This window comes from Micropterus salmoides, unplaced genomic scaffold, assembly GCF_014851395.1.
Source record: "Micropterus salmoides isolate LMB-PRFRI ecotype aquatic unplaced genomic scaffold, ASM1485139v1 Ms_hic_scaffold_18, whole genome shotgun sequence".
Lineage (NCBI taxonomy): Eukaryota > Metazoa > Chordata > Actinopteri > Centrarchiformes > Centrarchidae > Micropterus > Micropterus salmoides.
The window spans coordinates 127,455-199,543 of record NW_024040928.1 but is presented as its reverse complement, the minus strand read 5'-3'; the positions used below and the strand labels follow the sequence as shown (position 1 = coordinate 199,543).

Genomic DNA, 72,089 nt, shown 5'->3' with positions numbered 1-72,089 from the left:
CAATACAGACATGTTGACAAATAGTGCAGTGGGCAGAGTGCAAAGAATGCAGGAGTATACATGTTGGAGGTGGATGTGATATACAGGTACATATACATGCATACATGTACACAGTGCAATGAAGCATAGTGCAAAGGATGCTGGAATAAATAGTAAATAGTAAAAAGTATTTTGTGCAGGAGTAATGACTTGAGGTAGGTGGATTTGGTATACAGTATCTACAATATAACAATGTGAACAGCACTGAATTAGAGAATGGTGAATAAATAAGTGTTAGCCGGTAAACAGGTGGCTGATTAGAGGCAGAGTTACTGCGTCATTGCACAAGACTTGTTCCTCACACTGTGAGTCAGAAATCAGCTGTTCATCTGAGTGATGGCTTGTGGGAAGAAACTGTTCCTAAGTCTGTTGGTGCTCTGTAGCGCCTACCAGAGGGGAGAAGCTGGAACAGATTGGTCCAGGGTGAGATGGATCTGCAGTGATGTTTCCTGCCTGTTTCCTTAAAAATATAAGTCCTGAATGGAGGGCTCGCAGTTCTGACTGTCCGTTGTATTCTGTCCCTGTCCTTTTTGGTGGCAGATCCAAACCAGACAGTGATGGACGTGCAGAGGACAGACTGGATGATGGCTGTGTAGAAGTGGATCAGCAGGTCCTTAGGCAGGTTGAGCTTCCTGAGCTAGCGGTTTATGGTTGTGAGGGACCAGGCAGTTAGACATGAGGAGTCAAGAGGGAAATTTAAAGCAAAAGGGTTTTATTTACCAAAAAAATCATTACAACAAAAGATAAAGTTTTGGGCCCATAAAAGAGGTCAAATAAACAAACTAAAGCTCTGAACATAAGAGACTCAAAAAATACAACTGACCTACTATACAACAAACAAAGGGGACTTATATATTGGCTGATCAGACCAGTTTTGACACACAGGGGAAGACTAACAACAACAACAACACTACATCATAACTGCAAACACAACAAAACTTATTCCAAAAGAAATGTACATTTACTTAACCTTAACTCAAAAATACTCAAATATAATATAAATCTAAACCCCAAAATATTTAAGGAGAGAATAAAGCCACCCCCCAGACATAGCAAGCAGTGGTAGTGTCCAATCAGGCCACCTCTCCTATAAAGCTGCTCCTGCTCCGAGCACCAACCCTTTAAGCCAGCAGACTTCCTGGATCTCTCCTGGGTGTGGCATCCAACACTGGTAAGCTCAGAAACAAGAATTATAACAAAATGAAAATCCAAAAGTAACTAATGGTGTGTGTTCCAAAAGTATGTGAAATAAACTAAGTGTCCTGTAAGTTTATTTGTAACCAAATAAATATTTACAACAAAATGTCTAATGTGTTTGAATGTATATAAACTAATCTTAAAGAACACAACAAACTCAGTGCATGAGGTTACCGCTCTTCATCTGGTTGTGAGGCCACGGCTGTGGCCATCACAATGGTAAAGATAGGTGGTTTCGGGGGGCTATCAACACCTTTAACGCAAACGTAGCTAGCTGGCTAGCTAGCACTTACGGTCTGTACCAGATGCCCCTGAGCTTCTCATAGCGTCAAAACTATGCTTTGTCATTTTTTCTGAGAGCATCGGTATTGGACACATTAAGATGAGAACAGGTTTGACATTATATGGCTCGTACGCATGCTCGTTTGAACTCAAGTGCAAGCATAATTGAAACACACCTGCTTTCATAGACACATCCCACAATCAGCTCTGTTACTTCAATGTTCCCAGATCATACAGCGCAGTGATATTGGCACAAAGATACTGAAAAATCAGGTAAACTCCCACTGTAAAGTTACAGTAATATTTTAATCAGCTTGACGTTGAACTAATTTATGCTTGTTACATGATAACATTACATTTACTGCATTTATCCAACATGAGTGTTAGCTTGCCTGCCACTTCTCAGTAACTAACATTAGTATTTGTGTCTTTCACCGGAGGCTCAGCAATGTGAGCACAGCTAGATGTATTGGATTGGATGGAACGAAATGGTTAGTGAGCTAGACTGATACAATGAGATTGTTGCCACACTTTATAACAGTTAATCCATAACGTACGTAGGCTATAACGTTACATATTATAAATTGCTCCAGATAATGTTAGCAACTGCTCGGTGTTAGGGGGCAAGCTAGCTAACGTGACTCTCTCCGTGACTTCACTCTTTCTGATGTTGACATCTTCTGAACCTCGTTTGGCCTGACAGGCTTCATCATATAAACCTTTATTATTCTTTTGTATCCTTACTTGGAGTCTGCTTTGGAGTCGTGCCAGGAGCTGGTCGTTTTGTGGTGTTAGTGGATCGCATGTAATTAGCTGCGGTGTTTTTGCTGTAGTCAGGAGCGCACATGTACTTACATGTCTATAATCTGTATTGACTTTGACTGTGTGGTTATTGTTGGTGATTTTAACATCCATGTTGACCACCCCCAGGACAGAGGGACTAAAGAACTGTGTTGTGTTCTTGATAATTATATACTTACCCAACATGTGACAGAGCCCACACACAATAAGGGGCACACTTTGGACTTAGTCATCTCCAACATTTCCAAGGTTGTGGTGACCGATGTTGCTCTTTCTGATCATTCCTGTGTTTTCTTTGAGAGTGTTATCACACATTTGTACAAATGTACAAACAGAGGTAATCACAAAACGGTATATCACTGAAAAAACTAATGAAAAATTTATTGTGGCTTTCTCCTCGACACCCGCCCTCTCACGGGTGTCAGTCAATGAGCTTGTAGATAATTTCAGTTCTAAAATTACAAATGTTATTGATGCCACTGCACCAGCTAAGGTGAAGGTGGGCTCTGGCAAGAGAAGATCTCCATGGAGAAATGCCACGCTGGTTAGAACTCAAAAAAAAAGAGTGTCGAAAGGCTGAACACAGGTGGCGGAAAACAAATCTCCAGGTTCATTATGACATCTATAAAGAGAGACTTCATTTATAATTTAGAACTGAGAAATCCAAGCGGTCCTTCTTCTCTGACAAAATTCAAACAATTAGACAAGCAATCAGTGCCTCCATGTCAGTAACAGGATGTCTTGTCCCTGTGTCCACTTAAAAACAATTCATATAGCATGAGACAATTTGATTCTATTAACCATAAAAACCTGGAGGACATAATACAACATCTGAAATCCTCTTCATATTGCCTTGATATTCTGCCAACAGGTTTTTTTCAAAAATGTTTCTAAATGCATGGCCTCAGATCTACTACAAATTGTCAACATGTCTCTCCTCTCAGGTTTTTTCCCACAGGCCCTGAAAACTGCAGTCATTAAGCCACTCTTAAAAAAGAGCAATCTAGACAGTTCACTAATGAGCAATTATAGGCCATATCAAATCTCCCATTTTTAAGTAAAATCATTGAAAAGGCTGTTTTTCAACAGCTTAGTGCTTTCTTGGCACTAAATAACTGTTTTGATGTCTTCCAGTCAGGTTTTCGACTACACCACAGGACTGAGACGGCTCTTGTTAAGGTCTTCAGTGACATCCATTTAAACACTGACAGTGGCAGAATTTCAGTCATAGTATTATTGGATCTCGGTGCTGCATTCTAGTGTTGTCGTTCAACACTTATGAACGTTTCGTTCATAAGACCTAATCGTGTGTATGACTCAGGAGGAACGAGTAGTCTCAGTGAGTAATTGGTTCATTTTCACGCATGTGTGAAGGATCTTGGACTCTTACGTTCACTCGTCACACGGCAGCTGCATGGGCTCCGTCAGCACAGCAAACAGAATTGATTAGTTCACGACTCTCAACTGTGGGTCTGGTTTGAGTCTGTCATTTGTCACATGACAGCTCCTACTGTGGAGCAGGAATGAATGACTCATTCACCGCTCACATGGGTCCTCCTCAGTCTTTCATTCACTCAGCAGGCTGAGTGACTGCCAGCGCTGGAGAAGGAGAGGCAGGTCGGCTGTCAGGTAACAGTCACTGGACTGACATTATATAGCTATTTTGTTACTGACATGACATTTACTAAAGCATAACATTATTACAGTGCAGTTGTGCTATGTTATAGTTTTAGCACATCCGTACCATAACTTTAGTCCTGCTAGTGTTTAACATTACAGCTAACAGCTGATGAGAGTTGTTCTGGGTCCGCTCCACTTCAGAGCCCTGACAGGATTCTACCTGGAGCCGAATTACTTCAGAGGTCGTCTCCTCTCCAAAACAAACAGACCCGGACATTAAAACACAGCCACGTAGCAATGTTAGCGTTAGACCTGTAAACAGCTAACAGCTGATCCAGGTCCGCCAGAGCATGCAACGTAACTTTTACTTTTTATTTACCAACAGAGCCGTGCTGTTGTTTCACAGCTCGTGACTGGTGAACAACCTGGCAGTGTTTGAGAGCGATGTGCTCATGTGTGTTTCTCTGTCTGCAGAATCCGGACCTGATGTGGCCCATTCTGCGTCCAGAACTGCTGCATTTATATGTGTTTATTTCTTTGTTCCTCTCTCTGTGCTGGAGTTCTTTAAGAACTTTGTGGCTTGATCCAGATTATTATTAAATTGGTTGAATTTTAATAAGATTGTGTTTATTCATATCAAGCTTATTACTTCAATATATTTACTGCAAATCTGATATTAATATTTTACTGATGGATAGGGACGTTAGGCTGCTGTATGAATGAGCACTTCAGAGATAATGATAGTAATTATATACATAAGCCTTTTGTATGGCTGGTCTGGTTGTATATAAAGATTTTGAAAATGGAAGGATTTAGCTGGAGTAGTGGTGATTACATATTGACAACATATTTCTGTGGTTTTTAAATGGTTTGAATTTGGTTGTTGGCCCGGGGGGGTTTATATAATGATGATATACAATAATCAAGAGGTGAATTTGTGCCAGCAACCAGCCTAGTTCAAATGAACAAAATGACTCAAAAAAAGATTACTTAATTTTAATGAACGAGATTTGAATGAAAGTGTTAGATAGTGATGACTTGCCATCACTACGGCATTCGACATGGTCGACCACAACGTATTACTAGACAGACTTGAAAACTGGGTTGGACTTTCTGGCACAGTACTAAAATGGTTTGAATCCTACTTAAAGGACAGGGACTACTTTATGTAATCACACATCTGAGATGACAAAAATGACCTGTGGAGTTCCCCAAGGCCCCATTCTGGGGTCTCTTTTGTTTAACATTTACATGCTTCCATTGGCTGCTCTGTAACTTTTACTGTCCTGTTTTCTTTTTCTTTGTTTTTAGCTTTTTACCATTGCTTTTAGTTAAATATTTACACTTGAGAAAAAAGATAATGAGAGTGAGATTGAACAGAGTGAAGGAAGTGGTCTTAAATCTTGTACCTGAGTGATTTGCAGGAACCTCTGTCCACCTGTAAACGCACAGGTGGGTCCAGAGTATAACTCAGCTTCATTATGTAGACAGGAATGTTTGTCTTTCACTTATTTTTTAACATTTAATATTTTTTCAACATTCAGCTCTATCATTTTGCTGACGTTAAGCAGTAGGCTGTTCTCTGTGGAACACTCTGTCTCTGAAGTCTCATAATTGGTTACGTCTGGCAGATGATGGTGGTGTTGTCCGCAAACATCACAACAGAGAGGCACAATAAAGGCGCTCTATGTAGTTTTATAATGAAATTAATCACTTTTTTATTGCCTGATTGTGAATGGGTTGTGACCTCACATAAAAATGAACCATTCATCTGCTACCTTGGTTACCTCTGACAGACTGTATCCTGCTTCCTATGTGAAGAAATCTGGTCAGATTGTCCATAAAATCCATTGGCTTACGTAGGCTGTTACGGTCATGCAAGCCTCTTGCCTATTGATTCTGAACTGTACACACAGCGACAAAACTGGGGCCCTGGTAATCCCAATAAGAGCCCGAGGAGAAGGGGCTGCAGAGCTGGTGCCCAGGTCAAGATGATGCGACCTTCCTGGATGGTGGTACTCTGGCCTCATTGAAGAGAACAAATCTGGTAGTTGCGGCATGTTTCCCTCCAGGATGCAGGTGGAAATGCTCCGCAGCTGCAGCACCCCTGGATGTCTCTACCCTTCGAACGAGAACCTCTTCTGTCCCAGCGACGTGCTGATGGGAACACGGACCTACCACTACCACTAGCTCTGTCCTGTTGGCTACTCTGTTACTGGGACGACCCGCAAGGCACGCTCTCTTTTTCAATTATTGGGGACTTTAACCTGCATATTGATGATATCACATGTGCTGATCTCCTATCTCTCACAGACTCTTATAATTTTACTCAACATGTTACTGGACCCACACACATTAAGGGTCACACCTGGACTCTGTTTTCTCACTTGGTCTTGATATAGTAAATGCCCGTGTAGAAGATGTTATCATAGGTCATAGCTGTGTGTTCTTTGACATGAACTTTCCTCTGGATCCTCCATCCCTGAGAAAGGCAGATTATTAATCATGATGCTGCTGAGAGGTTCTTGGCTTTGTTTGATCCATGTTCACTGATGGGATGCAGTGATGCAGATGTCTTTTAATAATCGTTGTTTAAAGATGGCGCCGCAGACAGCAGCCTCTGGATTATGCTTTTTGTGTTTTTGTTTATTAACGCTGTTTTCTGCTGTCCCTCTCCGGTAACATTTACCAGAGAAGAGCTCTTAAATATTGGACTTTCAAATGCTCATACTATTCCACAGCTCCTTAACAAGCCCGGAACTTTCCCATTGTTATTAGTTGGAGGAGCAGCAGCTATGTTTGGGATCCTTCAGAAACGGCGCAGGGGAAAACAAGCACTCACGCTGGTTGAACTTTGACAGCGGGGTTTTCACACTGCGCTCCCTTCAATTCACCTAACTCGGACTTCTGTAGACCCTTCTGCCACCCTGTTTCACCGAATCCTGGCTCACCGAGCACATCCCGGACAGCGCACTTCAGCACTTACCGGATTTAATCTCATCCGCGTGGATTGTGAAAGGCAGTTCACGGGAAAAACAAGGGGAGGCGGACTCTATTTCTACATAAATGAAGGTTGGTGCACAGATGTCACAGTGTTGGAAAAATCATGCAGCCCTCACTTAGAGACATTATTTATAAACTGTAAATATTTTTATTCACCGTGGGAGTTTTCCGTGTGTGTTCTGGTCGCTGTTTACATTCCACCTCAGGCCTCTGTTAGTGAGGCATTACATCATGACTCCCTGTGCATTGTTCTTGGTGACTTCAACAGAGAAAACTTCAGCCACGAACTTCCAGAGTACAGACAGCATATTATGTGTGCCACTGTCTCTCTGTTCCTCTCCTGCCCTCTCTCTCTCTCTCTCTCGCTCTCTCCCTCCCTCCCTCTCTCTGTCCCTCTCTCTCCCTCTCTCTCCTTCACCCCAACCGGTCGAGGCAGATGACCCGCAGCCACAGATCCAGACTCCACAGCTCCAGAGCCAGAAACACCTGCAAGAAGTGATAGGAGGAAAGAGGAGAGGGACGAGAAAGCACAAGACTACCGGAAAGGGGAGAAGTTTTGTTAGTAACATGCAATATTGGGATGAGGTTGCATACAGAGGGAGAGAAAGTAGAGGAGAGAGGAGCTCAGTGCATCATAGGAAATCCCCCGGCAGTCTAGGCCTATAGCAGCATAACTAAGGGATGGTTCAGGACTCACCTGAGCCAGCCCTAACTATAAGCTTTATGAAAGAGGAAAGTCTTAAGCCTACTCTTAAATGTGGAGATGGTGTCTGCCTCCTGAACCCAAACTGGAACCTGGTTCCACAGGAGAGGAGCTTGATAGCTGAACGCTCTGGCTCCTAGTCTACTTTTGGAGACTCTAGGAACCACAAGTAACCCTGCATTCTGAGAGCGCAGTGCTCTGGTGGGGTAGTAAGGTACTATGAGCTCTTTAAGATAAGATGGTGCCTGACCATTAAGAGCTTTGTAGGTAAGAAGAATGATTTTAAATTCTATTCTGGATTTTACTGGAAGCCAATGCAAAGAAGCTAAAACAGGAGAAATGTGATCTCTTTTCCTGGTTCCTGTCAGAACACGAGCTGCAGCATTCTGAATCAGCTGAAGAGTCCCTGAAGCTGAGTCAGCTGAAGAAAGCCTTGTTCTTAGTCTTTCACACCCTAGAGTTTTTGTCAACTTTAGTCCTTAAAACGGACAAAGTTATTATTGTAGGGGATTTTAATATTCATGTGGACGTTGAGAATGACAGCTTCAGTACTGCGTTTATCTCTCTCTTAGATTCCATTGGCTTCTCTCAGAGTGTTCATGAACCGACTCACTGTTTTAACCACACCCTCGACCTTGTTTTGGTGTATGGTATTGAAATTGAACATTTAATAGTGTTCCCACAGAATCCCTCTTTGTCCGACCACTGTTTGATAACTTTTGAGTTTGTATTGCTGAACTACACGCCATTGGGCAAAAATTTCTATACAAGATGTCTGTCTGATAGTGCTGTAGCTAAATTTAAGGATGCGATTCCATGAGCTCTAAATTCATTATCAAGTCACAAAGTAACGGAGGACTCCTATGCTAGTTTCAGTCCCTCCCAAATCGATCATCTTGTTGATAGTGCTGCAGGCTCGCTGCGAATGACACTCGACTCTGTAGCCCCTCTAAAAAAGAAAATACTAAAACAAAGACGGTCCATGGTATAATACTGAAACTCGCAAATTAAAGCAAATATCGCGGAAACTTGAGAGGAATTGGCGTTCCACCAAACTGGAAAATTCTCGTTTAATTTGGCAAGATAGTCTTAAAACTTATAGGAAGGCCCTCCGTAATGCCAGAGCAGCGTACTACTCGTCATAAATAGAGGAAAATAGGAACAACCCCAGGTTTCTTTTCAGCACTGTAGCCAGGCTGACAGAGAGTCACAGCTCTATTGAGCCAAGTATTCCCATAGCTCTCAGTAGTTACGACTTCATGAGCTTCTTTAATGATAAAATTCTAGCTATTAGAGACGAAATTCACCAAGACCTGCCCTCAACTGGCACCAACTTATCTCTTAACTCAGGAACCTTAGAAACAGCTGTAGAACCAGATATATGTTTAGACTGTTTTGCTTCCCTCAATCTTTACCAACTAACTTCAATAATTTCTTCATCTAAACCATCAACCTGCCTCTTAGACCCCATCCCGACTAGGTTGCTTAAAGATGTTTTACCCTTAGTCAGCACTTCTATGCTAGATATGATCAATCTATCTCTATCAACAGGCTATGTACCACAGTACTTTAAAGTAGCTGTAATTAAACCTCTTCTGAAAAAGCCCAAAATTGATCCGGATGTTTTAGCCAACTATAGACCTGGAGCTTAACACACTCAAAACTGTGGAGATGACCGTGCCCCCCATCACCATACTCAACAGCCCTGTGTCTGCTGTGGAATCCTTCAGGTTTCTGGGGTCCACTATTTTCAGGTCCATCACTGTCTGGCTTGGATCTGCCACCAAAAAGGACAGGGACAGACTACAACGGACAGTCAGAACTGCCAGCCCTCCATTCAGGACTTATATTTTTAAGGAAACAGGCAGGAAACATCACTGCAGATCCATCTCACCCCGGACACAATCTGTTCCAGCTTCTCCCCTCTGGTAGGCGCTACAGAGCACCAACAGACTTAGGAACAGTTTCTTCCCACAAGCCATCACTCAGATGAACAGCTGATTTCTGACTCACAGTGTGAGGAACAAGTCTTGTGCAATAACGCAGTAACTCTGCCTCTAATCAGCCACCTGTTTACTGGCTAACACTTATTTATTCACCATTCTTTAATTCAATGCTGTTCACATTGTTATATTGTCATATTGTAGATACTGTATACCAAATCCACCTACCTCAAGTCATTACTCCTGCACAAAATACTTATACTATGCATGTATATGTACCTGTATATCACATCCACCTCCAACATGTATACTCCTGCATTCTTCGCACTCTGCCCACTGTACTATTTGTCAACATGTCTGTATTGCTTTTGTTCATAGTGTGTATATTTGTGTTGTCTACACTGAAGTCTGTTTCTGATTTTATTTTATTATTGTGATTTTGTATTTTTGTATAAGTAAGCACATCGTGAGCAATGTACAATCCAGAGTCAAATTCCTCGTATGTGTACACATACCTGGCAATAAAAGATGATTCTGATTCTGATAATCGGTGTTTAGCAATTTTTAGTAAAGTGGCACCAGTGAAACCAAGCATTGTCTCCTATAAAAAACCTTGTCCTTGGATGGATGAAACAATCCAGAGTTTTAGGAGAAACGTCTAAATGACTGGAAAATGTCTATGGAAATGTTCTAGAACTAAAGGTTACCTCAAACGAGATGCTTCTCATGATCGGTTAGGTAAGATTCTCATCCTACCTAACTGGGAGAACTGAGCATGTCACCTTGGGAGAGGCTAAATCCCTGACACACAACTCCACCTGTGGTGTCCCTCAAGGCTCAGTACTCGGCCCCACCCTGTTTATCATCTACATGCTCCCCCTTGGCCACGTCATTAGCTGGCATTGAATTTCATTCCACTGCTATGCTGATGACACTCAACTCTACCTCAGGAAAAACCCAACCCCCTCTGCTGCCCTGCCATCATCCACTCTGACCACCTGCCTGGAGGAGATAAAGGCGTGGATGAAGCAAAACTTTCTGCAGCTAAACAGCTCCAAGACTGAAGCCATTTTAGTCTGCACTCCACACCAGGTACGGTCATCTGACATTACCAGCATCACCTTCTCTGGCCAAAACATTCCACTTTCAACATCAGCCACCAACCTGGGTGTTAAAATGGACTCTTATCTGACCTTTGAGGCTCACATTAAACATCTCTGCAAGACCTTCTTCTTCCACCTCAGGAACACCGCCTCCTCCAGGCTGGACTACTGCAATGCGCTCCTCACCGGGATCCCTGAGAAAAGCATTCAGAAGCTGCAGTACATCCAGAACAGCGCTGCTAGTATCCTGCTGAAGGTGCGCAATCACGACCACATCACCCCCATCCTGAAATCACTCCACTGGCTTCCTGTCTCACTCAGGATTGAGTACAAGGTCTCCCTCCTTACCCATCAGTGCATCCATGGTGAAGCCCCCTCCTACCTCAAGGAACTCTTCACCCCACAGACCTTCACACATTGCCCTCTGATCTGCCTCAGCATATCTCCTGAAACCTCCCAGAACCAAGCTCCGTACAATGGGAGATCGGGCTTTCAGCTGCTCCCAGTCTGTGGAATGCTCTCCCTGACTACCTGAGGACACCACAGACTGTGGATGCTTTTAAACTCTGTGTCCTGCGTTTATGTCCTAAAACTCGTTCCTGCCTGCATACGAGACAAACTCTGACTATAATATTGTTTATAATTCATGTTAGATTGAGAATATGCTGTCTCAACACATTCAGTACAGTAATGTCATTATCATCCAATACAGCTGACATTGCTGAGCCTCTCTGGTGAAAGATAACAACGCCAGCATATCATGTTGGCTAAATGCAGTCAGTGTAACATTTTCATGTAACAAGCATGGATTAGTTAAACGTCAAGCTGATTAAAATAGTTCTGTAACATTGCAGTGGGAGTTTACGTGAGTTTCCAGAATGTTGTGTGTCGTCTCCGTTTTGGTTGCGGCATGAGTTGGAGCACACGCACACGGACATGCAGATGCTTGCAACAGCAGTGTTTGCAATCTGAAACCACACCACTAGAGACCACTGAAAACTACACATGGCCCCTTTAACCAGTAACTCAAGCTGCCAATATATAGGTATAAAGAATACCTCAACATTATTATTATTAATATTAAATGATTACAGTACATGTTATTATAAAGCATCTGGGTTAATGTTAGGAAATTAACATGCAGTGTTCGTATAGTGAGCTTAGACTTTTCTCTGTCTTAGTGTTTTAACACAACAGTCATAAGTTTCCAACAAAACCAGTTGTACACCCTTACTTCCATGCCGCCTCTGACTGCTCTTGAAGCATAGTGGACAGGCCGGCCAAGTGCAGACTGGCCAAGAGCAGGTAATACGTACAGTTTGTAGTGTGCCTTTGCTGTACAACAAGAAAGCATTCTCATTTTATACGTGTAGTTTCATTATAAAATGTGTGGATATCAGACTTTTGAAGTTGTGCTACAATTTGAAGAGTGCTGAATGGACTCTGTTTTATAAAAAAGCAGCACTTGCCCCTCCCTCATTATAATAGCTGAGGTGCCCTTGAGCAACTGCTCCATTGGCGCTGCTCAGTGGCCACAGACATTTCATAGTTTTACTCATTTAGGGGAGACCTACTGGCAATGAGTAATAGCAGCTCCAGCATGTATAAATATTTTGGCTAATATTGTTGTTGCATAGATAAAGTTAACATTATGTTTCAAATGTTAATCAAAACTAGCTATTATCTTAGCTTTTATTTTCTTTAACTCATGCGTGCACATAGAGAAAACAGAAAGATGCAGAGACGGACCAGGCAAGAACGTGTGTTGGAAAGGAATTGCCAGATTTCTGATCAAACAGGATTACATCTGTATGTATGTGTGGTGCGGATATAAGTGGATGTGTCAGCAAATGATGGATGACCAGGGGAATGTGCTGCATCCCTGAAGTCTTATACAACTGGCCCAATCCCCCATCCATCTGAGTCTGCCCCAGCTACCTCATCTGTCAGGGAAAAGCCATTTTCTGTGCAGTGGTGCATGGTGCTTAAGGTTATCCCATTTCTATATTAGAAACCAGGATGTGGTCCTCCCAGTATACTGTATTGTGGATGCTGCATAAAACACCTTTAATCAAGCTGTAAGTTTTTATGTTATTGATTTTTTTGCAGCTTTTTGGCTTTCTGTGTGTTTTTATTTTAAGAATATCATTCAGCCGTAATTGCCAGACTGAAATCTAATATTTATTTATGGATTCAAACAACATCTCTGCTTCACCATTCACCCACAATTAATGAAAGAAAGCAATGCAATAGGAGAGAATATTTACATGTCATGGTCATGTTGTGTCTCTGATCTGTGTGGGGTTACTATAAGACGGGTCATGTTTGGAGACTGTGCTGTGCTTGGGGAAGCCACACATGGAGACAAAGACAGGGCCACCGTCATCATTAATCTTAGTCAGTGGGCAAGGCTGGCCCAATCTGCATGACCAGGGCAGTGACAAATGCCACTATTGGACTGGGGCGTTGCATCTCCCAGCTTCATTTCCCGTTAATGTCACATCCATCACGGCCAGCCCTGTCCTGCCATGTCTGAGGAGATAAGACTGGCCATGGGTAAGAATTAATTGGAAGGACAAGAATGAGTTTATAGGATGGAGCCAGAATCTAGGCACACGAAGAGTATCCAACTTGCAGAGAAATGAAGTTGTTATGGTGTTTGCCGGTAGAAATCCACAAAAAAATTACTTTAAAAGTTGAGCCTTTTTATTGTCATGGTTAATGGCAGAAATCTCTCTTTAATAGTGCGATCATGTCTTTTGATTTAAGAGGTTGTAAAGTAAAGTAAGACTATTGCTTTTCTTCTCCACCTCTCCAAATGATGACACATCTTTGCATTTGATTTTTTCTGGATAGATTCAGTTCAGGCAGTGTTCAGTGATGTTCTACTGCCCTCTGGTGATAAATCCTGCCCTGCTAAATATGCATAACCCAACATAGCTTCATCACTGCACTGAAAGCAAAAGGATTGTTTAAGTAAATGGATGATGACTCCAATGGAAAGACAAAGCCCATTATTCATTTCATCTATATCCAGAGTATCATGAGAATATTATAAGAATTATCATATGATGTATCACTGATACGTCAAAATAGTGCTAGTAGATAAACCCTCTGGGATGAGGAACAGCTGCGCTGCTTCCAACACACCCAACCACCTCCTAGCCTGGGAAATGCCCACTCATTCATACAAACAGGAAGAGAAAACAACACAAAACAAAGTCACATCTTGGTAAAACAAACAAACCTGCAAAACTTTCTGACTCGCAAGGAAAACCTTTTGACTTGAAATCAAAGAGGACATATTAGCAATTAAAACTTTTTGTGACACAAAAAAGGCCTGTTTATTTTTAATTACAAAGTTGATTTTTGATTGCAGTGCAATAAATATGCTGTCAAAACATTTTTTTTGCTTGCATTAAAAAGACACAAAAAATACTGCTGCCTCGCAATACTTTTCTTCCATTACTTCTGAGCCATAGCTGTGTTTATTTCTATTCAGCTGCTCCCAGCACAATGCCCTAGTATGGCTCATTGAATTTGACTTTGAACTGGGCATAACCTATGCTGATATAGTACTACTGCTCAATAGGCATGACTTTGCAACTAGTGAAAGTAAACTTAAAAGCATAAAAAGTGCTTGGATATTTTACTCTTTGGACTCCCCCCCGACATTTTCTTGCGTACCAGCACTTCTCATAAGACCCATCTCTCTCTAGTCTGTCTTGCTAACCTCGCTGGGCTCTGTTTGTGTCCACTCCAAGTGGCGCTCTGAGAGTGGTCGGATTGCTGATGAGGTGCCCTGGTGGCCATGAAGTATTGCCACTCTGCTGCCCCTACTGCCGTTGCAGGTGGAGAAAAACCACCTGCAACCCATAGGGGCCGGCCCCAAAAGGGCCGGGGCATCGGCCACGGGGGAGGTTGGGCACCTACATGCTCCATCAGGCAGGGGGAAGCACTGGCGAGTATGTGTGAGTCAGCCTGACAGCTAGTCGGGTTGCTCTCCCTTGGTGCCGAGAGGAGCAAGCCAACGCTAGCCAAAACGGGGACGGCTGGACGCCGCCGCTTACATACAGACGGGGGGGTGGCTGGAGCGGCCTCCTGTGTGTGGTAGAGAGGGCCGTGCGAGGCAACGTGGCGCTCGTGGGTCTACCGCTGTGCCGCTCCCCCACAGAGGGGAGGGGAATGGGGAGGACCGCCCGATGAGGGGAGGACCGCCCGATGAGGGGAGGGAGGCGGGGACAGGTGGACTGATGGATCAAGGTCTGCTGCTCTTTAATCCAAAAGACCCTGTCTTCATCTTCCACTGACTGGTTTTATGTCAGAGGTAATGCATAATTTGGCAATATAGCCGGAAATAACGGATAAAAAGCAAAAGTGTAGAAAAGTTTGAAGGTGCTACTGGCTGCTGCTTCTACAAGCGCTGCCAGTTGCCATATTAACAACATGTAGTAATGACAGGGGAAAATGACAAACAATTTGAGGACCACCAGGTGTACCAGGACCACATTTTAGGCAGAGGAGATGGTTTGAAAGAGGTGTCAGGAAGTCATCTACACCCAGGTTGAGAAGCCCTCGCTTAACAGGGGAGGGGGCCTGCTCCACCGCTTATTCCCACTTACAATGCTGTCCTTTCATCACTTCCCAGGAAACTTAAAGAGGTGGTATTATGGTTTTTGGCTTTTTCCCTCTCCTTTATTGAGTTATATATCTTTTTTGTGCATGTAATAGGTTTGCAAAGTGAAAAAGCCCCAAGTCCAGCCCAAAGGGAGTTCCCATCTCCCACAGAAAACACTGCTCTGAACTGACGTCACAATGAAAATACGTGTCATAATGCTCGCTGAGCGACTACTCTGACACGCCCTCAAAAACACCAGTGGAAAAACACTGAGCTGCAGCACGCCTCTCCTCTCCCTTCCAAACACTAGCTACCCTCTAAGCAGTCAGTGAACATAAAGTTGTTACTGTGATGTAGAGACAGAGCTCAGTTAAAACTTCACTTTGTTACAGATTAATAACTCACCACTCTGAAATTCTTGCACCAGTCCATGTTGCCAACCTGGTCGGCAAAATGTAGCCTACAGCTGAATCGATGCTGTTTACTGTTTTTTCGCTGACCTGCCCTTCTCTACTTCTGATTGGCTAGTAGTCCTTAACTAGGAACTGCGCATGTGCAAATCCCAACAAAGATCATTTAGAGACAAGGGCCCAATCCCAATGTCCCCCCTAAACCCTAAGCCCTGAACCCTCATAGGCTTTACTGATGTCTCTTGGAAAGTGCAAGAGGCTGCGAGGGCTCAAAATGCTTTAAACAGGAACGGGACAGCACTTAATCACGTTACCTTGATGACGCTGAAACACATTGCACACTTTTTATTTTATGTTTTTGCCTTATTTTTAAGTCCTGCAGGCTCTTGTCCTACAGAGTGGAGGAGAGGTAGCCTAAATGTCAATATGTATTTGTAAATAATCAATACGCTATTGTTGGTCAAATAGCATCATCAAGCAAAAACTAAAATAAATAGTTGAATAAACTAAGTATGTCATAAGGTAATTGCATTCCCCTGACTTAATGTGTTCTATGCAGCATCTTAAGTTAAGAAAACTTTAAACCATTTTGACATCAGCGTTGGTGTCGATGCTTGTTTGTTTACTGTTTTCTTCTTCTCTTAATAGGCGGATTTGCTGTGATATTTCTCTCGCTTCCAGGCTTCCCCTGGTAGTACAGTCTATGTACATACAGTAGTACATACAGTCTATGGGTAACCCCTGTGTTTTACGTCATACCGCTATGAATTGTGGGCAATTCCCTCAGCCAAAGTCTACAGAAATGCGGACTTACAAAAAGGGTAATAATAATAATAATAATAATAATAATAATAATAATAATAAATTTATTTATAATGCACTTTACATTTCAGGGAAATCTCAAAGTGCTACAACAACAAAAAAAAAAAAACAGTTCCAGAAAATAACAATCGCAATAAAAAAAAAGGGTCTATAAAGGGCCACGAGAGAGCCCTCACGCACTTGACGATTTGACAGTGGGACAGCCCTAAGCCCTTACGGACTTCCCGGGAACGCGCCTCAAAGTCTGTGAGTCTGTGAGGGGGGACATTGGGATTGGGCCAAGATGTATCACTCCATAGCTAAAATGAAACCTTCAACACACAGGGTGAAAAGAGAAGCTGCGGCAATGTGCAGTATGAGAAAAATATGATGTTTTTTGAAAATTAAATCATGTAAACCTGTTCTGGTACAACCCCTAATTAAGATTTTGAACCTGAAAATGAGCATAATACCACCTCTTTAACAAACGTTCACTTTTTATCTCAGGTGAAGATGCCAATATTGGTCATAACAGAGGTAAGTTGAATTGACGCAGAGAAACGTTTTGTCATGTGAGCAATCGACACAGACAGTAACTAGTCAACTTATTTTTGGCACAAATGGAACCTTATAGAGATGGCGCCGCAGACGCCAGCCTCTGGATTTCGCTCCATAGTGCTTTTTGTGTTTTTGTTTATTAATGCTGTTTTCTGCATAACATTTACCAGAGAAGAGCTCTTAAACATTGGACGTTCAACTGCTCACACTATTCCACAGCTCCTTAAAGAACCTGGAAATTTCCCAGAGTTATTAGTTGGAGAAGTGAATGAATGAAATGAATGAAAACTGTTGTTTGATAGCTTTAGCTAGCCATAATCACGAGAGACTTGACATGTTTCCCCTGTCATTGGTGTGAAATATGGATAAATTTCATGTCGCCTACTTATTCTCCAGCCTGTGGTTTGGCTTTGCTGCTTATGGTTACGTTAGTGAGACAGCTGATCAGTAACGTTAATTGGCAATAAAACTGTAATGTTAGCTTAGAGCATGGAAGCATCAGCCAGCAAAACTTTTTCTGACTGGTAGAAAAATATGTAATGTTAGTTGGATTGGTTTGTTCTCCAGCGCTGGCTTTTGCTTGTGATATAAACTTCATGTAGTTACTCTCTCTCTCTCTCTCCAGCACTCTGTTTTGGCTTTGTCTGTTACATTTGTGAGAATCAGCTGATCACTAATTGGCAATAAAACTGCAGCTTCCAGCATTGAAGCTCAGATCAGCCAGCTTTAGATAAAATATGTAGTTCGATTGTAATTTTATGTAGTTCTTCTCAGCACTCTTTTTTGCCTTTGTTATGTGGACAGAAATGCGCCATTACCTTCCTGAGACAAACAGCTGCTGAATATTATTGGCAATAAAACGGTAACAGCAGGGAAGCTCAGATCAGCAGCTAAACTTCACATTTTACTGCCCTGGTGGAAAACATGTATTTCTTTTTACTGCTAATGGTGATATATAACAAGACCGTGTGCCTATCAAGTGACCAACAATGAATACTGCATAATAATGCATTAAAAATAAAAAAAAATTAAAAATACATGTTTTTTTGGATATTGCTTCCCCACTGTGCACACAAATGTGTAATTTGTACTTTCACATGCTAAATGCCCATTAAAAACGTTGCACCGTTTTAAAACAAGCTGAAATTCTGTTGTATTTCAAAAGAATTCAAGAAAACATTTTGGTTATATTTGCATGCTTATCCTATTAAGCAAAGTGAGAGGAGCCTTGATCCTCAACTGACTATGCATTTGTAAACTTCATGTATTATGTGGTTTATAATGGACTGTGGTGCAGAAACAGTGAGGCTTACATTGTCCTGGTATCTGTCAGTGGTCATATTTGATGCACTAGATGTGAGTTTTATTTGGTATGTTAGTCCAGATGAGCCAACACTCCCAATATGTAAAATAATGTATTACAGGAGTATGAGACATCATTTAGCTCATTTCTACATGTGGCTGTTGTTTATTAATGAACAAGTAACAATAATATTCAGAAAAACATATGGTTTTACATAATTTCTTAACATATCAATCTAAAGAAACCTCATTTTTTGACTGGAAATCTCTTTTATCTCATAGATGACATCTTTGTCCTGCCTCAGGCACCGTAGCTATACTGCTAGCTTGGATAGGGGAGGGGGGTGCAATTCGCAACCCTCACTACTAGATGTCACTAAAACTTACACACTGAACCTTTAAAGGACGCCTATCGCTCTGTTCCCCGTGCAGCCTTGGGACTCTCTGATCACTGTCTGGTTCATCTTATATCGGCGTACAGGCACAGACTGAAATGTGCTAAATCTGTTGTAAAGAGTGTGAAAAGATGGACCAACGAGTCAAAGCTGGAGTTACAGGCCTGTCTGACTGTACTCGCTGCAGTGTTTTTGAGGCTGCAGCCACTGACCTAGACGAACTGACACAGTGACATCTTACATCAGTTTTTTTTGAGGACATGTGTGTGCCGACTAAAACATTCCAATACATACAACAAGCAAAATCCCTGGTTCACAGCGAAACTCAGGCAGCTTCGTCAGACCAAGGAGGAGGCCTTCAGAAGTGGGGAAAGAGTTCTGTATTCTATTCTGTTACTAGGCCAAGAACACACTCACTAGAGAGGTCAAAGCAGCAAAGAGGAGCAATGCTGAAAAGCTAGGAAACAGCACAGCCAGCGACCCTGCGTCAGTGTGGAGGCCTGCAGACACTCACTAACTACAGGAGACCGTCCATCAACTCTGCTGGTACTCAACAACTGGCAGATGGATTTAATTGTAGGTTTGAAAAGCCCACAGTCACACCTCTCCCCACCTCCAACACCATCTTCGAACAGTCACCTTCCCCCACTGCCAGGCTCTCACCCCCCCTCTCTGACCCCTCACCTGCACTCACGATCTGTGAAGAGGATGTGAGTCAGGTCTTCCAGAGGCAGAAGATCAGGAAGGCTCCTGGCCCAGACGGTGTGTCGCCATCCTGCCTGAAAATCTGCACAGACCAGCTGTCAAAGGTTACAGATGACCCCGGCCCAAGAGCCATGGGGAGCCCATGCAAAGGTCTATGGTTGACCCTTAAATGGGATAAAGTACACTTTACTTACTGTTACTTTTATGAATAACAAAACTTTTTAGATGTATTTAGGCTTACATGATAAATAAATGTATTATTATCATTAAAACATATTTCAAACTTGTCATCTGATAACCCACCCCCTGCTGTTATTGTGAAAATGGTATGGTCGAAACATCTGATCATTCAGATGTGCAGGACCACAAAAAAACAGTGGCTTTAAGCCAACTCTGCAGCCAGGCCCAGAAAAGAGGAGCCAAAACAAACAGAGAAAAATAAAATGATAGGGAGGCACTGGCCAAATTTATGACCAGAAAAAGTGTTAAGAGGCACCACATAGCCAATGAATGACAGGCGAAGGTGAGGAGCTAACAGTTAGGCATAGTGTGCAAACTATAGCTTTCGGGGGAGCAACAACGCAGGCTTATGCACAGCAGAGTATAGGACAGGTAGACTGTTTAAAAACGTTATGAATTCTCATTAAATGATGAAGTTATTTTTGTTTTAATTTCTCTCTTATGTCAGCTTATTGCTGCTGTTTGTCTTTTTTTTCCTTTTCTTTTTGTGTTTGTTTGTTGTTGTTTTTTCCCCAAGCCCCCTTCCCATTCTCTTGCAGGTTTTCTTGCTTTCTGCAATTGGTGTTTCCCTCTGCTATTTCCTGTTGTCCCCACCTCCCAACCCCATTCTCTTGCAGGTGTTGTCTGTGCTGTCTGTTTGTGAGATGTTTGTGCCCCCCCATCCCCATATCTGCCCCTCTGTCTGGCCCTGTGACAAATCAATGCAAATTTAAATAAATAATAAAACAGACAAAATAGTATATTAATGTTCTCTTGTTAAAGTAAAATCTGTCTGGCACAATATGGTATCCAGCTCATCATACTCTATATCAGGCTGCTGGGCAGGACAGGTTTAAAAAAATTAATTAATTAAAAAAGTTAGTATATTAGAGACCCCCACGAAGCTCAGATTATAACTCGAACTCTGGTCGTAGGTATGCTGAAGTGGGTGTTGATGAGGGGCAGTTGTTGTACCCCTGTCCATAATTCCTAATGTGTTAGGTGCTCTCCCCACTGCTCTTCTCCCTCTACACCAACGACTGCACCTCACGAGACCCATCTGTCAAACTCCTGAAGTCCACCAAAAAGGACAGGAACAGACTACAACGGACAGTCAGGACTGCAGAAAAGATCCTTGGTGCCAACCTGCCCTCCATTCAGGACAGACAGGAAAAGGGAAACATCACTGCAGATCCATCTCACCCCGGACACAACCTGTTCCAGCTTCTCCCCTCTGGTAGGCGCTACAGAGCACTGTACGCCAAAACCAACAGACTCAAGAACAGTTTCTTCCCACAAGCCATTATCACAGCTGACTCTGACTCACAGTGTCAGGAACAATTCCTGTGCAATAGCCCAGTAACTCTGCCTCTAATCAGCCACCTGTTTACGGGTTACCACTTAGTACCATTTTCTATTTCAGAGCTGTTCATACTGTTCATTTTGTATATTGTATATACTGTATACCAAATCCACCTACGTCAAGTAAATAACACCTGCACATAATACTTTTATTTTAAAACTTATTTATTCCAGCATCCTTTGCACTGTGCTCCATCACACTGTGTAATTGTGTACATGTATGCTTGTATGTGTTTGTGCACCTGTATATCACATCCACGTCCGAAATATACAGGTGCTGGTCATATAATTAGAATATCATCAAAAAGTTTATTTATTTCAGTAATTCCATTCAAAAAGTGAAACTTGGATATTATATTCATTCATTACACACAGACTGATATATTTCAAGTGTTTATTTAATTTAATTGTGATGATCAATTGTAATGAAAATCCCAAATTCTGTACCTCTGAAAATTTGAATATTACTTAAGACCAATACAAAAAAAGGATTTTTAGAAATGTTGGCCAACTGAAAAGTATGAACATGAAAAGTATGAGCATGTACAGCACTCAATACTTAGTTGGGGCTCCTTTTGCTTATTACTGCAGCAATGCGGCATGGCATGGAGTCGATCAGTCTGTGGCACTGCCCAGGTTTTATGAGAGCCCAGGTTGCTCTGATAGTGGCCTTCAGCTCTTCTGCATTTTTGGGTCTGCCGTATCGCATCTTCCTCTTCACAATACCCCATAGATTTTCTATAGGGTTAAGGTCAGGCCAGTTTGCTAGCCAATTAAGAACAGGGATACCATGGTCCTTAAACCAGGTACTGGTAGCTTTGGCACTGTGTGCAGGTGCCAAGTCCTTTTGGAAAATGAAATCTGCATCTCCATAAAGTTGGTCAGCAGCAGGACGCATGAAGTGTTCTAAAACTTCCTGGTAGACCTCAGAAAACACAGTGGACCAACACCAGCTGATGACATGGCACCCCAAACCATCGCGGCATCGTGGAAACTTTACACTGGACTTCAAGCAACGTGGATTCTGTGCCTCTCCTCTCTTCCTCCAGACTCTGGGACCTTGATTTCCAAAGGAAATGCAAAATTTACTTTCATCAGAGAACATAACTTTGGACCACTCAGCAGCAGTCCAGTCCTTTTTGTCTTTAGCCCAGGCGAGACGCTTCTGACGCTGTGTCTTGTTCAAGAGTGGCTTGACACAAGGAATGCGACAGCTGAAACCCATGTCTTGCATACATCTGTGCGTGGTGGTTCTTGAAGCAGTGACTCCAGCTGCAGTCCACTCTTTGTGAATTTCCCACACATTTTTGAATGGGTTTTGTTTCACAATCCTCTCCTCTCTAGGGTATCCTTATTGCTTGTACACTTTTTTTCTACCACATCTTTTCCTTCCCTTCGCCTCTCTATTAATGTGCTTGGACACAGAGCTCTGTGAACAGCCAGCCTCTTTAGCAATGACCTTTTGTGCCTTGCCCTCCTTGTGCAAGGTGTCAATGGTCGTCTTTTGGGCAGCTGTCAAGTCAGCAGTCTTCCCCATGATTGTGTAGCCTACAGAACTAGACTGAGAGACCATTTAAAGGCCTTTGAAGGTGTTTTGAGTTGATTAGCTGATTAGAGTGTGGCACCAGGTGTCTTCAATATTGAACCTTTTCACAATATTCTAATTTTCTGAGATACTGATTTTGGGGTTTTCATTAGTTGTCAGTTATAATCATCAAAATTAAAAGGAATGAACACTTGAAATATATCAGTCTGTGTGGAATGAATGTATACATTATACAAGTTCCACTTTTTGAATGGAATTACTGAAATAAATCAACTTTTTGATGATATTCTAATTATATGACCAGCACCTGTACATAATAATAATAATAATGGTAATAGTAATTTACTCCTGCATCCTTTGCACTCTACTCATTGCACTATTGTCTCAATCTATTTTGTTTTTGTTTATAGTGTGTATATATGTGTGTTCTCTATACTGTAGCCTGTGTTTGATGTTATCACTGTATTATTGTGTTATTGTATTATTGTATAAGTAAGCACATCGTGAGCATTGTACAATCCAGAGTCAAATTCCTCATATGTGTACACATACCTGGCAATAAAGCTGATTCTGATTCTGATGTGTGTTACTGAAAAGATCAGAACTACTATGGCTTTGGTCAACTTGCTTAGTGTTGTCATCATTATCAAGAATCTCCACCGTCATCAGAAACTTGTAGGAGAAAACACAAGTAACCCAAGCTGACCAATCATAATTCTTGTATTCTCCATGTGGGATCTACATAGAAAAATAGGCGCAGTGTGTAGCCAATGGCAGCAACCCATTATTATAGGTTAGGACACATTTCAATTTACTAATTCTGCTTAATGTTAAGAGGCAGGGGTCAGTGCAAAATAACAGGATATTTTGAAAAGATAATCATCAATACTTAAGAAATATAAATATCCATGTGTATTCTGTGTTACTAGTTCGTGAAGCTGGGGAGAAAGTCCTAATGCAGAGAGAGACATGTCAGAGCACCATCACACCACCACACAAAAGCCAATTTTTTATGTAACTGTATGTAACTGCTCTCCCAAAAAGGTCAGACTTCTCTTCTTTCAGCAATAAGAAAATACTCCTTTCTAAAATGTTCATGCAGTCACTCTTTATTCATGTTAGTTTTTGATTTATGATAAATGTAATGAGATAGCATTTTCCAGTACCACATCAAAGGTATTTGACATTGCATCACTACAGTGTGCAATTCCCTTTCATAAACAAAATAATATATTTAAAGTGTAGGTGTATTTAAATATATAAATATTCTACAGCAAGCACCCAAAATATTATGTGGTGCCACAAATGTTTGAGATCATTGTGGTCAAGCAGCAATAGTGTCCTTTCTTATGTTTCTTTTCAAACAAATTGAAAGTGAGATTTTTGTTTACAATGGAGTAAAAAGATTCTTCCACTCTCCCTCTGCAAACTGCCCGTGGGACATGACAAGTGCTGGATCCATCACTGGCTCAGGCTCCATCTCTGTTGAATGATGCAAATGATGACAAATTCCTTCATCTCTCATCATGCATGTGCAGCTAATCGGTGTAACACACAGGGATGGGCACGTCTTGGCACTTGGCTGAGGGGCTGAGCTGCCTGATTGCATCATTCAGAAGTGGCCTGTTATTAGACTGCTGTCAGGCCACTCATTGCTCTCCTCTGGCTGGGCCTTTCGTTCACTTGCATTCTCTTCTGCGGTGTGTGTGATGATGGAAGCACATTATTCCCATTTGTCACAGGATGAGTGTGTCAATTCCATTCTTCTCATACATGTGTCAGTGTCTGACAGAGGACTGTGCATTTGATATTTCTGTGACTAGAAGACTAGAAGCCTGATGGAAGATGTCACTTTTGTGTCCCCAAGCCCAAAATATCTCTTTAATAATGCCATAATATCTGTAATTGAAGTGTCTGTATTTCTGACTTGTATGTAATCACAATCATATTCCATCTGTGTATCTGTGGAAGTCAATGCTTTAAATAGCATCATTATATCATTATCATTATATCAAAACCCTAGAGTCGCAGTCTAACACACTTCTCCATTTCAGGAGTTACTTAGTGAAAATCCTATAGTGACAGTGTCTGCCCCCCGACCATCGAAATTATTTAAATCAAAGGTAAACAGAAGAGGAGCTGTGCATAAAAACCTCATAAAAATTAAAACCACAAGAGCAATAGTGCAAACTAATAGGAGAGTTGTGGACTCTTAGACATCAGATCTCTCTCTTCTAAAGCTGTACTAGTAAATGAACTAATATCAGATTATGATTATTATTATTGATTTATTTTGTCTTAGTGAAACCTGGCTTGGTGATGGAGAATATGTTAGCCTAAATTAATCCACCCCTCCCAGTCATATTAATACTCACATTCCTCGAGGCACAGGCCGAGGAGGTGGAGTTGCAGCTATCTTCGACTCTAGCCTACTAATCAGCTCTAAACCTAAACTAAACTATAACTCATTTGAAAGCCTTGTTCTTGGTCTTTCGCACCCAAGTTGGAAATCACTGCAACCAATTCTCTTCGTTATAGTGTACCGAGCACCTGGTCCGTACTCTGAATTCTTATCTGAATTTGCAGAGTTTTTGTCAACTTTAGTCCTTAAAACGGACAAAGTTATTATTGTAGGGGATTTTAATATTCATGTGGACGTTGAGAATGACAGCTTTAGTACTGCGTTTATCTCTCTGTTAGATTCCATTGGCTTCTCTCAGAGTGTTCATGAACCGACTCACTGTTTTAACCACACCCTCGACCATGTTTTGGTATATGGTATTGAAATTGAACATTTAGTGGTTGTAGCGGCCCCTTGGATTTATTGATCAAGACGCAGAGAGTTTCAAACAGGTGTCGATTTATTATTCCTCTCAACGTGCACCATGCACCATGAACACCGTGAAAACTACAGAATAAAACAGAAGAAACACAAAAGGCTTCTATGTAGCTTCACAAATAATTTGCACATAAATTGTGTTCACATATTAATCATGTTTACACACAATACAAATCATTTAACTAACAACCAATATGAAATGAAATATTTTTAAGCCTTTATGACAAATAAATATCACATACCTTTAAATGAAATACAATATATTATAATTGTTCACAGAAATAATATTGCTTTTATATTGATAACATGTGCAATTAACCCATAAACAAATGAAGTAATGCCATTCTCCTTTCCTTAAACAAAATCCCTTCTGATAATAATACACTAGACACATTTTCTTTCATACCTCATTCCGCTCTCCAAGGACGCTAATCAAATGGTTTCGCCATCAGCTATCACGCTCTCTAGCTCGACACACGCTCACAGTTCGTAGGTCTTAGAAATAACATGTACAAACAATACGAAAATAATAAAATCACAATGTAAACTCCTTCTTTACAAGATTCAAATGGATGAACATGATAAATAACTAACGTGTTTACCAGTTTTTTACCGTTCTTCTGATGATGCGTGAGCACCACATTGTGAAGAGAAAAGTAGCAGGAAGTTTAGCGTCACAAAAACATAAGAAGAAAAAACGGCACCTTTCAAAATAAAAGCAGAACAGGCAAGGTGACACTGTAGAACTACAATGTCTTATTAAATATATAAATATAATACTATGTAGGAGAATATTAATGCGATTTATCAGACATTTACACTCCCACCAAATCCTAGTACAATGAATGAACAAATACACAAATGTAAATGAATTGTACAGGATTTCTTGAAATGAATAGCCTTAACTTAAGCTATCAGAGGTGTAACTATATAGCCTCACGCATAATAAAGTGGTGTGCAGTGTTGTCAATTGTTTTCTTCTAATCAGTTCTCAAGGAGGAGCACCAATTTTTTGATTGGTCTCTCAATTACTGAGGGCTTGGTTGGAAAATCTTGTTTTTTATGAGGTTTCCTCTCCCCAACTTGCACTTTAACTCGACGAACTAAGCCATCACTACTTTGAACAGTCTCAATCACTCGTCCAAGTTGCCACTGATTTCTTGGGAGATTGTCATCTTTAATAATGACAATATCATTCACTTTGAGGTTGCGCTGAGGTGAGTGCCATTTCTGTCTTATGGACAAGTTCAACAGATACTCCTTTTTCCAGCGGCTCCAAAACTGTTCGATAAGATATTGAACTCTTCTCCACCTCTTTGTTGCATACAGGTCCTCCTTGACAAATACTCCAGGAGGAGGAAGAGCAACTTTAGATTTCATCAGTATGAGGTGATTCGGTGTTATAGGCTCCAGTGCCTGAGGATCATTGATTCCATCCACTGTTAATGGACGGCTGTTAACAATAGCCATGGCCTCATATAGCAGTGTTCTGAGGGAGGCGTCATCAAGTCGACCTGGGCACTGTGCAAAGGTGGCATTCAGCACGTTTCTAACAGTTCTGATCTGGCGTTCCCAGACACCGCCTGCGTGACTGTCAGAGGGAGCATTGAAGACAAATTCACACTGCTTCTCAGTCAGGAAGATTTCCAGTAGCTTAGTGTCACATTGTTTAAGTGCTTCCTTGAGCTCATTCTTGGCGCCAACAAAATTAGAGCCTTGGTCACAGCGTAGTTGTTGAACAGCTCCTCTCAGGCTGATGAAGCATCTCAATGAGTTGATGAATGAGTCTGTTGACAAATCTTCAAGCATTTCAATATGAACAGCTCTAGAGTACAGACATGTGAAAATCAAGCCGTATCTTTTGTATTCTTTGCGGGCTTTCTTTACAATGAACGGGCCGAAACAGTCCATACCGCTGTATGTGAAAGGTGCTGAGGCTTCGACGTGTTCTTTGGGAAGTTCGGCCATTTGCTGTGTCTCTGTCGGCCGTCGCAGTTTCCTGCAAAACACACAAGCGTGTATCAGCTTAGCAACCAACTTGCTCCCACCAATTACCCAGAATCCGTTGGCCCGAAGTTCCATTAAAGTCTGGCTTCGCCCCTGATGACATGTCTTAGCGTGGAAATGGGACACAATCAGCTTGGTGATGTGGCTGTTACTTGATAAGATGACTGAGTGCTTGACTTTGTGACAGAGCAATGACTGGTTCAATCTCCCACCAACACGGAGGAGTCCTTCAGACCAGATAGGGTCGAGACGGAAAAGACAGTTTGATTTTGGAAGGTCTCTTTTGCCCTGAAGCATCTTTATCTCCTGGGGGAAGGCTTGCTGCTGTAAGATCTTAATCACTTCGTCTGCAGCCTTCTCACGGTCCTTAACAGTCACATACTCACTGTGTTGTTTCTGTTTAGACCCCAGCCTCTTGATTCTTGCCACAACCTTAAGAATTGTTGTCCAGGAGGAAAACTGACTCAAACGCCTGAGGATGTCATTGTAGTTTTTGACTTCTGTTGCAAGCACCTGAATTGTCTTGACTTCTGGGTCACCCACAAGTAATTCTGATGGAGCGCTGGGTGTTAGAAGTAATTCACGCTCCCAGAGAAACTTCGGTCCTCGCAGCCAGTTTGTTGAATGAATGTCTGAAGCACGAAGACCTCGGGAAGCATGATCTGCCGGGTTTTCTGCGGTGTCTACATAGTGCCACTGACTGGGATCCCTTATCAGCTGAACACGGTTCGCAACATATATGTGGAACCTACGGGCATCATTGTTAATGTACCCAAGCACAACTTGTGAATCTGTCCAGAAAACCTCTTCATCAATCTTTATGTCAAGTTCACCTTTTAACATGACACTGACATTTGTAGAAACCACAGCTGCCGCGAGTTCTAGCCTCGGGATACTTGTGACCTTTGAGGGTGCAACTCTTGCTTTCGCCAACACGAGACTGCAATGGACTTCATCCTTGTCATTTTTATACCTGTGGTAAGAACATGCACCATATCCCACGCAGCTGGCATCCGAAAAATGGTGCAGCTCTACTCTGACAATGTTGTGGAAGTCATATGGGTGGTAACATCTCGGAATTGAAACCTCTTTCAACCTGTGGAGCCCATTTATCCACTCCTCCCACCGTGGCCTCATATCTTCTGGGAGTGGATCATCCCATCCGATGCCTCTGTGACACAGCTCTTGAAGTATACGCCTTCCAGTTAGACTGAATGGAGCGATGAATCCAAGTGGGTCATAAAGAGAAGCAATGACAGAAAGGCAACCACGCCGGGTTGAAGGCTGATCTTTTAAGCTGCTGCTAAAGCTGAAAGTGTCCGTTTTAATCGACCATTGAATGCCGAGTGCACGCTCTGATAGGGTTGGATCGAGTCCCAGAGGTTCAATGGTTGCTGCTCTTTCTGAGGGATCTAAGGAGGCGAGGGCTGCTTCCTCATTTGAGCTGAATTTATGGAGGCGTAGGCCTCCTCTTTTGCACAACTCCTGTGACTCAGTGATCAGTTTCTTGGCTTCCTCGACCGATGGGACGCTGACTAACCCGTCATCAACATAAAAGTTCTTCTCTACAAATGTTGATGCCAATGGATAGGTAGCTTTGTGTTGTCGTGCCAGATGTTTCAAGCCAAAATTGGCGCATCCTGGGGATGAGGCAGCTCCGAAGAGATGAACTGCCATCCTGAATTCCTGTGGTTCCTTCTCCAAATCTCCACCTTTCCACCAGAGGAATTTCAGATAATTCCGGGATTCAGGAGTAACCGAGAACTGATAAAACATTCTTTCGATATCACAGATAATCGCTACGGCCTCCTTCCTGAAGGGGCAAAGAACTCCTACCAGAGGATTGATAAGATCAGGTCCAGTTAAAAGAGTGTCATTTAGAGAAACCCCATGGAGTTTGGCTGAACAGTCAAATACAACCCTCAGCTTGTCTGGTTTTCTGGGGTGATAGATGCCGTGATGCAGAAGGTACCACTCAGTCTCTCCAGCAGATGTTGTAGAGGCAGGCTCTGCATCACCCTTGTTAATTGTTTCTTCCATGAATGTTTTGTATTGATTATAATATTGTTTGTTGGTCTTTAATTTCTTCTTAAGGCACTGCAGGCGAACAGTGGCTAGTCTCTTGTTGTTTGGTAGGTTGGGTGGACTGTTTCCCTTGAAAGGGAGGGGCATCTCATAATGCCCATCTTTCTTCTGTGTGATGTTGTCACTGAGGAACTGTATGAAATGAACATTGTTCTGGGACACATATTTATCTTCATAAGCTCTCTCTGTGAAGTCTGATTCTAGGGCTTTTAGAACATCTGTCGCCGATGGAATTGGCAGTTCTTTTACTGTGAGCCGATGCACAAAGCTCTGACTTCCTTGTCTGTCTAGGTGAGGGTTTGATGAGCCTATGATACTCCATCCTAGTTTTGATCTCTGTGCAAACGGTTGATTTTCCTCCCCAATGATGACCTCAAGAGGAGCCAGTGCTGATGGACAATCATATCCAATCAGGAGCCCTACATCACATTCTTGAAGGGGTGGTAACTTATCTGCCAAATGTCTGAGATGAGGCCACAGTAATGCGGTTTCCTTCATTGGGATGTAAGACTTGTCCACCGGGATAAAGTCACGGCTGTAGGCCTGCTGTACTTGGATGTGGTTCTTAGAGTGCAGTCCTCGAACTTGTAGACCATGGACGTTCTTGCTGGATATGATTGTGTCAATAGCCGTCATAGTACTCAGTTTCAGTTTTACTGGCTGGGCATCCACGTTCAGTTTGTCAAGTACATCTTCTAAGACAAACGTGGAGTCACTCTGTGTGTCCAGTATTGCATATGTAAGTACTTCTCTGTGTGGCTCTTGTATTGAAGACACAAGGACTGGGACAATACTTGAGGTAGCGGCAGCACGTTGTGTTGATGTATGGGACACGACCTTGTGTGATTCCAAGCTTGCAGGGTTTTCTGTGGAAGTGGAGGTATTCGTTGTTGCTTCCACAGGTCTTTGTTTCCTGTCATCGTGCAAGCAGGTTGGGTGACGACGGCTGCATATGTTGCATGTGTGTCGCCTCTTACAATCTTTGGTCATGTGACCCTTCCTCAGGCACCCAAAGCACAGCCGATTTTCACAGATGAATGCCTTTTTATCTTTAGCACTCTTTGCTGCGAAGGTGGGACACTTTGTGATGTTATGAGCTTTACTTTTACAGACGGAGCAAGGTGATTTTGGTTTACTGCCGTTTGTTTCTTGTTTCTCCTGAGCGAAACTCTTTGTTTGTGCTTTTGTATTGAAAGCTTTGGCTCTCTTTAGTGATCTTTCATCTATGGCCTTGAAATTCATCAACAATGGAGAAGCAATAGGGTTACAGGCTATCCGTGCCTCTTTGCTCAGGAACTTTGTGAAGGATGCAAGGTCTGGATAGCTTCCGCATGTGTCAAGTTCCTCAACAACAATTCGACTCCACTTGTGCACTATCCATTCTGGTAGTTTTTTGAGCAACTTGTGGTTTTCCTCACAATCATTAAGGATAGCTAATCCTTTGACGTGTGGGATCGCCTCAGCGAACCCTTGTAAAGCTAATGGGTCGTTTGTGTTGATTTTTGGCCATCTCATGAGCTTATCTCGGAAAGCCTTTTGAATGATGAACGGGTTCCCATATCTGTCTTGTAAGACTTTCCATGCTCCACTGTATGCGCTCTCTGAATCTCGATAAAAGAAACCTTCTACAGCTTTGCGCGCCTCTCCAGCAAGATAATTTTTGAGGTAGAACATCTTCTCACTTGGTGGGAGAGGTTTTCTGTCAATAAGAGCTATGAATGACATCTTCCAATCTGTAAACTGTAAAGGGTCACCACTGAACGTGGTTGGTTTGGGGACCGGCAAGCGATTCATGCTTAATGAGCTGGCGATTGCTTGGGCTAGACTGACAGACTCCTGGGTCATTGTCACTTCAGGAGCAGCTTGGTGAGGTTGGAAGGATGCAGCATCAGGATTTAATCGAGGTTCAGTTTCCGTTCTGTAGCAAGCAGAGTTAGCTTTGTCAATCTCCTCATCATGGTTCTCAAAACCTTCAAAATCATCATATGCTCTCACACGAGCTGCTGCTATGGCAACGTCTTTTGCTGCTTGTAACTGCTGCAATTTGGCTCTCTCTTGCTCCAACTGTTGTTGCATTTCCACCTCTTTTTGTTTCATTTCTACTAACATTTTTGCCTCTTTGAGTTTCCATTCATTCTCTAACTTGTGAAGATGTGCTTGCTGTGTTTGGATTTCTTTCATGGCTTTTGATTGTTCCAGCTTAGCCGCAAGCTCTGCTTGTGCATCTACTCTACTGCTGTGGGTACTGGCTGAGCTGGAGTGGTTGCTCAATCTCTCCGGTGACTCCGCTGAGCTTACCGTTTCAGTTTTAGTGTAGCCAAAGACAGACCCATATTCATCTTTGTTTAATGTTTCTCTTACCCTTTCCTTCTCAAGTTGGTCATTACAATCTTGATTAATGGTCTCTAGACGGTTACTTATGAGGTCACAAATGTCTTTTATTAGCGTAACACAGGCATCCATTTTCTTTACAATCTCTGGTGTGGTGTTACCGTTACGTAGGATAGGTTCATACTGCTGGCCTACGTCATCATGCTTTGCTTGAATGTCTTGCTGTAATTCATTAAGGTCTTCTGATGAACAGAGGGTTTTTAATTTTTTCCTAGTCTCCCTTGCTACCAGCTTCCAAGAGTCATAGGTCTTGTTAAATGCTTTCTCACGTTTTCTGGTGTCTTGGTCATGCATCTCTTGGCCTTTCTCTGTTAGCTTTCTTTCACGTGAGCTGGACCTGCATGGTGTGTCTTTACGTGACATCTTGTTTGTTTGTGATGCTGCTTTAAGTCGAGTGTAGCCTTTGATTGTCCTACGCCTGAATTTGCACTTGTAAGCTGTAGTTATCTTTTACTACAGAGTAATTTTTATACCAAGCGTTAACAGATTATGGACATCTAAAAGGATTTTAGCGTAAAACTGCAGTAACAACAACATTCACCCTTCAACCTTTTCATAAATAGACATGACACAAGCACATTGGTCTTGAAATAGTCACAATTTTTAGAAGCGTTAGGAACTGAGAATTAGCTCACAAGTTATTTTGACCTTATAATACCACGTTATTATTTAAGTCACTTCAGTTATGCTGTAAGTTTCGTGTGAAGAAACTGTCCATTTTTTAGCCTTTTTGCTCCTTGGCATCCAGTGTCTCTTTTTGCATCTCTAGTTGTACCTTAAGCATGCTGTCCATTTCAAGTCTTACCTGGGTGCAGGAGTTGGATGGAAGCAATGTAAACTGGCTGGTATCAGGTTGGTAGTTGGACCTCGGATGTGATGGCGTCAGCTTCTCACCAGGGATGACAGGGCTGGTGCAGCGATGAGTTTTCACTGTAGCGGCCCCTTGGATTTATTGATCAAGACGCAGAGAGTTTCAAACGGGTGTCGATTTATTATTCCTCTCAACGTGCACCACCGTGAAAACTACAGAATAAAACAGAAGAAACACAAAAGGCTTCTATGTAGCTTCACAAATAATTTGCACATAAATTGTGTTCACATATTAATCATGTTTACACACAATACAAATCATTTAACTAACAACCAATATGAAATGAAATATTTTTAAGCCTTTATGACAAATAAATATCACATGCCTTTAAATGAAATACAATATATTATAATTGTTCACAGAAATAATATTGCTTTTATATTGATAACATGTGCAATTAACCCATAAACAAATGCAGTAATACCATTCTCCTTTCCTTAAACAAAATCCCTTCTGATAATAATACACTAGACACATTTTCTTTCATACCTCATTCCGCTCTCCAAGGACGCTAATCAAATGGTTTCGCCATCAGCTATCACGCTCTCTAGCTCGACACACGCTCACAGTTCGTAGGTCTTAGAAATAACATGTACAAACAATTCGAAAATAATAAAATCACAATGTAAACTCCTTCTTTACAAGATTCAAATGGATGAACATGATAAATAACTAACGTGTTTACCAGTTTTTTACCGTTCTTCCGACGATGCGTGAGCACCACATTGTGAAGAGAAAAGTAGCAGGAAGTTTAGCGTCACAAAAACATAAGAAGAAAAAACGGCACCTTTCAAAATAAAAGCAGAACAGGCAAGGTGACACTGTAGAACTACAATGTCTTATTAAATATATAAATATAATACTATGTAGGAGAATATTAATGCGATTTATCAGACATTTACAGTGGTGTTCCCACAGAATCCCTCTTTGTCCGACCACTGTTTGATAACTTTTGAGTTTGTATTGCTGAACTACACGCCATTGGGCAAAAATTTCTATACAAGATGTCTGTCTGATAGTGCTGTAGCTAAATTTAAGGATGCGATTCCATGAGCTCTAAATTCATTATCAAGTCACAAAGTAACGGAGGACTCCTATGCTAGTTTCAGTCTCTCCCAAATTGATCATCTTGTTGATAGTGCTGCAGGCTCGCTGCGAATGACACTCGACTCTGTAGCCCCTCTAAAAAAGAAAATACTAAAACAAAGACGGTTAGCTCCATGGTATAATACTGAAACTCGCAAATTAAAGCAAATATCGCGGAAACTTGAGAGGAATTGGCGTTCCACCAAACTGGAAAATTCTCGTTTAATTTGGCAAGATAGTCTTAAAACTTATAGGAAGGCCCTCCGTAATGCCAGAGCAGCGTACTACTCGTCATAAATAGAGGAAAATAGGAACAACCCCAGGTTTCTTTTCAGCACTGTAGCCAGGCTGACAGAGAGTCACAGCTCTATTGAGCCAAGTATTCCCATAGCTCTCAATAGTTACGACTTCATGAGCTTCTTTAATGATAAAATTCTAGCTATTAGAGACGAAATTCACCAAGACCTGCCCTCAACTGGCACCAACTTATCTCTTAACTCAGGAACCTTACAAACAGCTGTAGAACCAGATATATGTTTAGAATGTTTTGCTTCCCTCAATCTTTACCAACTAACTTCAATAATTTCTTCATCTAAACCATCAACCTGCCTCTTAGACCCCATCCTGACTAGGTTGCTTAAAGATGTTTTACCCTTAGTCAGCACTTCTATACTAGATATGATCAATCTATCTCTATCAACAGGCTATGTACCACAGTACTTTAAAGTAGCTGTAATTAAACCTCTTCTGAAAAAGCCCAAACTTGATCCGGATGTTTTAGCCAACTATAGACCTATATCTAACCTTCCATTTCTCTCTAAGGATCTGGAGAAAGCAGTTGCTAAACAGCTGTGTGACTTTCTACAGAGCAATAGTTTATTTGAGGATTTCCAGTCAGGATTCAGAGCTCATCATAGCACAGAGACAGCACTGGTGAAAATTACTAATGACCTCCTTATTGCATCAGACAAAGGACTTGTCTCTGTACTGGTTTTATTAGTCTTAGTGCTGCATTTGATACCATTGACCATCAGATCCTATTGCAGAGACTGGAACATTTCATTGGCATTAAAGGAACCGCTCTAAGCTGGTTTAAGTCTAAGATTCTTCAGCTGATCCAGAATGCTGCGGCACGTGTTCTGACAGGAACCAGGAAAAGAGATTATATTTCTCCTGTCTTAGCTTCTCTGCATTGGCTTCCTGTAAGATCCAGAATAGTGTTGTGTCGTTCAAAGAACATTTCGTTCATTTGACCTAATCTTGTATGTGACTCAGGAGGAACGGGTTGTCTCGGTGAGTAATTCGTTAATTTTCACGCATGCATGAATAGTCTTGGACTCTTATGTTCATTTGTTACACAGCAGCTGCAAGGTCTCCGTCAGCACAGGAAACAGAATTGATTAATTCACGACTCTCAACTGGGACTCAACTGTTCATTTTTCACGTGACATCTCCACTACTGTGGAGCAGGAATTAACTAATCGTTCAGCGCTCACATGGTTCTCCTCGGAGTCTGTCTTCACTCGGCAGGCTGACTTACTGCCAGCACCAGGCAATGAGAGGCAAGTCTGTTGTCAGGTAACAGTCACTGGACTGACATATATCTAATATCTATTTTGATAATTTTGTGACATTAAATAAAGCATAACCTTATTACAGCGCAGTTATGTTGTGCTAAGTTACTTACACTGTAACTTTAGTCCTGCTAGTGTTTACAGCCAACAGCTGATGAGAGTTGTTCTGGGTCCGCTCCACTTCAGAGCCCTGACAAAGTTCTACCGGGAGCTGAATTACCACAGAGGTTGTCTCCTCTCCAAAACAAATTGACCCGAACATTAAACCATTAAAGCACAGCCACATAGCAACGTTAGCGTTAGCCATGTGGTTTGTTTACAGCTAACAGCTGATCCAGTGTTTCGGTTTAACGAGTGGCCCTGTTAACTGGTGGCCGTCAGCCGAATGCGTCTGTGGTTGAGATTGAAAACAGGCAGAGAATACGTAGGTGTCCCTGCGAATACCTCTTTCTGTAGTTCTTCATTAAAAAGTCATTTCTGATTCATCTTTGGAGTCGTGTATGTGTAAACCTGTCACGTACCACTTTGTCACGCTTTGAACGTTGCTTGAAAATGTTGAAAACAGGAAGAGGCAAGTTGTTCTTCCTGTGAATGTCAAACATTATCTCTAATAAATGTTCTAAATACTCATATTTGTCTTTGGAGTCTGTGTCAGTAAACACGTGTCATGTAGAAAAACGATTCAGCCTTTTCAAACGAATAAAATAAAAATTATTTTTATCACGGGATTTGAACTCAGATGTTAGTTTGATATTCCACTAGCCTATGCTGTCATCACCTCTCACTTGTCTGTTGGCGTGGCATAAAACAACTTCTAGAGCATACAGCCAACTCACTCCGGGAGACACAGATCAACTTGTGACCACAATGTCTGTGTTAACCAAGACCATGTCCGTATTTTACTTGTTCCCTCCACAACCAAGCCACCATTTAACACAGAGTTGTTTACAAGATGTGGATGGGCAATATTTATGTTAGTAGCCTACTTAAACATGTAGCTAACAAACGCAGATAAATATTAACCTTCATTAATTAGTTAACCAGGGCAGAAATTTTGCAGAAGGAACCAACTGTGACTTCCAGGATCTGATATGAGTGGCTGATTATTGACAAGCATTAAGGAATTAGAAACATTAAAATCGAATCGCTTAATTGAATATTGACAACATATTGCTGTGGTTTTTACATGGTTTGAATTTGGTTGTGGCTCCATGGGGCTTTATAGAACCATGATAGAGAAAGATCAAGAGGTGAATTTGTGCATTATACTTTGTCAATTAGAGCAAGCCAGGCAGCCTTCTGTGTTTGAGAACTGCGCTGTTTTTTTTTTAATCGACCTCTAGAGGGCTGCAGCGTGTTCCTGCTCGACACCCTCTGCTACAACTATTGTTTCTAGTACTATTGTTATTATTGTTATCATTAACACTACTATAAATATCTGTACCATTATTCAGTCTATAGCAACATTACCTTTACTGTCTGTACCTCTGTGTATGTGTATATTGTGTAGGCTGCCTCAATCCCCTCCCCTCTCTCTCTCTCCCTCCCTCTCTCTCTGTGTCTCTCTATCTCACCCCCAACCGGTCGAGGCAGATGGCCGCCCACCCTGAGCCATGGTTCTGCTCGAGGTTTCTGCCTCTTAAAAGGAAGTTTTTCCTTGCCTCTGTCGCCTAGTGCTTGCTCGTGGTGGGAATTGTTGGGTTTCTCTAAATATCAACACAGAGTACGGTCTAGACCTGCTCTTTTATGAAAAGCACTCTGAGATAACTATTGTTGTGATTTGGCGCTATATAAATAAAATTGAATTGAATTGAATTTTGAGAGATACTGTAGGCTACATAACTATGTGTGCAGCCAAAGTCAAAATGGTGTTGTTCACCATCATGCAACCCTAGGCCCATATTCAATTCAATTCAATTTTATTTATATAGTATAGTATAGTTTATATATTATTACATTCCTGGACACCTTACATGACATGCTCACTAATGTTCAGAGACCAGAGCAGACCAGATACGTCATCATATGGGACAATGTTAGTTTCCATAGGGCTGCTTTGGTCCGCTCTTCACTGTACTCAACCTCCCCCCTTACTCTCCATTCTTGAATCCAATTGAAGATTCTTCTCTGCCTGGCGCTGGAAGGTCTATGACTGTCATCCCCATCAACGCATAGCCCTTTTACAGGCAATGGAGGAGGCATGTGGGGATATTGACCAGGCATCATGTCAGGCCTGGATACGGCATTCCAAAAGATATTTTCCCCGGTGCCTTAGACTAGAGGACATTGCATGTGATGTAGACAAAAGTTTATTGCCAAACCCAGAGAGACGACATGATGTAGACTGATTTTTTTTTCTTCCGTTTTTTTTTCAGTGAAATTACTATTTTGTGTTTTGACTTGGAAAAAAACACTTGTGTTTGTTTTGATGTGTGTAAATAAACACCAGTACTTGAAGTTTGGATCCCTGTATGTTTACAGAACTATGACAAAAGTATGACCTCAAACTGACATAGCCTACCTTGTGCACAGAGAAAGCAAAAGCCAGATGTGTTTTTTATTCATACCATCAGTGTGTAGTTGGCGCATTGTGTGCTTATTAATGTGATGGCTTGTGTTAACTGTTTGATACAAAAATACAATTTTTACAAAGGTTTGAAGAGTTAAGCAAGGTTTATTAGCTTTTGCAAGAGAATTACAATGTTTTGCTGATTTGGTGAAGGGTTTTCTTATTTGTGTGTGGAGTTTTGCAAAAAATAGCACAAAAAATGTGCTTAAGCCATCAGAAAAAAAACTGTAAAATACATTTTTAAAACTAGAAACACCTCTCTAACTCTCCTAAAGTAAAGTCATCACCTCAGCTGAGCCCTTAAGTACAATAAATATTAGTACATAAACTGGTGCTTTGGGCTTTGCTGGCTTTGATTCTGTTTTGCTATTACCCTCATCTATTGCCCTGTCTCATGTTCACTATGTCAGTACTGGGTTGCTGGCCAGGCTGAGTACTCAAAATCTTTGCTCCAGTAGAAGTACAATTACTCCCATAACACTCAATCAAGTAAAAGAAAAAAAAGATAAACCTACTCAAGTAAAAGTATAATATAATATATTTCAACTGCTGTGATTGAGGTAAAAAACAGCCACTGTGCAACATGGTTATATCTAGGGAATGCAATTTCCTTTGCTCGTTGCTATTTTTGTTTTTTATCTTTTATTATAAACAGCCTACCAAACCACTTGCTTTGCAGCACAGGCAGCAAATACAATGTGATTTTTACTAAAGCATCTACATAATAAAAAAGAACATAATCTTTACAACGCAAAGAATTATTGTGGCAGTAACAGCAGTAACAGCAGCTCGTTGTTGAAGCAGGGTAAACCTACATACAGAGGAAGCTGTGCGGAAATGCGTAAAGCCCAACAGGACTGTTTTATCGACCAATATTTTCTCTCTCTCTGTGCATCTCAGAAATTATTGTTTGCTGAATAGCCTAAATAACAGCTGGTAACTGCTGAGCGAAAGATGAGTTTCACCTGCGACATTCTACTTGATGGACTCAATGTAGGACATCTCTATAAAGTAACCAATGTGTAATAGACAAAATGAACAAACAAGCTAATGTCCATCAAAATAAAGCAATGCTCTGCTCAACAACAGGATCACCTACTGATAATACAGTATATCAGAATCAATCCAGTGATTGTCAGACTTAGATGTTACAGTGTCTACATTTGCTCTGCAGAGACTAAATATGCTTTTAATGCGCCGTTAATGGAACGTAAAAGTATTTTACTTGCAGCTTGTGAAAAAGCGACGCAGGCTGCTTTCCAATACGTGCCATGGTGTGCGCTCATTTGATTTCAGTTGTATTAGTAGAACAATAAGGCCTTAAAGTGAAACTGTATTTGCATTTTTTTTTTAAATGTTTGCATCTGTCCAGCTCTGTGACTGTGACAAGTGCCCAACACCAGTGCTCTTCTGCATAACTGCGCACAGCCTGGACTACAGCTCATTGCAGTTAATGTAGCAAAATGCAGATAACAGACTGGTTAAGTTATGAAGGTATGAATGGAAAATGTAGAAAAATTAAAAGTACATTACTGGCCCAAAGAAATTACTGGAGTAAAGAGTAAAAACATGCTACACTGGAAGCGTCTCTATGAGATGCTCTGGGGCGTACAGACTTGAAGTGCTAGTTAGCTAGCTAGCTACCTAGCTAGCTAGCTACGTTCGTGATAAAGGTGTTGACAGCCCCCCGAAGCCCCTATCAGAACCATCAGAAATGTTAGTACCTAACCTAAGTCACTGACTTTATGCCTGTCGCGCACATCGGCTGTGAGGCTGCAATGTAGCAAACTGGGGTGTTTCATACGGACGCTGAAGGGTACCTTTAGCATAAAGTCCTTATGCTTGTCATGCTGACTGAAAGCGTTAGTTATGACACATTGAGATGAGAATGTGTTGAAGTCCACTGAGATGAGTTTAATCCGTTTAATTATGTCTGATGTGGAGTGTGTGATTGATTAGTCAATCATAGAAAACCGCCTCGACGCACACTCCGAAATTGCTGGAGGCAGGCAGGCAGTGCAAATTAAAAGTTTACACTTCGAAGGGGGGGGGGGGGAACCATTTTGAAATGAGGGGGGCAATGGCTCCTACGCGTATGAAATAACACTGAAGAGGCAATTAATTTATTAATAATGCACAGATTATTATTGACAAGAAGCAGGGCTTTCAATGTATGTGTATCCTGTTATGACTAATCAGATTTACAGTTACAATTGCATTGTAGGTGTATTAGAAGATATTCAGTTGCATTAAAAGCCAACTCAGGATGTTTTGATGGTTTATTGCATCAAAATATAGCTTTTTTTCAGATTTTTTTCGTTATTGCATCTCCATGTAGTCTGTAAAAGTAAAATAAATATATTAATACACAATGGATTCATATTCCTTAGCTTCTGACTTTTTTTTTTTTTTTTTTCTTTTTTTAGCTTCTGACTTTTCAAAGGAGACCACAATTATGCATCTAGGCCAAATGGTTGAGGAGTTATTCCTGATTCATTTTGGGTATGTAATTTTAGGCGTTTTTTCTGGAAAAAGGGGTCTGTTTTCATCAGGTTAACTTGCTCTATGAGCACCATCTGGTGGTAAAAAAAATATCATTGACTGTAAAAAACAAATCACAGCTCAACATAAAGGTCCAGGTTTATTTAATTGGTTCAAAGAGAAGAGTGGGAGCGTTATCACTAAGTTAATACATCAGAGACATCTACATCACATACAACTGTAACCAAAAGTTTAGTTAGAATGAATTCCCTTGATTCCCGTAATGTATCAAAGCAGTCCAGTCCAAACTGGGTTAAGCTTACAGGAACACTAAATTACTGGAAGAAGTGATGCAAACATGAGGGGTTTCAACATTTCCACCTTCTAAAGTCACCCTGACCGGCTTACACAGACCAGCTTCACTCACATTGCTCACTATGGAACTCATTTCTGAAAAACACTCCAACTTACCTGAACCACCTGATCCACCTTCACTCAACTCTCAAAGACAAGAGCTCGACAAATTTGAAAACCACCGTGACATACACAGAGCAGAGGACATGGTGCAGCAGACACAATAAAGTGACAGTTTGATGAGTGTTCAGGACACATCAATATGAACATCACACTGCACACATACGCAGAAACACATCAGGAACACAGAATGATGAACGAAATACAGAATAGTATCAAATCAAACATTTAGTGCAGTTATACAGTTAGGTCCAAACAACAGATCTCAGCTTAGGAAGGTGTATTTCAAATAATGTAGTAAGTGCTGGATAATAACAATGCAGTGACTTTCACTGGCATCAAAATAAATGTTTATAATTAAGTTTACAAAGAACAAAGTTAAGTAACTGCAGCTTAAATCTACACACCCTGCTTCTTGTCATGAAGGATAGGAGATTCATCAGCAGGCAAAACATTCAAACTGAACAGAGTGACGATGACAGAACAGGGAAAGCAAAGATTCAACTTGGGACAGGGGATTTAGTTCTCTGTGCTGCGCGCAATTATAGAAGAAGCAGTTTAGTGACAGTCCAAAGGCTTTTCCAGTTGGTTTCTCGCAGACAGGCTTTCATGTAGAGTTAGACTCTACTTTGAATACTTCAAGGCCAGCTGCATGGGAAATAAAACAAATATGTCAAATATTTATTGTAATGAAAACTAATCCAATACATATTCAAATCCTTTACATTTCCATAAAATGAAAATATTACCAATTCTTTCTCTTGTACAAAGAGCTGTATGTTTATGTCACCTTGTGAGCAGTGTCTGCAAACTGCTGGGCTTTGTGCATCAGCTCCACAGTCTTGTCCTCAGCTTGAGTCAGTCTTTCTCCACGCTCCCCCAGAGCCACATTCACCCTCTGGACTACATTACCCATAGTGCTACCTGTAACTCGCTGCCCAGGCTGACCTATTTATACATGCAAAAGAGAAAGGAAGTAAAGAGAAATATATTCAAGTAAGTGTACTGAAAGTAAGACATCAATCAAATACTGTAGAGAACAGTGTCAGCATTATATGGGGATAAGGATTAGGCAAACAAAATGTAGTGGCCATCTCACTTACAAGTGTGAACACAGAACAGCCAGTTTGCTTTTTGAGCATACAGTCTCACAGTTACTGAAATCGCCTTGCATGATCTCAAGGTAGCACAGCTGGTAATGTCAGTTATCAACTTCTGTTTCACTTTCGCTGACAACTTCAAAATTGCTGTTGCAGCTTCAAATATATTTCAGAGGTGTTTGCTGTTTTCAACAGGCACAGTCTTAACCTGGGAATTGAGCACATTGAAACCCTCTGGTTACCACACACATCAGTCTCAACAACAAACAAAGATTTTTAAGTCTTGACAGCCCCACAACATACTGGAAGACAAGGAGAATATTTACAGTCATGTCACTAGGCAACCCCTGAAATCCTACAAGAACACACATTTTCTTGTGTTTCTGCACCAAACCAGAAACACAAAAGCAGTCTGTCTTGCTAATTTATGCTGCAATTGGCATGGGAAAGAAGGGAAACAAAATGCTTTACCAACTCTGTTTGTTTGTACCCAGTTGTGATGAAAATCAAGCTGCACACAAATTTGCTTTTGTTTTCCTGGAGCTGATGGCAAGCGTACTAACACAATTAACCAATTCACAATTTTGAGTTTTCTGTATTTTGAACTGTAAAACCACCCATTCATCCCATTTACCCTGCTAAGTGTCTGTGAGTAAGAACCAAAGCATCATACTTAACTATCATTGTCAGTAGCACTACAGAAGCCTGAATTATGAAGCTGGATGTGAGGTTTGAGTGGTAACTTCAGGGTTAACTGTGGGATTTCAGTCCTAAAACTGTGGTTTACATCTTACCAGGTACATCGTCATGGTAGCTTATGCTTTTTCTCAAGACCATTTTACTATGGTCTATCACAGCCGTCTAAAAAAAAAAATGTTTTCATTTTTCTTTTTATGTGAGGCTAAATATTATGAGTAAATATTAATTTGTGTATAATAACTTTAGGTTGCTTATATTACAGAGATTGGCCATGTACCTGGGCAGGTAATCAGGTGAGTTCCCAGTAAATGTTGAGATTTAGTCTTTCACCATTATTTGAGCGCTTTTATGTTATGAATGGATATTTGGTTTTGTTGCTTTCTGAATTTAATTTAGGACAATGTTTGGAAGTGACGTTGAACGAACACTTAGTCGGTGCCTGCAGCTTCCTTGGTATGTTGAACTTGCTTCATAGGTAAAGCATGAAGTTTTGTTGAACTGTAACTTGGTACCTTGCTGCAGCCTGGCACATCTCACACCATTACACTGCCCCTGTTAGTGCGTTCAATGGTGCGCCGTGCTCCCGGTCAGTCTCGGAGCCCCAGCCTTTCTAAAGACCGGCTATTGTACTGATAAAAGAACAAAGTCTTCTCTCATCTGACCGCCAGATGACAGAGAAGCCTTTCTCCTGCAGCAGGAGAGAGCTGCAGCACAGTGAGGACAATAGACAAAAGGGAAATTGATCCTGAGAGACACAAGCCAAGGATGACATGACCTGAGGAGTCATGGTGGTGTACAATGAAATTAGGCAGGACACCTGCGCTAGGAAGTTTGTTGTTTTGAATACCAGATTACACTGAAACAGCTCCCTATGTTCCCTATTAAAATTTGAAATGTCCCTGAGAAAAGGAATCAGTGCCAAAACAGTCTTCCTGTTGAGTAAACAGAAGTGTTGTTTGACCCTTGACTCAACTGAGCATCTTCTTTGCAGGAGTTGTTAATGAACTGGTGATGCTACAGCTCTCTGATACCCAGTGTTGCGCATGTACGCGCTAAAGAGCCATCCATTTGCAGTAAATGAACGTGCCTTGGTTGTGCCAGACCTTTCCCAAACAGCACCCACCAATAAAACAAGAAGAAAAAGGAGAAAAGCGGTTGAAGAAGAAGAACAGAACCCGCAGCATGTGTAGATAGAAATGTCTCATTCTAAGATTAAAAAAACATAATGGTTCATTATGTAAGGTATTCATACACCACTAAAACATAGTTATGGTTATTATATTGAATTTTTGACACTGGACGTTTAAGCTTTTAAAAACTTAAAAAGCTTTAATAACATTTTAAGGCCCCTGCAAAGTGTCCAGATACCAGAAGTATTTACTTCTCTAGTACTCCACTGGTTTGACATCATAATTGAACACAAGAAGAAGGAACACACGCATGTTGTATAAATATGTCTATAATCAAGGGCGTCAGTTTGTGTTGAAAAGTGGTGGGGATATAGGGGCTCAGATTAGGGGTGTGAAGAGACACTTAGCTCACGAGACATCACAATACATGACATTAGGTTCATAAGAAAGGGACAAATAGATCCTTAAGATCCTTGTTTTAAAGATATCCTCAATGCCAAGATATTTGAGCGGGGGTCTGGGGAACCTCCCTCTCGGACATTTTGATCTTCAAACACTTAATTTCCTGCAATTTATGGTGGAAATGTTTTTGTTTATGTAAAAGGAAACACAAAATTCAGGTAGCACGTGACTATTTCAAAATATATAAATATAATAAAATATAATGCAGTGCAGCTCTCAGGCATTCCTTTTCTCCTGTAGATCAACTCTTCTCATTTGATATCATCCATGCTGAGGCAACACATCTTTAGTCTTCCTTCCTCTTTTGTCATGTTCAAAGGGAGCGAAAGGAAAACTTAACCAAGAAACTGTGTCAAGAAGTTGTTAAAGTTACTGATTGGTGCTGCACATTTTTGGGTCATTTTATAATCAGTAGCTTGTTTTTTTTAGCTTAACTTACTTTGCAATGCAAATTTGTTTCTTTATTTTAATTGTATTGCATGTCTTATGTGCTCTTAATGTGCAAATAAACCTTTCTAAAGGCAATTTTATTTGTTATTTAACTGTAAGCTATATAGCAGAATGCTTTTTAATAAATTATGCTTTCAAAAAGTGTTGGGGACAAAATCAGCCATTTCAAAAAGTGGTGGGGACATGTCCCCAGTGTAAATGACACCTATGTCAACAAAATAGTAATGAGGATACATTCTGATAAAAGAGCTATTGTGTTAGCCATAGTCTTAATTATTAGATCTCTTAAAGTTTAGTAGTTTCCCAGATGATGTCATCATGGCATCATCATTATATGACAGTTTTCACAGGCTGAGAAGGGCTAACCATGAGAAGTAAACTTTTACGATCAGCCTCTTTAATCACTGCCTTACCTCGACCTGGTGAGCAACTTTGGTTTGCAACCATCTTATTCTTCATACGATTAAAGAAGGCTTTGCAACGGTAAATGACCAGATTCATGGTGCAGGCATCTGAAAGAACAGGGACAACACATCTGGGGTCCATCACACATGAACCTAATGATTTCTAGAAGATCATAAACCTCAGTAATCATGTAACACTACCTCCTGTGAGTTTGGACTGGCAGTTGATGAACTCTGTCTGTCTGGAAGGAACGTAGCTCTTCCGTCGGGCCTGCAGGGTTCTGGATGCAGATTTTGGTGGAGAGTCACTGGGACTAGCTCCACCCTCGTGCACAGTGCGCTGACTTGATGCTATCTTCTGGTGACCCACCTTGGCCAGCTTCACAGCCTTTCCCAGACTCCCTGCTTTCCCCTCCCAGTAGGTCTGACAGGCATGGTACAGGATCTGGACAAAGATACACTTTTCTGCTGACGAGCTTGCCACCCATTGATCCACAGCATTGTAAAACACCAGGTCAAACTCTGGGCTGTCCTGGAAGAGCAGGGTACAGAAAACTGACATTGACATACACCTGTGTATAAATCTACTGGTAAGAAGAGAATCTCCAAATGCTGCTACTGACCTTGTTTGGGTTGATGCCGTTGACCTGTCGGAGCTGCTCCACCGTCCACTGGGACCTCCTGGTGAAGGAGGAGGAGCCACCAAATTGCTTCACCTTTGTAATGAGGAGCTGATGTGGCCTCGTGTTGGTCACTAGGCAAACAGATCACATAGGAAAAACGATATCCCTATGGAAAGCTTTTAACAATGGAACAATCGGTTTACGTAATAACTGTACAGAAGAACAGCTTTATTAAGAAATCTTGTGTTTATAATTAATTAATAATTTTAGTCAGAGGCACTTATGTAAAGTAGCTGACCATTTATAGTAAATGATTTTTCAGTTAGATTTGGTACTCTGATATCAATGATATCTGAGTCCCATCTAGACCTGCTCTATATAAAAAGCGCAATAAGAAAACTAATGATAACTGAATTGAATAGTGATTAGAACTGACAATTTACAAAGCCCTGTATAGTACACCTATCAGCTTGTACCTGAATAGATGATGCATGACTTCATATCTCGGGCTGAACTACCACAATTGGATATGAAATTAGTTTTTTTAAATGCATCTTAAATATCATAACCATTTCCATGCAAAGTAATGAATAAGTAATGAATTGCTGGGTTTCTGTAAATAACATCACAGAGTATGGTCTAGTTTCTAGTCTCTTTTATGAAAAGGGCTCTGAATAAAACAGTTTGGAAATGAACCGACATCGGGGCGGCTGTGGCTCAGGAGGTAGAGCGGGTTGGCCGTTAATCGGAAGGTCGGTGGTTCAATCTCTGGCTCCCCCTAGTTGCGTGTCGAAGTGTCCTTGGGCAAGATACTGAACCCCGAATTGCCCCTGGCGACTATTCCGCCAGTGTATGAATGAGTGTGAATGTTAGTTTCCGTTTGAGCACTTAGGCTCAGTGTATGAATGTGTGTGACTGGTGAATGCAGATGTAGTGTAAAAGCGCTTTGAGTGGTCGAAAAGACTAGAAAGGCGCTATACAAGTACGGAGCATTTACATCAATCAAACTGCAACATTAGGACACTACTGCCACTTTCAAATTTGAAAACTTTGGATAAACACTTTTCAAAATGTTCATTTTCCTTATTTTAGTTTAGTCATAGCTTCCTGATATTGGCGACCTGTCCAGGGTGTACCCCGCCTTTCGCCCAAAGTCAGCTGGGATTGACTACCCCGCAACCCTGTACGCAGGATAAGCGTTATGGATGGATGGATAACTTCCTGATTCTTTAGTGAACTCTACTTTACACAGATTTCCATTGCATCCCAACATGCTCTATGTCTTACTAACCTGCTGTTTTATTTTACCTGCCAGGTGTTGTTTTTGGTGGTTTTTGGTGGTTCCGGTGCACAACTAATTTGTGTTTTTGGCTTTTTTTTGGCAACAGGCTGTCACCGGGATTACATGTCTACTGATAGCTCTGCTCCTGCATCTCTGCAAACCCTGCATTCTCCTAAACAATGGCTGCTGTGATGCACCATTTAACAATGCATCTGATCTGAGCAACATTGGCTGTTGAAGCCACACAAAAGAGGCTTAGTTTGCAAAAGTATAAAGTATATATATACTAATAAAGTATATCTATCTCTAAAAAAAGCGCTGCTGGAACGAAATGTTGAAGAGTGTGAATGTGACTACAGGTTATAATCCAGACTGACTGCTTAATGTGGTAATCTGAAACAAGGAAGGTGAATTACCTGTTCTCTTTCATTTACTGCCTTCCAACTACCCGTGAGTGAAGCACATCTAAATCTAAATGTTAAATCTTAAATTAAAATTTCTCGCTGAATGTAAAGCTAAATGTTTAGAAAATATGCTAACAGACCACTCCCCTTGCAGTGTCCCCGTCAACACCACTGACTGTGGATCAGCCATGGGATCCACATGTGAAACAAAGAGCAAACTGGAAACGTTTTAGATTGGCGGTTGGCATTCTGAAATGTTGCATTACCACCACCTACTGGATTATGCGGAAACCCTAAGTGGCCATCCTTTAAAAAAAAAAAATTTACTCCTTTTTCCCGTGATAACAGGATAATTATCTCAAGATAACTAATGTTGTTTTCCCATAATAACGGAATAATTATATCTAGAAAATAATAGTTTAATACCTGTGGCTAACGAGGTAGAGCGGGTTGGCCGTTAATCGGCATGTCAAAGTGTCCTTGGGCTTGATACTGAACCCCGAATTGACCCTGGCGGCTGTTCCGCCAGTGTATGAATGTTAGTTTCTGTTTGAGCACTTAGGCTCAGTGTATGAATGTGTGTGAATGGTGAATGTAGATGTAGTGTAAAAGCGTGGTCGAAATGACTAGAAAGGCGCTATACAAGTACAGAGCATTTACAAGATAGTTAGTGTCCCTTGTTAGTTTAGTCGGTAGAGCGCAGTGATTGCAATCTGAGGTTTGGGTGCTCAATTTGCACCCAAACCTTTGGCTGAATTTGTTTTTATTACAGACCGTTTCACATGCATCAACCTCTGGACACTTATTTTCATTTCCCCAGCATCTCCAGGCAGAGGAAATTCCTGTGCTTCTCATTCGGGGAATCCAATCTCACATCTCCCAACAGCTGTTTCAGAGGTGTGTCATGCATGCATCACAGACTCTTCTGAATGTCCTTAAGAAATTTCCAAAGGTGCTTGACACACTTCCAAAATAGCCATCAGGAAATGTGAAATGTTGATGGATGTGGACCAATTGCCAGGGACCCACACACTCTAGCACATGCTTTATTGCGAGCATGTAAAAAATTATAATTATCATTATAAATTTTTTGAGGATAAAAAAATAAATAAAAATCCACCCAATATGAGGATCAAACACACAACCTGAGGCCGACCTGTTGATTTGATCAAGGTTAAAATCTAATAGTGACCGAGCATTTTCAATAGCTGCTCCTAATCTTTGGAATACATTACCTGTTGAAATAAGAATTACTCGGACTGCTGACACTTTCAAATCCTTGCTAAAGACCCATCTCTATTTATTGGCCTTTAAACAGAGTTGAGTATTGACATTATTGATCTTTTCTACTGTTTTTGTCGTGTATATTTGTTGTGTATTCTAAACCTGGAAAGCACTTTGCTCAACTAGGGTTGTTTTTAAATGTACCATGTAAATAAACTTGAACTTGAAATTGAACAACGCTTGCAAACCCTGCACTCTACTAACTGAGCTACCCTGGACAATGAAAAACCTCTTAAATTATCCTAAAAAAACTTACTTGCCGACCCCTGTATTAAACCATTGTTTTATTTCTTGATCACAATAAAATTTATCCTGTTATACGGGAAAACAACATTCATTATCTCGAGATCTATAAGAAATTAATCCTTTTATCACGGGAAAACAACATTTGTTATCTCAAAATCCTTAATTATCCCGTTATCATGGGAAAACGGAGTAAAAAAATGTGTGAATAGTTTAGGCCACTTCAGGCTTTCATAGGATTAAACAGTTTCCCAGTGCAATATTTTTAGTGTCCTCCCAAAGTATTCCCATTTACAACATTGTCCATTTAATAACATTGACTCAGTTGTCTGAGTTGGTGCAATCCTGCCCTCAGTGTAGTGTTTATCCAAGAATCTGCTTGCAGCATCCAGCACCATCTTCATCTATCTTTCTGATTTACTATTTGTGTCACATGCGGATCCCATGGCTGATGCACAGTCAGTGGTGTGAGCAGGGACACATCAAGGACCGTGGTCTACATGCATATTTTCTAAACATTTTGGGCGAGACATTTTAATTTAACATTTAACATTTAGAATTATATTTAACAATTACATTTAACATTTATATTTACCATTTATATTTTAATTTAACATTTTACCTTTTATTTTACTTTTATAAACATAACACATAAATGTTACATCTAAAAGTTAAATATTGAGAATAAATTCGTAATATTACGTGACTAACATCATGATTTAATGAGAATTCATCATTTTTAAGTCTACCTGCCCTATACTCTGTGGTGCATTACTGCTCTGCTGGTAGTATCCCCCTCAGAGCATCTGATATACACAGTTTGGATGTTCATGGACTTTGGACTGCATGTTGCATGTTAAAATGAAAAAGTGAAAACACTTGTGATCAGGCAGAAATCTCTCCACAAATCTATACATGTTAACTTCACGACTCAGTTTTTTTATGTTTATATTTCATCTATACCAGTTAGTTACCACTTGACCAACGAACTGTCTGGACTTACATCGCAAGAGCGGGATCACTTGATTACTATCACTGCAAATACCGGTGTTGCATGAACTGGACGGAACAGTGATAGGAATGATTAAGAGGTGGATGAAGACAAAAAATAGATGTAGTGAGGACAGAGAGGTGGGGGAGAAACCCGGCCAATAGCAGAAGACTGACATGCCCTCAGGCTACATCAACACTACTACATTTTTGTTTTAAAAAGAGAGTTTTGAAATTAGCCCTGCAATGGACTGGCGACCTGTCCGTCTTTCACCCAATGTACCGTGTGTAATGTGTAAGCACATTGTACTTTTAAGAAATGTACATCAAATAAATGTAATTAATTTGTCTTCTGCTTTACTTTTCCTCGTTTCTGTTTTGTCCACTCTTTAAAATGAATGAAATGTAGCCACAGCACTAAATTAAAATTGGCAGTAAGAGAACATTCAGCCAGTATGAATGCTTAGCTAATTTTCACCGAATAAAAAAAGTATAAAAGCTGGATTTAACCTGAAATGCAGATGAATGTAGCATAGTCTGGTTTGGCTCCAGCAGGCAGGAACGACATCCTCTTCCTTTTCCTCCTTCGCACCTCCACTGCCACTAGCAACCGCTCGTCACGAGGGATGAAGACCTCTTTGTTGATGGCAGACTGAATGTTCATTGTAGTCCTGAGACCTACACAGGTGATGGATGGACATGACTGCGTTTGTAAGGCCTGTTTAGAGAGTGTGGATGGGCAAAAAGACTAAAATATCTGCCAACAAATGTCTTTGATGAAAAACCAAAAGGGGGGGTGGGTTAAAGTATGCATGTGCTGGTCAAACAACTTTACAGTTTAATGATACAGCATACATACAGCATAATTTTTTCTACCTGTTGCCATAATGTCTTTCACTTTCTGCTGCTCTTTTCATTGTGTGTAAGACAGCAGCACTCATACACATATATGACATAAATCAATTGCCATTTAAAAAATCTCATGCCAGTTAGTCTAGTATAAAATCTAGTACTGAAATTATTTGTTGATTAATTGATTCATCAATTACAGACAGAAAATGAATCAACAACCATTTTGATCATTTATTGTTTAAGTCACTTGTCATGCTCTGGCTGCAGCGTCTGCTGTGAGTGTTTACTGTTTTTCTCTCTCAGTAAACTGAATATCTTTTCATTTTCTTCAGTTGGTCAGAGAAAACTAAATGTCTCAAAATGTCACCCGAGGCTCTGGGAAACTTTCTTCAAAATCAGAAAACTTATCAACCAATTAATCAAAAATAATTGTTAGTTCAGTAGTAGAAATATTACAAAAACTACTTACAGTATGTATCACTACAACTTTACTATAGATGAGTTTTGCCTGCTTGGTATACTTAATCAAATGTTGGAAGGCATATTAAAGTCTATGTCTTCGGTAGAAGTAGCAATAACACCATGTCCTGTACTTAAAATGTATTTGGCTAAAGATTTTGTTAGGCAGAGCTTTACATTTTTTAAGGTAACCAAAACATACACATTTTTACAGTAAAGAGTCTAAAAAGGAGTTTATGATGTATTAGTCATTTCCTACCGTACATTTGTCTGTAGGTAAAATCTGCTGGTTAGCCTACCTGTTCTTGTCCTTTTCTCCACCCAAAAAACTGAAGCTTGCTTCTAGTAACTAAAGGAAGATATGTTAGTCTAAACCTTAAATTAGTAACCTGTTAAATTCATTAAATATTTCTCAGGCTTCCGTCATGAATTTATACCCGCGCACGCCAAGCAGCGTGCCTTGCTGTGAAGGCGCAAATAAAACACAGTGCATCCCATTTCAAGTGGCTGACATGCACGTGGTTAAAGGCTGGAAGACAGAAAACAGTCAGCAGCTGTCTCATAGACAGAGCCAGGGCTGACTAGCACTTTAACTGAGGGGGGGGGGGGGGGGGGGGCTCTTCTATGGAGACCCAATTGTTCATTATCAAATAATAATAATAAAAATAATAATAATAATAAATAATAATCTTTATTTGTAGAGCACTCTTCAAACAAGTTACAAAGTGCCTTAACAAGTGTATAAACAATAAAACAAAACAAATACATGATAACAGCAAGAAAACACTTGAGACGTTTTAAATAATATAAATATATATAGAATAGAATAAAATAAAATAGAATAAAATAAAAGTAAATAAAAGTATGTTTTAAGAAGGGACTTAAAAGAGTTCAAGGCTCTCAAGGTACGTACTTTAAAGTAATCAATAAAATTTTAAAGTCAATTCTAAAACATTCTTGGAGCCACTGTAATGGACCTAAAACAGGGGTGATGTGCTCATATTTCTTTGTTCTGGTTCTGCAGCCTAGATCTAACATAGATCGTATTTTTGATATATTTCTAAGTTGATAAAAACATGATTGCACAAGCTTTGTGGTGTGCTGCTCAAAACTTAAATTACTATCGAACCAGACACCAAGATTCTTTGCAACAGGCTTAATGTGATTCACTAGGGAACAAAAATTCAGGGGGCAGAGAGCATATTCTCCTTTTGGGGACTGCTAAGCATGACCTGTATGTAAGCCTTATCTCACCTGTTACCTCAATTGACTCTTTGCTAAGTCACACCCCGATAACACTAGCTAGCCAATCACAGCGCAGAATAGGACTCACTCTGAGTTCCGACACTTTCATGGCTGCGCTCCATTAACTATTCTATTATAATTAAATTCTAGGTTTTTTTGTTTACTTTTTCCAAGATACTGTAATGGGAATTTCATGAGAACCATCTCCAAACACTGCCATGTAACTAATCTCACTAGGGGCCTCTGGTCTCTAGGGTATGGGGTCAACGGAAGGTAAATGTGGGTGATGCTTTATGATATGTACGGGGGGTCATGACTTTAAGTGGTTCACCACATGTATCTGAACATGATAGTCTTACGTTGAGTGTGCCTTAGGGAACACTAAAGACATCATATTCCCTTGATGAGATAGGGCTCCGACCCTGAGATTAGGTTAAAAGCTGCATGTGCTGAGACACTGCAGCTCACTCGGATGATACTTTGATGTGTGTGTGTCCCAGTGATTTCCTTCTGCAGAAGACTTGAATAAAATTCACAGAAAGACAAGTGTTTCCCTGAGCTGTTTATTTAAACACCCTCATTCCCACCACAATTTGGCGTTTTCGACAGGATCACACGCATAAGAGGACTTGGACGCTCGGAGCTGAAGGTGAAAACCGTACTTCAAACCTCCCCTCCAAAATACAGGTGAGACGTTGAGGGACTGACGCCTGAGTGTCTGAGGCTCCCTCACCACTGTGATCCATAAAGAACCTGGCACTCTCTTTCTGGTGAGTAGGCTATTCAAGTGTAACGATTCTCGCTACCAAACAGCATGTGCGTGACAGAAGACGTGTAAGCAGGGCAGGCCTGGGGCCGATGTGTGAATCGGGAAAGCTTTGGGGTTAAAAGTACTGTAGTCAAGAAATCACTGTTGGACAATGGATTTCTTTTAGGTCTGGGACCTTACTGTGCACAGATAAATTCTTTTAGGTCTTACCACACTGGTAAGAAGTGTGGAGGGGCTCAGTGTTTAGATGTTGTGCATCAGCCCCAGCAAGTTTTGTGTTTCTTACTTTTGTTGTGCAATTTGTTGACCCGTTAACAAGGTTAAAGTTGTCCTTACATTGGCCACATTGCCTACAATAAAAATACAGCATTGCAAATCCCCTTGTACTGTAACCACCTGATCCCCATCCTGGTTGTGCCTAAATCTACATCAGGTTGTACATTGAGCCTCTACACTGTAGAGGCTCAATGTACAACCTGAAGGAGGAACTAGTAAGCGTGGCAACATATAATTTTATAACATGAAATTAAAGTTGTTGTTCATTTAATAATATACTCTTAGTATAATATTAATATATTAATCATATAATATTAATATATTAATCATATAATGTTACTATATTGATTATAATTTCATATATTAGTATACTATATAGTTTAACAGTAGTAAAATATCAATTCCAGTTACAGCATTTTTGTGGGGAGTTTTCATTCAAAAAATGCTCTACATGGTGGAGTTAGTCTTTAATTTGATAATGCTACGTGATAACTTAATATTAATAATTAACGTTCATGCATGCTGAACAATCAGTTCAACATTTGAAAGTTTGCTGCAGCACGTCAAACTTTATTTAAGATCTCTAAGATTCTTGAGAAAGCAGTTGCCAAACATCTGTGTGACTTTCTACATAGCAATGGTTTATTTGAGGATTTTCAGTCAGGATTTCATCATAGCACAGAGACTGCACTCGTGAAAATTACTAATGACCTCCTAATTGCATCAGACTTGTCTATGCACTGGTTTTATTAGATCTTAGCGCTGCATTTGATACCAATAACCATCAGATCATATTACAGAGACTGGAACATTTCATCGGCATTAAAGGAACCGCTCTAAGCTGGTTTAAGTCCTATTTATCAGATCGAATTCAGTTTTACATGTCAACAATGAGTCCTCCATGCATGCCAAAGTTAGTCATGGAGTTCATTTTATATATGCTTCCTTTAGGCAATATTATCAGGATACTCCAGAAACTTTCATTGTTATGCAGATGATACTCAATTATATCTAACGATCAAGCCAGATGAAACTCATCAGTGCCTTCAGGATGTTAAAGCCTGGAAGACGACCTCTAATTTTCTAATGTTAAACTCTGAACTAAAACTGAAATTATTGTTCTGGGGCCCAAGCACCTCCGTGACGCATTATCTGAAGATATAGTTTCCTTGGATGGCATTGCCCTGGCCTCCAGCAACACTGTGAGGAATCTTGACATTATAAATTTCAAGGACTGCCTTTTTTCACCTACATAGTATTGCAAAAGTCAGGAACATCCTGTCTAAAACTGATGCAGAAAATCTAGTCCATGCATTTGTTACTTCTAGGCTGGATTACTGCAAATCCTTATTATCAGACTGCTTGAATAAGACACTTAAGACTCTTCAGCTGATCCAGAATGCTGCGGCACATGTTCTAAGAGGAACCGGGTAAAGAGATCATATATCACCTGTTTTAGCTTCTAGAATTTAAAATCCTTCTTCTCACCTACAAAGCTGAAGGAGGAAGACACCATCTCCACATTTAAGAGTAGGCTTAAGACTTTCCTCTTTGATAAAGCTTATAGTTAGGGCTGGCTCAGGTGAGTCCTGAACCATCTCTTAGTTATGCTGCTATAGGCCTAGACTGCCATGGGACTTCCTGTGATGCACTGAGCTCTTTTCTCTTCTTTCTGTCCCTCTGTATGCAACCTCATCCCATTAATGCATGTTACTAACTTGACTTCTTCCCTTTCCCATAGTCTTGTGCTTTCTTGTCCCTCTCCTCTCTCCTCCTATCACTTCCTGCAGGTGTTTCTGGCTCTGGAGCTGTGGAGTCTGGATCTGTGGTTGCGGGTCACCTGCTGCCCCCGTGTTCCTGCTCGACACCCTCTGCTGCTCTTGGTGGGAATTGTAGGGTTTTTGTAAATAACATCATAGAGTACAGTCTAGACCTCCTCTTTTATGAAAAGCGCTCTGAGATAACTGTTGTTGTGATTTGGTGCTATATAAATAAAATTGAGTGTCTTTGCACAATGTGAGGTGTATTGTTGTGAAGTCTGAAGTCTGTGTCTTCCTACAAAAATGTGAAGGCCACAGCATGAGAGAATAATAAGGCTGAGCGAGAACAATTGTACCTCAAAGGTCAGTGTATCTTTCAAAAAACACCTTAAACATTATTCTATTAAACATGTTAATCATTATCCTAATCAAGCTAGGCATATAAATTATTCACACATCACAGCTATAATATGTGCAAATATTCAACATAAGTAACAACATTGTACTTGCATTAGTTATATGCATGCATTTAGATGATCCAGTCAGAATACGTGCTGCAGCATTCTGCACCATCTGCAGTCCTCGCAAACTTTTCTTAGGCAGCCCAGAGAACAGTAGATTACAATATTCCAGCCTAGATGTAACAAAGCATGAATAAGGGCCTCAGCATCTTTAAGTGCCAATATTGATCTAATCTTTGCGATTCTTCGGAGATGAAAGAAGGCTACTTTTGTCATGTAAATCAAATGAAAGTGATCGATCAAAAACAACCCCAAGATTCTTTACTTTACTTTCTCTAAAATACCAGTGGACCAAGGAATGAACCCTGTGGAACCCCATGTTGAAGTGGTGAAGGGTCGGAAATTGTGTTATTATAAAACACACATTGAGATCTTTCTGAAAGGTAAGATCTCAACCACTTAAGCACCTGGCCAGAGATGCTGAAGTATTTCTCGATTCTGTCCAAAAGAATACAGTGATCCACAGTATCAAAAGCTAAGATCCAACAAAAAAAGGACAGATGTTAAGTCTGAGTCAGCAGCCAGTAACAGATCATTTACCACTTTTGTGAGTGCCGTATCAGTAGAGTGTATTGTTCGAAAAGTAGACTGCAGCGGTGGTTTAACCACTACAGATTTGAAGCAAGTCAGAAAAACTCCTGTGTAGAGCGAAAGGTTTAAAACAGGTAAAACATACAATCCTAATATTGGCCATAGTTCTTTAACAACCCAGGCAGGCAAGGGATCCAGAGAGCAAGTGGTAAGTCACAACAATTTTAGTTAACTCAGAGTGGCCCTGTCCTGTAGAAAATGGTCCTGTGATAGCGCAGTCTAATCCCCCAACATTTGACTGGGGTATCGTAGTTCGGGTGTCCTCAACTCTCTCATAAAAATACATCATAAAATCATGTGCTGACAAATCCGTACTACTTACTGGCTGCTGACACTGTATAAGTCTATCACCAGTGTCAAATAAAAGTCTAGGGTTATGCTTATTATTCATAATCACATTACAATAAAAGGCTAACTTTTCAGTAGCCATCCTAGACCCGATAATAAACTTCAAGCTTAGTATGGCACCACTGATGTTCAACTACAGCTCTTTCTGAGAGTCAGTAACCTCATTTAGCTTTCGTGTCTTAGCTGGAGCCACCCACTCCAACAAATCCCGGAGTGAACCATTAAAGTTGTCAGTGAGACAGTCCACCAAAAAGGCTTGGCTAAAAACTGGATCCATCACATCTGGTAGTTTCAAATTAAGGTCATTTAAAGTACTAGTACTAATATATCGAGATAACCTTGTCTTCTGCACCATTTTCCCCATAAGAAATGAATTAGGGATAGAAATGTCAAATAATATCAACGAGTAATCTGAAATTGGTAAAGCACTGATATTATTAACTGACACAGACAAACCACAGCTTAAAACTAATGTATGTCCACGCTGATGTGTAGGTTCAGACACAAATTGTGTGAAACTAAAAGACTCAATGACATTTAAAAAGTCTTTAACTAATGGCTTATCATCACAACAAATATGGATATTAAAATCACCAACAATTAAAATCCTCTCATACTGCAAAATGAATCTAGATAAAGAGTCAGCAAACTCAGAAATAAAGTTAACATTGTACTTAGGTGGATGATAGATTGCAGCAATCAAAACCACATAAGGTTTATTTATAGTAAAAGGCTGCAATTCAAAACTAGATTAAGGATCACAGTTCAGATCTGTTTGCATTTAAAAATGTTCTGAAAAAGTGAGACAATCCCCCCTCCTCTTCCAGAAATTCTTGGAGTGCTGAAAAAGCTGATGTCAGGGGGACCCTCACGCATCCACGTCTCGGTTATGAACATAAAATCTAGAGTGTGGGAATTAAAAAATTTGCGAAGAACAAATGTCTTGTTAGACAATGACCGGACATTGATTAGAGCCATCTGGACCTTCCTTCATCGACAGGCGACGTAATCCAATCCAATTCATGCAGGTTATCCACACACACACCGCCTCCTCTGTCCACCTCTTCTCAGTCCAATAGGACTGCAACAGCTGATCAGACTTCGGACGTGCACTGCTGCCTATGCACTGAATCCAGATGATTATAGCAAGTAGGCCTACCAACAATCGGGTCCATGTAAGACCTTCTCAGCCATGCATTTAACTTCACACGCTTGCTAGAACGTACACCACGAGCATGCTGACGTGTCCTGTGAGATCTCAACCAGGGCAGGAAAGTTGACTCCGAGCGGCGAAGTTCTTCTGGTACCGTAACTTGGAAGAGTGGAGGATTTGTCCACCCTTGACATAAGCCTCAAAATAATCCCAGATATCAAAAAGTGCCTGGTGATGGTAAACCAGTGATGATTTAGTGTTAACAAGCAGAGACGCCACCAGAAGCAAAACAAACAATGATGATGGAGCAAAAACAGGAGCAGAGAAACGGCATGCCATGACAGTCAGCACCATCTCTCTCTCTCTCCCCCAGTGAAAAAAAAGTCTCTGCTGTGTTGGCTGCAGTGGGACCAGAGGGCTGTGTGAGCAGGCTGCCAGCTGGCCTCACAAGCACACTTGCGGAGCTCCTCAACTCCAAAAATGTTAAACCTTCACTTTTCGTAAAACTGTCAATATTTGAAATACACAAATAACTACACAGTTTATTTCTCTCCTCAAAACTTCTCAGAAGTGGATTTAGTGATGAAATAATTTCTGTTGCTGGCCTCTGTTAGGCGTGCGCAATGATGATGCAAAGAAATGGTGACAATTCTCTCTGACTGTACCGTCTTTCTCTCGCATCATCAGAGAACACTGGCAGCAAGTGACATCTTCTACAAATTCTTCTCTGGAAAAATGAATGTCAACAGGTTTAATAATGATCGAAGTTGTTACAGACTGCAAGTGCTTTGCCCTCCACACCACAGGGACACACCAACTGGTTGTTCACTACCTGTGAGTACCTCCCACATTATAAATAGAGGGTTGGGCTGGACCGGACTTCCTTTTCTTTGTCTCCAAACATTTCGCCTAGCTGAAAAGCATGTAGATGTTTGCTGTGTGTATTTTGATGAACCTTCACGTATGAAGCAGTCTTTATATTAACTGATATCTCAATTGACATGAAGGTAAATAGTTAAAAATGTTATTATGTTTAATATAATATATATAAAACATTTTGACTAAAGATGGTCCAATCTATCTATGGAATATGTCTGATAATTTATAATGAGCAAATGTTTAATATGATTTTGACTTTGATTCATGACTTATTTTGGACTTATGTTAACTTGTATCATTTGTTTAGTGATGGCGAGATGAAGCTTCATGAAGCGTTGAAGCTTTCCATCCAGTTGGTTCACTCATGGGCCACTTCATTTGCTCTGCCGTGCCATCAAGTGGACAATAAATGTAAAACAAGCAAAATGATTATAATGGCATCATGGCTTTGGTGTATGAAGCTCTGAATTGAATAAATTAATGAATGATGTTTGTGATGCCAATACATAAATGATGCTACTTATATGTGGTGTCTGTCTTTATGATACAATTACATGGTCAAAAGGGAAAGTGGAAACAAGGGAGAGGGTTATGATGTGAATGTGCTTGTGTTACTTGGTTTGTGACTTTAGATAATAGAGACAACATTTTATTAATTTTTATTTAAAATAACTTTTCCACAGTGCTGGGCTTCAGGCGGTTTCTTTTTTTGAAGATGATTTTACCTGCTTTAGAAAATTATTATTAGGGTAATATGGGGTAAGAGCCCCTAGTTTAATTCTTAACACAAAATGTAAAAAAGAAATTCTCAACACTTTCTTTCTGCCAGCTAAAATTTCCTCTGTTTCATCACAATTTTTTAAGTTATTTGATCAAAGCAATTCTGACATAAGTTGATCAAATATTTTAGTCATTTAAAATAAGCTGTAGATACAATTTAATTGTGTTCAATTAAAATCAAAAATCTAATCAAAAGTCCACAAAATGTTTAGGAGGTTCCATTGCATTTTGCTGCTCATTTCAAATCGTACGCCAAATCTGCAAACCATTTCCTGAATCAGTCACGTAGTACGATTGGCTCGTGAGGCTTCAAATGTCACCACATACGTCACCAACACAAGCCTCGATACGCGCTTCACAAAAATCATCCTGGATTCGAAGCCTTGTTACGGAAGGAAACATCACTACGTTTGTTATTTAGAACCATGACAATCATCACAACAAGATAGGTTTACATGTAGTTTGTATGATGCTTTGGCAATATTGTTATACATTCATGCTAATAAAGCTAATTTTAAATGATAGGAAAAACTGAACCTGAAACCATTCTCTAGATGAATAAGAGACAATCAATGGCAATCCTTGTTTCCTGGAGGTTTGTGGCTCCAGTTAGATCCGTAATAAAATGGGCCTTCGAGTTGGATACTGGGCCACGCTTCACACAGTGAACTAAAATGGCTGTGTCAATGCTGATGGCATTAACCCTATTGATGAACCCACCATTGAAGGCCAGGCTCCTTCTGAGTATATGGATGGATCCCAAAGTGTGAAAGATTCAACTCAGCTCATCATGTACAAGCCCACCCCACAATTATCTCAAACACTGCCTAATTCATCTTCACCTGAAAAATTCATTAATTATTAAAAATTTAAAAACAAAATACAAATAAAGGAACAATTACTAAAATATCAAACAATAATAATAATTAGAAAATTAGTACAATTATTTATCAATCTGAGTTTCCACTCGTTGTCCTCAGTTCATGACATGAGGAGATATATTTTGCAGCAATTATTTGACATATGGGCATTTCTCCCAGTAAATAGGGGAGTTTCTGTGTGTCTGATATAAATTTGAATTTGGGGTATATTTGGGAATTGTTTGCAAAGTGCTTTTCTCTTTAGTATGTTGTGGTTAAAGTGCAGCTCTGTCTCTACCTGTCCTCTGTCACACTGGGAGCAGAGTAAATGTAAATGTTCTGTACTTGTATAGCGCCTTTCTAGTCTTTTCGACCACTCAAAGTGCTTTTACACTACATCGCATTCACCATTCACAGACATTCATACACTGGTGGCAATTTGGGGTTCAATATCTTGCCCAGGGACACACGCAGCCTGGACCGCCAACGATTAATGGGCAACCCGCTTTATCTCCTGAGCCACAGCCGCCCGCTATCCGCTTTTGTTAGCCCGTCTGTGGTGACCCTTTTCTATGGACAGGCTGTGTTCACTCAGTCTGGATGTTGTCAACATTTTTCTTAGTTAAGGACATTTTATTGTGCTCAGGTAATTTGCCAGTCTGAATTCTCTTTTTAGGGTCAGATAACATTGTAATTTACTTTGTTTTGGTCGTTTACTTCCAGTATTCAATATAGTTTTCTTTTTGCTTGTTGATAATTTCGTTTGGTCTGCTGTTGGTGTTGCTCTCCTGAGGCTGTTGGGGACTTGTTACATCAGAGAGTCTCAGGACCAGCTGACTGAGGCGACTCTTCTCTGGTTTCAGCTCCTTGTGTGTTGCTTTGTGATGATATGTCTGGGGGTTAACTGATTTAATTGATCTTTTCCGTATTTTTAGCAAGAGGGGATATTGGCCAACATTTGCTCTGCACAGGTTATTTGGTGTTTTTCTCTGCACCTGCATGATGCTCTTTCAGAACTTGGTATGGAAAGATTCTATTATTGTTTTGTCCCATTTGTCAAATTCATTAATATGATTAAAATAAATAAATAAAACAGTAAGTGTGTGTGTGTGTTAAAAAATAAAAATATATTAAAAATAAATAAATAAACAAAACAGTAAGTGTGTGTTTAAAAAATATTTTAAAAATAAAATAAATAAAACAGCGTGTGTGTGTGTGTGTTAAAAATAAAATAAAATAAATAAATAAAACAGTAAGTGTGTGTGTGTGTGTTAAAAAATATATATTAAAAATAAATAAATAAAACAGTAAGTGTGTGAGTTTAAAAAAATATTTTAAAAATAAAATAAATAAAACAGCGTGTGTGTATATATTAATAGACAAAAAATGTTTTTGTCTATTTTTGAGTTGGTATTACTGTCCTGAGGCTTACTGCAGGGAGCCTCAGGACCAGATGGCTGAGGGGACTCTTCTCTGGTTTCAGCTCCTGGTATGTTAGGGCTTTGTGAAACTGATTTTAAGTGATTGTAAAATTTAAGTGATCTTTTCTGTATTTTTAGTAGGAGGGGGTATTGGCTGAGCTCTGCACAGGTTATTTGGTGTCTTTCTCTTCACCTGCATGATGCTCTTACAGAACACAGTATGGAAAGATTCTATGATTGTTTTGTCCCATTTGTCAAATTCATTAATATGTTTTGATCCCCAAATTTCGCTACCATAAAGAATTATTGGTTCTAGTACAAATTGGAATTTTGAAATTTAATGTAATGTTAAGGCCAAGGTAAGTGTAGTTTTTTGTGTGTTGTAATTTAGTGGTGTCTAAATAGAAATTGTGTGTAACCTGATTTCTGTATTGTTTCTGATAGATCATTATCTTAGTCTTTGCTGTGTTTACTGTCAGGGCCCAGGTCTGGCAGAATCTCTGCAGGAGATTAAGGTGCTGCTGCAAACCTTCTTTAGTAGGTGAGAGCAACACTAAGTCATCTGCATACAGCAGACCTCTGATCTCTGTGTCGTTCAGGAGGAGGCCAGTTGCTGTGGAACTCTCTAATTGGTTTGCTAATTCATTGATATATAGATCAAAGAGAACTGGACTGGGATTGCATCCCTGCCTCACTCCCCGGCCCTGGGAGAAGAATGCTGTTTGTTTGTTTCCAATCTTTATGGCACATTCACTTTTTGTATACATGTTCTTAATCAAATCATATGTTTTCCCTCCAATGCCACTTTCAAGTAGCCTATAGAAAAGGCCCTCGTGCCAGATGGAATCAAAACAGGCATATACCTTTCTTTTCTTAATGTTTAATTCTTGATCAGTTAGAGTCTGCAGGGTAAATATATGGTCCGTTGTGCGGCAATTTGGCAAAAAAACAATTTGGCATTTATGCAGAATATTGTGGTTATCAACAAAGTTGACAAGTCATTTATTAATGATGTTGCAGAATATTTTTCCCAGGTTACTGGATACACATATTCCTCTGTAGTTATTTGGTTCATTTATTGGGATTTATGTCTGGAAAAGTTCCAGTTGCTAGAATAGTATTGAATAGTTTTAGTATAGCCAATCTGATTTTATGGTCTGAGTATTTGATCATTTCGTTGAGGAATACCACAAGCCTTTTTTCCTTTCAGGGACTGGATGACTTCTGTTAATTCATTCATTATTTTAGTCTTTGCTGTGTTTACTGTCAGGGCCCAGATCTGACAGAATCTCTGCTGCAAACCTTCTTTAGTAGGTGAAAGCATCACTAAGTCATCTGCATACAGCACACCTCTGATCTCTGTGGTGTTCAGGGTGAGGCCAGGTGGAACACTCTATATTGATATATAGATTGAAGATAGAAGGAACGCTCTTTGTTTCCTATCTTTATGGCACATAAATGTTCTTAATCAAATTATTAAAGGCAAAACTTAAAGCCCTGTAAACCTGTAGTGAGGACATCAAAGAAGTGGACCAGTGAAGCTGTAGAGGATCTTTGGGCGTGTTTGGATTGCACAGATTGGGATTTTTTCAGGACTGCTAGCAACAATCAACAACAGTTTACTGATGCTGTGACGTCCTACTAGCTTCTGTGAGGACACCTGTATACCAACACGCACCAGGGTGAGTTTTAACAATGACAAACCCTAGACAGCCTAAACAGCCAAACTCAGACAGCTAAGATTGTAAAAGGAGGAGGCATTTAGGATTGAGGACCGAGAAGTACAAGTTTAGCAAGGAGGTGCGAGAAGCTAAACAACTGTCCTTCAGCTTCAGAGAGGCAGACCAGTTCTCTGCAAATGACGCCACTTCTGTCTGGAGGGGGTTCAGACAGATAACTAAGTACAAACCCAAAGCCCCCCACTCCATCTTGCCTTGCAAATGAGCTGAACCAGTTCTACTGCCGCTTTGAGACTTAATCAGACACCATCACCCATGACCCCTCCACTAAGGGGCGGCTGTGGCTCAGGAGGGAGAGCGGGTTGGCCGTTAGTCGGCGGTTCAATCCCTGGCTCCCCCTGGTTGCGTGTCGAAGTGTCCTTGGGCAAGATACTGAACCCCGATTTGCCCCTGGCGGCTGTTCCGCCAGTGTATGAATGTGTGTGAATGTTAGTTTCCGTTTGAGCACTTAGGCTCAGTGTATGAATGTGTATGACTGGTGAATGCAGATGTACTGTAAAAGCGCTTTGAGTGGTCGAAAAGACTAGAAAGGCGCTATACAAGTACGGAGCATTTACATTTACTTAACCCCAGTCCACCATCCCCTCCCCTCCCCTCTCCATCTCAGAGGGGGATGTCAACAGGCTATTCAGGAGGCAGAAGCCCAGCAGCTGGGCCGGACTCTGTCTCTCCATCCACCCTGAAGCATTGCACTGATCAGCTGTCTCCGGTGTTCAGAGACATTTTCAACACCTCACTGGACATGCAATGTGCCAGCCTGCTCCAAAGCCTCCACCATCGTCCCTGTCCCCACCAAACCAAGAACCACAGGACTAAACGACTTCAGACCCATCGCAGTGACCTTTGTGGTAATGAAATCCTTTGGACGCCTTGTGTTGTCCCACCTTAAATCAATCACAGACCCACTTCTTGACCCCCTGCTATGCCAGGATCCTGTTTGTGGATTTCAGCTCTGCTTTCAACACCATCATCCTGGCCATGCTGCAGGACAAGCTCTCCCAGCTGAGCTCACCTGACTCCACCTGCAGGCAGATCACAGACTTCCTGATGGACAGGAAGCAGCATGTGAAACTGGGAAAACGTCTCTGATTCCAAGACCATCAGCACCGGTTCCCCTCAAGGCTGCGTTCTTTCCCCTCTGCTCTTCTCCCTTTAAACCAACAGCTGCACCTCCAGTCACCAGTCCGTCAAGCCCCTGAAGTTTGCGGACGACCCCACCCTCATTGGGCTCATCTCAGGTGGGGATGAGTCTGCCTACAAGTGGGAGATCAACCATCTGGTGACCTGGTGTAGCCAGAACAGTCTGGAGCTTAACACTCTAAAGACAGTGGAGATGGTCGTGGACTTCAGGAAGAGCCCAGCCCCACCGTCCCCCACCATCCTGTGTGACTTCCCCGTCACCACCATCATCTCCCAGGACCTCAAGTGGGAGCTGAACATCACCTCCCTCCCAGCAGAGGATGTACTTCCTGCAGCAGCTGAAGATGTTCAGCCTGCCAAAGACAATGATGGTGCCGCCAGGCTGCAGCGTATCATTCGCTCTGCAGAGAAGGTGATTGTCTACAATCTTCCATCCCTTCAGGACCTGTACGCATCCAGGACTCTGAGGCGAGCAAGAAAGATTACAGCTGACCCCTCCCACCCTGGACACAAACTGTTTCAGATTCTCCCCTCTGGCAGGAAGCTGTGGTCCATCACGACCAAAACCTCTTGCCACAAAAACAGCGTCTTCCCATCTGAAGCTAGCCTCACTAACAAGGCCCAGGTAATTTCATATCATGCACAAACCTGGCACATTGCACATATTTGCTGTTAATTGTTAATCTTTGTTGTTGTATATTTTTATATGATCAATTTATATATTTTATTGCAATACGCCTGCACAACACAAACTCAGAATAATGCACATGTTGTGACGGCCTGCACCTTTCGGTTGCACCGCTTATGGGCGTTGCCCATTTATGTAGCCGTGCATGCTCTTTGGGGAGGTTTCTTATTTGTTCAGCGACAGAGCCCGCCCAGTTCAGGAAGTGATAAAATGTTTGGTGTGTGTCTGGGAGCGGCAGCAGTTGATCACAGAGGAGAGCTGAGGGAAGCAAGAAAGTGTCGACACGTTAGATAGCGAAACCAGTTACAGTGAGGCTGTTAATCCCTCCCACGTTCACCTTCAGCAACGATCCATTCGTCGGCACCTTCTTCATCCGTAACTCAGCAATAAACTCAAAACAACCAGCCATCCATATATTACAAAACCATCGCCACCAAACCGGACCAGAATCCACTAACAGTCAAGCAGGTCGTAAGTGCTTCCAACCCCCCCCACCCCTATTTTTGAGCAGCGTGTGTTTTTTTTTCTCCTCTTTCATGTTGGATTAACATTTGCTTTGAGGAACGGAGCAATCTTTATTAGAGGGGCATTTTTTCTTGCTCTGAAGACTTAATCCTTTTTTAATTGAACTGTTTTTGAATTGAACTGAACTGCCTGGCTGAATTGAAATGAATTGAACCCTGATGGGAAATTTGAGTTGTTTTTATTGATTTGTGGTACGCTTTTGTTAATATACATTGCCTTTGTTGAATTTTATATTGAATTGTGGTTTTCATTATCGTTCACTGGTTTCACTCAATGTGAGGGTCCATAACAGCAAATACGTATCCTTGATGGGTAAAATATATTATTCTGTATAAAATCATAAAAAATCTTACGTGTCAGGAGAGAAACCTTACTGGCACTCCAAAAGAAACCTGTAAGTCAAAATGTCACAATGTAAATTCTCTGCAAATAGTGCTATTATTTTTCTCTATTCTTTTTAACTCAGGCAGCTTCGTCAGACCAAGCAGAAAGCCTACAGAAGTGGGAACAGAGTCTTGTACAACCAGGCCAGGAACACTCTAAGGAGGTCAAAGCAGCAAAGAGATGCTACGCTGAAAAGCTAAATAACAGCTTTGCAGCCAACAACTCCCCCAATACTGCTGGTACTAAACAAGTGGCTGACGAGCTGAATGAATTTTATTGTAGTTTTGAAAATCCCACAGTCACACCTCTCCCCCGCTCCAACACAATCTTCAAAAACAGTCACCTTCCCCCTCTGACACACTGCCACCCCCTCTCTCTGACCCCTCACCTGCACGCAAGATCTGTGAAAAGGACGTGAGCCACCTTTTCCAAAGGCAGAAGATCAGGAAGGCTCCTGGCCCAGACGGTGTGTCTCCATCCTGCCTGAATGTCTGTGCAGACCAGCTAGCCCCCATCAGATCTTCAATAGATCACTGGAGCTGTGTGAAGTTCCCTCCTGCTTCAAACACTCCACAATCATCCCGGTCCCCAAAAAACCCTCCATCTCTGGACTAAATGATTACAGACCTGTCGCCCTGACATCTGTAGTCATGAAATCCTTTGAAAGACTGGTGTTGGCCCACCTGAAGGACATTACCAGACCCATGCAGTTTGCCTACAGGGTTAACAGGTCTGTGGATGATGCAGTCAACTTGGGACTGCATTACATCCTGTTCGTGGACTTCACAAAACTCACCCAGCTCACTGTACCACATTCACCTGTCAGTGGATCACAAACTTCCTGACTGACAGGAGTCAGCAGGTGAGACTGGGGAACATCACATCCAGCACCCGGACTATTAGCACTGGCGCCCCCCAGGAGTGTGTGCTCTCCCTCCTGCTCTCTGACCAACGACTGCACCTCAAGAGACCCATCTGTCAAACTCCTGAAGTTTGCTGACGACACAACGGCTATTGGCCTCATCCAGAACGGTGACGAGTCGGACAGGAGGTTGATCAGCTGGCTCCCTGGTGCGGCCAGAACAACTTGGAACTTAACACGCTCAAAACTGTGGAGATGATCGTGGACTTCAGAGGAGCCCCCCCACTCTGCCCCCCTTCACCATACTCAACAGCCCTGTGTCTGCTGTGGAATCCTTCAGGTTTCTGGGATCCACTATTTCCCAGGACCTGAAGTGGGAGCCCAACACTGACACTATCATCAAGAAGAGGATGTACTTCCTGCGCCAGCTCAGGAAGCTCAACCTGCTGAAGGACCTGCTGATCCACTTTTACACAGTTATCATCCAGTCTGTCCTCTGTGCATCCATCACTGTCTGGTTTGGATCTGCCACCAAAAAGGACAAGGACAGACTCCAACGGACAGTCAGGACTGCAGAATGTAAATGCTCTGTATTTGTATAGTGCCTTTCTAGTATTTTCAACCACTCAAAGCGCTTTTACGCTACATCTGCATTCACCATTCACACACATTCATTCATTGAGCCTAAGTGCTCAACAGAAACTAACATTCATACACTGGTGGAACAGCCAGAGGCAATTCGGGGTTCAATATCTTGCCCAAGGACACTTCAACACGCAGCCTGGAGGAGCCGGGGATTTCTTCCCACAAGCCATCACTCTGATGAACAGCTGATCACGGTGTCAGGAACAATTCTTGTTCAATAACCCAGTAACTCTGCCTCTAATCAGCCACTTGTTCACTGGATACCACATATTATTTATTTATAATTTTCTATTTCAGAGCTGTTCATACTGTTATATTGTCATATTGTAGATACTGTATACCAAATCCACCTACCTCAAGTCATTACTCCTGCACAAAATACTTATTTATTCCAGCATCCTTTGCACTATGCTTCATTGCTGTGCACATGTATGCATGTATATGTACCTGTACACCTCCATCCACCTCCGACATGTTCGTACTCCTGCATCCTTTGCACTCTGCTCGCTGCACCATTTGTCAATATGTCTATATTGTTTTTGTTCATAGTGTGTATATTTGTGTTGTCTACACTGAAGTCTGTCTGATTTTATTTTTATTATTGTGATTTTGAATTTTTGTAAGTACATCATGAGCAATGTACAATCCAGAGTCAAATTCCTCGTATGTGTAAACATACCTGGCAATAAAGCTGATTCTGATTCTAATATTCTTATATAATTTGCCTTGTCTATTCCATATTTATATATTTCTGCATTTATTTATGTCAATTATATGTTTGTCTACGTATAGCACCTTATCACCAAAGCAAATTCCTTGTATGTGTAAAACACTACTTGGCAATAAATCTCCTTCTGATTCTGAAACCATATGTTTTTCTTCCAATGCCACTTTCAAGTAGCCTATAGAAAAGGTCCTCATGCCAGATGGAATCAAAGGTTTTTTGGAAGTCAAAAAAACATGCATGTACCTTTCTTTTCTTAATGTTTAATTCCTGATCTATTAAAGTCTGGAGGGTAAATATATGGTCCGTTGTGCGGATATTTGGCAAAAAAGCAATTTGACATTTATGCAGAATATCTGGAATTCTGGAAAAGTTCCAGTTGATTGAATAGTTTTAGTATAGCCAATCTATATTCCATCAATACCACAAGCCTTTTCCTTTCAGAGACTGGATGACTTCTGTTAATTCTTGTTCTATTACAGGGTAATCTAGAGGGTTTGGGTTGTTTTTTATCACCGTGTTTTCCATTTTGTGAATATCTTGTACTGATCATAATTTTTTGTAATTTTACTGTATAATTCACTAAAGTGATTTATCACAGTATTTCCATCTTTGATCGCCACTTCATCCTACTGGGTTTACACTCTAAGGATTCTTCAGTTTCACAGAGCTGCTTCTTTGTGTGTTGTTCTTTCTTAGTTTTTAGGGTGTACTTGTATTGTTTCAGAGTGGCCTCATATTGACAGCGTATCTTGTGGTTATCTGGGTCCCTATGCTTTTCATTTGATCATTTCCTTTAAGTTTTCCCCAGGTTTTTGCATTCAGTGTCAAACCATTTGGGGCGGCTGTGGCTCAGGAGGGAGAGCGGGTTGGCCGTTAATCGGAAGGTTGGCGGTTCAATCCTGGCTCATTGCATGTTGAAGTGTCCTTGGGCAAGATACTGAACCCCGAATTGCCCCTGGCGGCTATTCCGCCAGTGTATGAGTGAGTGTGAATGTTAGTTTCCGTTTGAGTACTTAGGCTCAGTGTATGTACTGGTGAATGCAGATGTAGTGTAAAAGCGCTTTGAGTGGTCGAAAAGACTAGAAAGGCGCTATACAAGTACGGAGCATTTACATTTGTTTTTGTTAATTTGTTGAGGTTTTGGTTTGGAGTATTTCAAATTAGACAATGAAGCCAAATCTGATGAAAAATTTAATTGATTTTGTCAAGAATTATTACCAGAATTATTATGGGGAAAGGTTTCAGTTAGAAATAAATTAGTTAAATCATGCATGTTTTGATTTTCCAGTGCCTTTTGGTAAGCATGCACATGCTATCTGGGGTCCATCTGTATGAGTATGTGCTGTTAAACATTTCACAGGCACTAGAGGCTTTAGAGTTAGTCTGAGCTCTGAAAGACATTGGATCTAGATCTGTATGAAAAACTCTACCGTACTACTGCCAAGAGCTGAGCTGTAAGCACTCACAAAGATAACCAAATCCCTTTGCCATCATCTCCTGGACTCACAAAGCCAATTGGTCATGACCTAGGGGCTGGACCTAAAAGACATAGGCACCCCCCCAGACTACTATGGGATTAATACACTGCTCAAAAAAATAAAGGGAACACTAAAATAACACATCCTAGATCTGAATGAATGAATGAAATAATCTCATTAAATACTCCTTTCTTTACATAGTTGAATGTGCTGACAACAAAATCACACAAAAATTATCAATGGAAATCAAATTTATCAACCCATGGAGGTCTGGATTTGGAGTCACACTCAAAATCAAAGTGGAAAACCACACTACAGGCCGATCCAACTTTGATGTAATGTCCTTAAAACAAGTCAAAATGAGGCTCAGTAGTGTGTGTGGCCTCCACGTGGCTGTAGGACCTCCCTACAACGCCTGGGCATGCTCCTGATGAGGTGGCAGATGGTCTCCTGAGGGACCTCCTCCCAGACCTGGACTAAAGCATCCGCCAACTCCTGGACAGTCTGTGGTGCAACATGGCATTGGTGGATGGGGTGAGACATGATGTCCCAGATGTGCGCAATTGGATTCAGGTCTGGGGAACGGGCGGGCCAGTCCATAGCATCAATGCCTTCCTCTTGCAGGAACTGCTGACATACTCCAGCCACACGAGGTCTAGCATTGTCTTGCATTAGGAGGAACCCAGGGCCAACCGCTCTGAGGATCTCATCTCATTACCTAATGGCAGTCAGGCTACCTCTGGCGAGCACATGGAGGGCTGTGCGGCCCCCCAAAAGAAATGCCACCCCACACTATTACTGACCCACCGCCAAACTGGTCATGCTGGAGGCATGTTGCAGGCAGCAGAACGTTCTCCATGGAGTCTCCAGACTGTGTCACGTCCGTCACATGTGCTCAGTGTGACCCTGTTTTCATCTGTGAAGAGCACAGGGTGCCAGTGGCGAATTTGCCAATCTTGGTGATCTCTGGCAAATGCCAAACGTCCTGCACGGTGCTGGGCTGCAAGCACAACCCCCACCTGTGGACGTCGGGCCCTCATACCACCCTCATCGAGTCTGTTTCTGACCGTTTGAGCAGACACATGCACATTTGTGGCCTGCTGGAGGTCATTTTGCAGGGCTCTGGCAGTGCTCCTCCTGCTCCTCCTTGCACAAAGGCGGAGGTAGCGGTCCTGCTGCTGGGTTGTTGCCCTCCTACGGCCTCCTCCACGTCTCCTGATGTACTGGCCTGCCTCCTGGTAGCGCTTCCATGCTCTGGACACCACGCTGACAGACACAGCAAACCTTCTTGCCACAGCTCGCATTGATGTGCCATCCTGGATGAGCTGCACTACCTGAGCCACTTGTGTGGGTTGTAGACTCCGTCTCATGCTACCACTAGAGTGAAAGCACCACCAGCATTCAAAAGTGACCAAACAAGCATAGGAACTGAGAAGTCGTCTGTGGTCACCACTTGCAGAACCACTCCTTTATTGGGGGTGTCTTGCTAATTGCCTATAATTTCCACCTGTTGTCTATTCCATTTGCACAACAGCATGTGAAATTGATTGTCAATCAGTGTTGCTTCCTAAGTGGACGGTTTGATATCCCATAACCCATTTAGTTCCCATAACGAGAGGTCTCATTGTACCAAGTCAGTCTTACTCTCCCTACAAGGCAGCTGCAGATGGATTGTGGTGATTCAGCAACATGTGCTTCCCACCAACTGTCCTGAACAACTTGAAACCTAACTCAGAATCAACCACTATGGGACAGGAAAACACACAATGTTATGGCTGTGAAAGCACACTGAGTAGTCTGCTTTGTTTCGCTTGGAACCTCAACGGAGGTGATACGAAGAAAGTACCAGGTAGCAGGTACAAGTACAAATCTTTCCTGAGCGATTGTGGTGCAGGCTTCCCCAAGTGCAGGTTAAAGTGTGGTGGCTCATCC

General features: G+C 41.2%; 1 protein-coding gene across 1 annotated transcript; it reads right to left on the bottom strand.

The window, feature by feature from the left end:
* Positions 1-40,651: 40,651 nt before the first annotated feature.
* Positions 40,652-51,880, bottom strand: stxbp6l (syntaxin binding protein 6 (amisyn), like). The gene is made up of 7 exons (XM_038726061.1): positions 51,666-51,880; positions 50,566-50,733; positions 45,853-45,983; positions 45,431-45,761; positions 45,239-45,337; positions 41,775-41,932; positions 40,652-41,632 (listed from the first exon to the last, which is right to left on the bottom strand). The coding sequence occupies exons 2-7, from the start codon at positions 50,717-50,719 to the stop codon at positions 41,609-41,611; spliced, it is 897 nt and encodes a 298-aa protein (XP_038581989.1). The 5' UTR covers positions 50,720-50,733; positions 51,666-51,880; the 3' UTR covers positions 40,652-41,608.
* Positions 51,881-72,089: the final 20,209 nt, after the last annotated feature.

Excerpts from the sequence above, each read along its gene's own strand:
- stxbp6l (XM_038726061.1), bottom strand. The coding sequence starts at position 50,719 with ATGAACATTCAGTCTGCCATCAACAAAGAGGTCTTCATCCCTCGTGAC. Across the intron at positions 45,984-50,565 it reads TACATTCATCTGCATTTCAG|TGACCAACACGAGGCCACAT; the intron begins GTTAAATCCAGC and ends CTGTTTGCCTAG. Across the intron at positions 45,762-45,852 it reads ACGGCATCAACCCAAACAAG|GACAGCCCAGAGTTTGACCT; the intron begins GTCAGTAGCAGC and ends CTGCTCTTCCAG.